The 58426-nt window shown below is 36.0% G+C and overlaps 2 protein-coding genes across 2 annotated transcripts; both read left to right on the forward strand.

The window, feature by feature from the left end:
- The first annotated feature begins 12256 nt into the window (after positions 1-12256).
- LOC111507489 (uncharacterized) lies at positions 12257-14223 on the forward strand. The gene is made up of 3 exons (XM_023162794.2): positions 12257-12601; positions 13295-13867; positions 13994-14223. The coding sequence occupies exons 1-3, from the start codon at positions 12472-12474 to the stop codon at positions 14104-14106; spliced, it is 816 nt and encodes a 271-aa protein (XP_023018562.2). The 5' UTR covers positions 12257-12471; the 3' UTR covers positions 14107-14223.
- Positions 14224-16717: 2494 nt separating this feature from the next.
- On the forward strand, positions 16718-49545 carry Osi23 (DUF1676 domain-containing protein Osi23). Its single transcript, XM_074169643.1, has 5 exons — positions 16718-16894; positions 20569-20892; positions 42738-42880; positions 47595-47828; positions 49102-49545. Exons 2-5 carry the CDS (start codon positions 20570-20572, stop codon positions 49224-49226), a joined length of 825 nt encoding a protein of 274 aa, XP_074025744.1. The 5' UTR covers positions 16718-16894; position 20569; the 3' UTR covers positions 49227-49545.
- The last annotated feature ends 8881 nt before the right edge of the window (positions 49546-58426 follow it).

Here is a 58426-nt window from a genome sequence, read left to right on the forward strand (position 1 = left end):
GTAGCGTTGCTTTAATATATTTATAGCAAATTCCCTATCGACTTCAATAGGATTCGATTGTCATATCGCACGTCCCGGAGAAAAGTGCAATAAATATAAAAAAAAGAATTTTACAGGAGAACAAAAAGAAATTAACAATTTTGAAATACCCATAGAAAAACTATACTGAATGAATTCACTACTTTTAAAATTTATCTAATGAAGACAAAATAATTCTGAGAGTCCACAAGTCGTTATGTTTTTTGAATTGTTACCTTTTTTCTTCGGAAATCATTTATAGGTTGGAGGTAAAAACACTAAGTAATAACTACAGTTTTCAATATTTTGTATTATTCAACGACTTCGAGGAACATAGAAAATCTGTTAGTTTATGCGAAAATTTTTCAATATATTGATTCGTAAACTGCTTGATAATATTTTGGAATGTATCTTTTTTCGAACAAAAACTGAACATCTTCTTTTTTGTTTTCATTGAGTATCAGTTTACTATTATAAGCTACATATTCTTTTCCCAAGTTACGAAACATTTTTGTTTTTTTCCACTCTGTTTCTTTGCGAACCCTTTTTCTTCCCTTTTTTTCTCCAGCATCTCTTGACACACCATGAATTTGGGATCCTGACTCGGGTAATGGTTCACAAGATTTTCCTTCTGAATCCAGAATCTGTCTGTTCATAGCTTCTGAAGGTATGCTACATACAGAGTTTACAATATCACGAGTAGATGACGAGCTAGATGAAGAGGACGAACTGCTGGATGAAGATACGTTGCTATTTGATGAAGAGGGTGCAATACTTGAAGAATCAGAGTCGTAATTTTGGTCTTTTACACGATCGTCATCATTTTCGATAAAATCCTTCAGTTCTCCGGATAGATTTTACTGATTATCGCTAGAGAGATCTCCAATTGCTTCTCTAACACCTTCAGGTTCAGGATCATTAGATTTTTGAATATTTGCATAAATTGAACACCTTTCGCACTCTCATCCAAATAATATTCACCCTCCATTACATTTTTCCCCATGTCCAAATGAGAATTGATAGAGATGTGCGAAATTCGAACTGTCTTTTCTTCGTCCTTATTATTGGGCAAGGCGGTCTCTCTACCATTTGTCTTGCCCTCGAATTCGTTCTATCTGAGAAATAGAACATACAATTAACAAGGAAAAAATAACATTTTGCAACAATAATCACGATTGATCATAGGTTTATTATGAAACTATAAAATGTTAAAAATAAAATATTTTAACACGGACGATTTTATTTGAAATAAAACATAATAAGATCAGATAGTTTCGAAGATAACGGCAATAGGTGCAAATATTACATTATTGTAATGGAGTTGAATGATGTTTTTTTCAATACTTACCCAAGAAAATAGCAGTAACTGCAAATACAACACTTTTCGGCGGTGCGAAATTGGTAATATAAGCAAAATATCGTGAAGAATAGGGTAACAACTCAAAATATTACACTTTTTTTAGAAAAAAGTACTCAGCCTTACTGCAATAACTCTAAATATTACACTTTTCTACTTGAAATTCCCGAAGTGCCGCGGACCGTCCGTAACAACTTCCAAGTATTCATCAGAAACTGTCCGCGCACCTGTTCCGAAGAACAATGACTATCACGCCATCTAAAGGAATAACCGTATGAGTCCAGCTGTTGCGGTTTTCTTGGGAAATAGTGCATATCTTTTATTATTCATTTGGGAGGAAAAGTGCGAATCGCCTATAGGCGTACTGCATTCAGATTATTTACTCTCAACGAATTGAATAAATGAATTTATACGACGAAAATACAATATTTATTTTTGAAAAATATTCATAACAAACAAAATAACAAATCTACTATGACAAATGTTAAAATATGTCCAGTAGTAACCAAGACATTCTTCAACAAATAGGTATTTAGTTGAAGGGGATTGAAAAAACATTGTGTTTTTGAAGGCGGTATAAATATATATTCCTTTGAATTATACTGTCAACAGACACATCGCACCCATCAACAAGACAGACTTGGCTTTTTAGTGGGGTATTCGTGATATTCTTCAGTTTACTTCGAGAGCGCGTTGAATAAACAACTATACAACATGGAAGCTAGTTGTTCGGGAATCGTGAAGCGTCCGAAATTGTCACCATTAAATATAAATAAAAAACAACTGTTATGAATGTTTATAATTAAGAATACAATGTATCACAAGTATCAAGTATATCACCGGTGTCAATAGATCGATAATTTTCAGAATTCTCAAGGAGAACAACAACTTTTTCGAGCCGAAAGTATCCACTGGTAGAAAGAGTTTGGTTATCGATGAAGAAGTGAAGTATTCTATTAGGGGAACTGTACACTTTTTTACATAAAAAACGAAATACCTACGATAAATAAAGTTTGGTCAGTTATTCGAGAAGATAGTTTTTTTTCCTGATATGAGAACTCGATTATGGAAGATATTACATAAGCTGAATTTCACTTTTGGAAAGCAAGATAGAAAGAGCATGTATGAGGGCCATACCGCCTCGAAGGTTTGGCAAGATCAGAACATCGAAAGTGGAAGACAAGCCTTTATGGAAGGTTGGTTCACTGGTTTGAAAATTCCAGTTGGAAAAAGTCGTCGTCTTATTATCACTCACATAGGCATCAGTAAAGGATTCGTGAAAGATGGATTGATGGTGTTTGAATCGAAAAAAATGGGGATAATCATTAAGAAATGGATGCCACAGTATTCGAAGAATGGTTTTAAAACATGCTTGTAAAACTTCCGCAGGGATCCGTAATAGTAATGGATAACACGAATTACCACAGTATACGAGTCCAGCAGCTGCAGACGTCCTGTTGAAAGAAAGCAGATATTACTGAGTGTTTACAAATGAAAGCTATTCCTTCGACCATGTTAAAATCGTTGCTCCTCAACATGGCTAAACGTCATAAGTCAAAATTCGTCAGGTATGTCACCAATGAGATGACGAAGACTAAAGGAATGTCGGTTCTTCGGTTGCCGTCTCATCACTGTGAATCGAATCCAATAGAGTTGGTTTGGGCTCAAGTTAAAGGATTCATCGCAAGGAATAATAAGACCTTCAAGCTGTGTGAAGTAAAGAAATACCAATACAGTGCTCTAGAAACAGTCGACCAAAAACCTTGGGAAAAATATATCCACAAAACAATCAGAATCGAAGCAGAGATGTGGGATCTGGATGATCGCATAGACTCATTATCAGAAAAAATGATTCCAGTTGTCATTAATCCTAATGAAACTGATTCATCCAGTGAAGAATCACTCAACGAATCCCTGTAGACTTTTTTCAGATTAAAATTATCGCAATGTCTTATTCGAAGTAACTATTTCCATTAAATCTATAAAATTGTTTCTGGATCAACTATAAAATTCAATAAGGAATATGAATCTCAATTTCCAAACTAACATGTATATATAAAGTGTATCTCTCAGTGTAGCCACACTTTTCTACTTCTTGAAAATGTCAAAGTCGAAGCCGAAACGTCGAACAACAAAAAATTTGAACGCGATTCAACTCGAAATCAGATGTTCAACTTTCTAACCTCGGAAATCTATTCTATTTGTATACTTATCTGGTGATGTTTCGAATATTTTATTCATCTTCATTATCATACCGACGATCAATTTGATATTATCAGTGCCAATGATAATAATAACATCAAATTTATTCACATCAAAAGACTAATATCATAACAATAAATTATAATGTTTTGATTTAAATATGTTGGATAAAGAAAATGGATACAATCTTTAAAACGTCACCACATGATACATATTTCATTTAATATGTAAAAATTTTTAAATTCAAGGTAATAACAAATTTGATTTTTATCGACCTTTTTTTGGGTAATGGTTACCTTCCACAATCTGAAAAAATATAAAAATTATAATGGAGAACTTTATACAAGTGTAGAAGGGCAAACTTTTTAGTTTACCCCGATAAGTTACTGCGTAAAAATCAAAGTATTTTTCACAAAGAAAAATCTTCTATTTATCAGTAACTTGTCGTATTTTACAATTTTGCCTATCAAAAAAATATTAAGAAATTATACTTATCTTTTACGTTTCGGAGGCCAAAATCTGCCTCCGTCTTCAGAAATGGATAAAAATTCGAATAAATATGCAGTTATTCCTTTTTTAAGAGCTTATTTCTTTACTTCTTCGACAGATGTCAAAGAAGTTTTGAAATATGAAATTATGTCAATGTTGTTGATTGACAACTGAAATATTCGATGTAATACAAGGTACTCTCCGATATCAGTTTATTGCCATTTCGCCACTATCCAAAGTTTTCTTCAAGATGGGTAGCCAAGTACGATCTATTTCTAAGGAGCTATTCGAGATACAATTCTCTCCAGACATGAGAATATACGGTGAACATCGGGTGGAATGGAATAGGACAAGAAAGATTACCAATGAGCCTCATTCTAAGAGACGTAAGCTAAAAGAATCAGTGTATATTCTCATGTCTGGAGAGAATTGTATCTCGAATAGCTCCTTAGAAATAGATCGTACTTGGCTACCCATCTTGAAGAAAACTTTGGATAGTGGCGAAATGGCAATAAACTGATATCGGAGAGTACCTTGTATTACATCGAATATTTCAGTTGTCAATCAACAACATTGACATAATTTCATATTTCAAAACTTCTTTGACATCTGTCGAAGAAGTAAAGAAATAAGCTCTTAAAAAAGGAATAACTGCATATTTATTCGAATTTTTATCCATTTCTGAAGACGGAGGCAGATTTTGGCCTCCGAAACGTAAAAGATAAGTATAATTTCTTAATATTTTTTTGATAGGCAAAATTGTAAAATACGACAAGTTACTGATAAATAGAAGATTTTTCTTTGTGAAAAATACTTTGATTTTTACGCAGTAACTTATCGGGGTAAACTAAAAAGTTTGCCCTTCTACACTTGTATAAAGTTCTCCATTATAATTTTTATATTTTTTCAGATTGTGGAAGGTAACCATTACCCAAAAAAAGGTCGATAAAAAACTGATTTTTTCCTCCACAAAAAATGACTTTCGTTAAATTTGATTTATTTTCCAAAAAGATTATTTATCAAATGCACTAACTTTTTACCCTTTCTACATTTGTATTTATTTGTAAATTTAATATTCTGATTATTTTATAGATCTGTAGAAGGTAACAATTCTAAATAATAAAAAACTGTTTCAAATATAAATTGTCCTTCCCAAAATGAAATATTCAAACAAAATTAGTTTTCAACATATTTTAATTATCTTCTCATCGTACAGAATATATCAATGGAAAATTCATATTAATACCCCCAGTCCAACGCCTATTGATATTATCTTAAACGTAATATCAGAAAAAACATCGAGCGGTTCTTTTGGCGGTATTTTCGTATTCTTTGTCAGTGTTTTCGCGTTCTTTGTCGCATATCCCTATTTTAATGGCTCGTTAGCGGCGTCCTCAAGGGATGTAGAGGGTAGATATATCTCAATGATTTTGTGGGTGAATTGCAGTGCTATTTGCTTGAGACGACTATGTTGATTTCTTTGATGTAGCGACATGTTTTCATTCTTGAAATTCTTTTACTCTCAGACAATGCTGAACGAACTATAGTTTGAAGTTTTAGTTGAAGTATTTGGTTGTATTAACAGTGAAATGAAGTTGAGTGAATTATCGTCAAACCCACGGACCAGTGTAACAACATAAAAAAATAAATAATATCGAATCAAATGTACGAGCTTTCGAAATTTGAATATTCACCTTATTTTTTGAACAGCCCACGTATACATAACAATGACACTAATAAATTTGTCAAAAGCTAACCTTGTGAAGCGTGAATTTACGATACGCACAAAAGCAGATATTACACCTTTCCGGTACAAATAAATAAATCACTTCAGAAATAATGATGTGCTTATGTATGGACGAATAAAATGATAGTTCTTCGTGAATATATATCATTGCCTTCATTAGGTCGTTCCGCATCGAAATATAACAGAGGCAAAATTATTAATGCGGTGTAAACCTATCTGCAATGAGAGCGTTCATATCAAATATTCTAAGAAAATATTTTTTGTGTCACCATGGACAGCTTAATAGTTATTGAGGGGCAAAAAATAATTGATACTGACATTCACTTAAATATTTAAATAATTTCAAAGATTTTTAAATGAAAAATAACTCACAGTGCGACAAAGCCGCCAACCTCCAGGAGAGTGCTGGAAACTCACTTCCCAGGTTCTGTCTTTCCTAGAACGACGATCTGGACGGATGTACACAATACGACTGGCAATCTGCTAGTGCAGTAATTAATGAGGACAAAATAAGATGGGCTATATCAGGCTTTTCCCCTTCAAGTCGACAGGACCTGATGGTATAAGACCAGCCCTACTTCAGTGGGGACTGGACACTCTTATGCCGCACCTGGTTGAAATATTCAGAGCCTCTCTAGCTCTGAGGTATATTCCCAGTAAGTGGAGAGAAGTAAGAGTAGTATTTATACCCAAACCAGGTAGAATGGACTATGGACTACATCCTACCAAAAGCATTCCGACCAATTAGTCTCACATCGTTTTTCTTAAAAACTATGGAGAGGCTATGGGAGCGGTACATAAGAGATTAAGTACTAGTTCACAATCCACTTCATCCAAATCAGCATGCATATACTCCAGGAAGGTCTACTGATTCGGCCCTTCACCATGTGGTTTGCAGAATCGAGAGATCATTGGACAACAAAGAATCCACCCTGGGTATATTCATAGATATCGAGGGAGCGTTTGATAAAACAAACCTTTCCAACAATTACCCAGCTACTACACTCCAGGAATGTACCCCTGGTAGTAGGAGAATGTATACTCAAGATGCTCTCTAGTACAGCAATAAGTATTAATGTAGAAGACATCACAGTGAAAGGACTGGTCATGAGGGGATGTCCACAGGGAGGGGTCTTATCACCCCTTCTCTGGAACATAGTTCTGGATACCCTGATTAATCACCTTAACAAAAATGGATTCTACACAATTGCATACGCAGATGACATAGTTATCTTGCAGATCGGCAAATTTGTGAACACACTGTGCGATAGAGCACAGGATGGGCTCAAATTATTAGAAACATGGTGTAAGGAACACTCACTGCCGACGTTGCGTTAATGGCCATGGTATGATTGCGAACGGCTGGTGTAAACCTCGAAGTAGGAATGGGTCAATTGAGGCTGCGCCTATGGCGGGAAGCACTTACTGTGCAACAGGCAACAAGTGATACAAATGGGAAGAAATACCAGCGTGGTCCAAACGGAACTGGCTGGTATCTCAATCGCCACAAAAGAAATAACCAAGAAAAAAATTTCTGGCAAAAACATAACAATCTGCACTGACAACAGACAAGCCCTATTAGCCTTGGACAGACAACGTATAACCTCAGGGCTAGTAGGTACTAGAGTGTCACCAAGATCTACCCAAAGCCTCGGAAGATAATAACATTATCCTGAGGTGGGTTAAAGGGCACGACAGGAGTAAAGGGAATCGCATTGCCGACTCTTTAGGCAAGGAAGCCGCTGGACTGAGAATCTTAGGACCCAGTGGCACCTATGGCCTGATGACTTCGACAATTGCGGAATTAGTCAAATTTTACAGCCATGCTCAATCCTTGAAGAGATGGGATGGAATCAAAGCATGCAATCTTGCCAGGATCACCTTGGGCGACCCTGGAATGACCCGAAGAAATATCTGGCGATGACCAGGAAAAATCTACGCTTAACAGTAGGATTTCTGACTGGCCACTGTCAACAAAGGAAACACCTCCATAATATGGGGCTATTAGACACACCTCTATGCAGGATGTGTGAACAGGAAGATGAGACTGTCAGGCATGTCCTATGCGAGTGCCCGGAGTTATCGTCAATGAGAGAGTTGTGTTCGGCGAGTCTTAGCCTACACCTGCCGATATAAAGGAGATGTCTCCTACTGACCTGTCTACCTTCCTGGAAAGGAAAGGATGGACGATGACCTGGGAAGACAAAAGGATGTACAATGGGTCACATGTGGCCTAAGTGTTGTGGGCTTACACTCACCCTCCCTACTCTACAGATACACAGACATAACTCACAGTGCGTTCATGAAGTAACGCATAAATTGACACAAGTCAATTTTTGATTTGAATTGTTTCAGTTTATTCAAATCATGCTAAGACGAATTCATAGTCTTCAATCAGGGCAAGAGGGTCAATATCCAATATTAATCGTAATTATTCTATAGTCGTACAGAACTATAAATACTCAAATGTATATACATTAATAAAGGGTACCTAATAGTTAATTCCAAAGCTTTTGTACCATCTTTTGAGATAAAGACATGATTTAAAACCCAAACCGTAAAAGGGAGGAAGGACTTAACAGGCATATTGAGGAAATCTCACCCGAGTATTAACAAATTTCACAGGGCTTTTCAAAAATAGCATAAACATATATTTCTCTTATTTGAGAACAAGAGACCACACTACTGACATAATGGGGCACTCCAGATATTTGTCATAATGCCAACGAATTATTCATTGTGTTGAATGCGTAATGATTGCGCCGTGCTATACATCGCATGTTAAAAGGTAAAACCCTGTTATTCCTTAGTATGACAAGACTCGACTATAGAGAGTCGGGCAGAACCAATCTAATATCATATTGGTTAGGTTAGGTTAGGTTAGGTTAATTAGGTAGTAGGATAGTCAAGGTGCAAGATTCTCACCCGCGACAACTTTCCCATATGAGGGTTTTTGCACGTCAGCTACACCTGACGATGCCTTAGATTCAACCGTGCAGGGCTTTTTCGCCTCTGGTTTTGGTGAATCAACACTTGAGCGCAAACGTTTGCTAACCTGCTCATGGGGGGTTTGTTTCCCCACCTGGGACAGATTCTGTGTACGCCGCTCGAGTATTTGGTGCAAGGCGGTTTCATAAGGTACCCCGCTCTTAAGGGGACGATTCAGTCATTTCCTGGCTATACCACCAAAACTTTTTTTTAGGTTCCGTTATTGGTTCAGGAGTTGAAAAATTGAGAAGCTCTCGCTCCTGATCTCAATTTACAGGGAGGTCAGTTGGAGTCGTTAGCTCGACATCCATCTCCACTGTAGATTCTGTAGAGTTAGAAAGGATTTTTAAGTTTACTCTGTCCATAAAAGTCCCACGAGTAGCTAGGGAAAGAAGGTCAGTCACGGCAGAGCCCCACATTACCATGACAAGGCGATGCTACGACTAGAGAGCGCCCGGTATCTCGAAGGTTCTGTAGAGACAGCTGATAGGCTCAGTGTCATTCATCCTCTCGGCACGGATATACACACATTAGGATTAAGCCATCGTTGGGATGCCATTCAGTTAGGAAATAACAGAACCACAAGTGATTCTGTCATTCCCATATCCAGCGGGGCTACGTGGAAGCAGGCATCCGATGGCCGGTTTCCTCAACCCTTACATCCCAAGCCAATGCATTCGCCAAAAACAGCATGACCAGTGGTTCAGGCAATGAAAGATGAACAAGGACAGCCAACCTGCCAATATTATATTGAAGGGATGGAGGAATTTTTATCTTTGGGTGACAAAAACAAAGTACCTACATTTTAGTGCACACAGTTTTCTGCAAAATGCTAAATGGTGCATAATGTATTGTTGTTAGGACTTGTTATTTCCGTGGTTGCTTCAATTGATTCTTCTTCGAGTTTTATATTGTATAGCAATATGTTGCTGTAATCGTTGAGGTAGCTTCTCAGACACTCAGAAAACTATTTTGAATTAGCAATACTCAACACTTCATAGAGCTCAAATCAGTCTTTGAAATATTTCTCACATGAATGAAGCTATATATCTTGACAGTGTTAGATTTTATCTAGAAGAGAAGCATTCTCCTAACTAAGATCTGTAATAACTGCCATTGCGATAATTAACGAAAAATATAATTTTATTCATAAAGATCGAGGTCGGTCACCCGGTTTTTTCGATATCGATATTTGTTCAACAGAGTGAGCGTTGAATTTAATTCACGGTTGGTGGTCTTTGACGGCATCACGAGGATCATGTTTCCTTCGAAGTAGTCTAAGCAGACGTATCCTGTTGATAAGTAATAATACTGGGAACGCGAAAAAATGCAAGCTAAGAGTTTGCATTTCAGCTCCGTGGACAGGAAGTTCGGCCATATCTGAATAGGTGGGTCCAAAAATTTATTTAAAATAAAAACTGACCAATGACTTCAAGGAAAAGAAGATTTGTCTCGAGTAGGAAGGGTAATGGAAAAATTCGGGAATATTAAACAAAGAGGAGACCAATCAAGGGACGGTACAAGGGAAGAGTATTGGGAACAATTTTTCGGTGGCGAGCAGTCAGTTTGGGGAGTCGCGGAACGGTCTCGAAAGTTAGTTTCGGAAGAGGGTCGCGAAAAGGTTTTTTTTTTTACGATAGAGGAATTGCGATAGAGAGTCGCGAAAAGGAGTTGCGAAAGTCAGTTGCAGAAGAGGGTCGCAAAAAGGGGATTTTGCGATAGTGGAATTTCGGTAAATTTCGAGCAGTGAGTTGATTGTGGTGTTGCGTTTGGTGGCACTCACAACGGGTGTGTATTTCACACGGATACTGTACCAGAGAGTGAGACCAGGACCCAATATAGTATCGTGAGTCGATTTGGATTTTTTTACTAACCCCCATATCGATATATATAGAGAGAGAGAGGATGCCATTTTAATTTTGTAATAATTGCCATTTTAGTTTTGAAATAATTGTCTTATTGTTGTTGCGTCTTGGGGACGATATAAGAAGGGCAACAAATTACACTACACCCCTTTCATATGTGTAATTAGCGATTAGTACGCACGGGTTTGAAGCCAGGCAATTTCAAATAATAATTTCTGAATTTCCGCAAAAATCGAATAGAGTAATGGTTTTCGTGTAAATTGGAATTCTACCTTATGAGAGAAATATAACATTTCACGAGTTGTTAAAAAGATAATTTTTGATTGACAATTAGCTAGCTGAGACGTGCTTTACTGATAAAAAAAATGTTGATCTTACGTTTTTTTGCTTATTGTTTTGTTGAACGTTTCATGTTATATTTTTTCTACACAGTTATTGCTTTTGTAATATACGCCTAATCTGAAGCTTCTTGTTGGTTTTAATAGCTCACTACTTGAGTAAGTCCCGCACCATTTCAGGATAGTTGAAAGGCCTTTAGCCTTAAGTATTAGTCTCCTGCCTCGTTCTGGAGTAGAACCTAGTAGGAAAACCATCTCAAAAAGGTACACGGTATAGTTAGGTTTCCAAAAGACCGGCCTTCGTGCGATCGGCACGAACCCTACCGCTTTTTCGGACCTGCCTTAATGTTCAAAATTTGATGCGTAGAAATCTGCATCAGGTGACAGCGCTGCTAAAATTCATTTCAGAAAATAAATAAATGAGAAAGGAGCATTTATGGAAATTGCCAAATTTTTGTACGTTGGTACACTGTCTGAGCCGAAACATATTATTACAGATCCAAACATCACAAGTGACTTTCATATCGACATGCCTAGGAAAAGTATTTGCCAAATTTAATTTCGTTGAATATTGATACAACAAACATGATATTGTTCTGTAACTATAAAATATGAATCCAAATACGTTTGATATTTCTCGAGCTACCTAAAAAATTCCCATTTATTGCAAAATCAATAGCAATATTGTTTTTGTACTTATTTCGATGTATGTTTATGGAATCTATTATATTTTGATCTTTCTCGATTCAGTGTTTTCCCATCAATATTGGGATTTACATAAGAATTCCAGTTTCATTTTCTTGCTTCATTTTTCTGAAATAGTTACCTACTGTGAATTGGACAAATACTTTGTGAAATTAGTGTATTATCTTGATATCCGTTAGTTCATTTTTCTGTGTATATCCAATGAGTCTTTTTAAAAAAATGCTCTTTCGGAGCCGGAATCATGCCCCCAGAGGCTTAGAATTTGGAACATATTCTTTCCTAATTTCAGCGATCATCGTTAAAAGTTACACGGCAATAGAGCCTATCCTGATTCGTGGAGGACCACCAAAATAACACCAAAACTAGGGATATCAAAGAATGGATCTCTGTGCTGTTCACAGACGAACTGAGATTTACTTTTTACCCAGATTCTAAAACGATTCGTGCATGGAAACGTAGAACGTCTTGCGGCAGTTATGAAGCGGATAGAATGATGATTTGAGCCGGAATTATATTATTGTGTCGTGGTGTGTCGTGACGCGCCACAAGTATATCATAGCCATGCATTTAGTATGTTTAGAATTATATTACCAAATTGCAGTGTGTCGGGACGCGATCTGTCGTGACGGCGATCAGTCGATTCCCGATCGGCATCAGAACGATGGTGGGGTTATGACGCGTCACAACACTCCACACTAGTATGTTTATAATCTGATGCGTTAACTAGCTAGAGTAGGGAATATTCGTTTGCATTTGCACAAGATGTCGGAAGAACTCATTGAACTTGTCAGAAAATACGAAGTGTTGTATAATCCAAAATGTAAAGAATACAAGGATCACTTAATAAGAACTACAGCATGGGAAGAAATTGCTCAAAAATTGAATGAACCAGGTGAGTTTTTAATCTTTTTTATTTGTTTAGGTAGTTAAATGGCATAAATAAAAGACACAATGGTAGGTATTCATAAACAAAACTTGGTTATTCTTTTCTACACTGTCTGATGGGTTCCATTTGTCCTTCTGGGCTAAAAAAATATTCTTTATATTTCTCTCTAACGTAAACAGCGTCATGAGATGGATTTCTGGCATTAAACTCAATATCAGATAAACAATCTGAGGTGTTATCGTTTATAGGTAGATTTAACAAATTATCTTCGCGTTCTTGTGGGTTTAGGGTACGTAAGTAGTTATGAAGGGTGCAAGCAGTTTGTACGATTTTATCCGCCATGTCGAGTTGTACTTGCATTGGTCCTTGGAAAACTCGAAATCGTGCTCTCAATATTCCAAATGCATTTTCCACAGTTCGTCGAGCACGTGATAAGCGATAATTAAATACTTTATTTGCATCATTATTCACCAGTTTTGCTTTACTGTAGGGTTTTAACAGATAAGTTTTTAGGGGAAACGCTGCATCAGCGACAATTGTGTACGGCAAAGGTAATATTTTTCCACATCGCTTAGCATAGTTCTTGTACTTTCTCACTGTAGTAAATCCCATACGATACCTGAATGGCAGAGAACGAAAAGAGTTTCCAGTAGTCAAAAATCTGTGAACAAATGTTTAATGTTGTTATTTTTGTTACAGTTGAAAAGTGCAAAGACAACTGGACAAAATTGAGAAATGCATATGCCAGCGCAATAAAACGCCGTAAAAATAAAAAAAGTGAACAAGCCGCATCACAAGTGATAGCATGGAAATACGAAGAGCAAATGAATTTTTTACGCCCTCACATGAAATCGAGGAACACCAAAACTAATTTGGCAGAGCCAACACCAGAATCACCTATAGACATGACTCCATATAGCCCCCCTGACGTTCTCGTTAATGACTCGCAAAAAAGCTCAGCATCGCAACCTCTACAAACTCAAAGTTCGGATGCTAGTTGTAGTGATGGATCTCAAAGGAGCTCAGCGTCAAAACGAACATTATCAGCGAATAACAAACCTAGCTTACAAGACATTTATGACTTGATGAAGTCGTCAAATGAGTTAAAAAAGCAAAGGCAACACGCTAAGCCAGATATGGATGATACTGACTTATTTTTTTTGAGTATGAGTAAGGCAGTTAAGGCGCTTCCAAAACTCGATCAATGCAAAATAAAGTTGAATTTACATACAGCTGTTTCTGAAGCAGAAATTCGAAAACTCACTCAAACAGGTTACGTATTAAAGACACCACTTAATATAGTATCTCAAACAACTATTCCATCGAGTTCTTACCAACCTATCCAATCACCTACATCCATCCAGCCATGCAAAAGTGTAAAATTATATGATTTTTCAGGCAGCACACAGAAGTTTATTCAATCTCCCACAACCATACAGCCATTCAACAGTCCAGCAATCGGCAGTCCAGAGTCTCGTGATTCGAGAACGAACATGGAAGAACATTGGTAACATAATATATCAGGACTATTTTTGAAAATGGTTGAGTGAAGAATATTGATGAATGATGTTCTTGATTTTTTAAATAATAGATAAAAATAAACTTACCTTATACATACAGCAAGCCTTTCTTTTGTTCCAATAGGTCGACGAAATTGGGTTTGCATTTTTTACACGCTTTATATTAGCTTCACATGTATGTTTGTATGTATGTATGTATGTTTGTTTCTAACTCTCAAGCTCGGGATCTGTATTGACAGAATTATCGGCATTATTGCTCGATCTATTCTTGGGCAGATAGCGCTGTACGTAACTATCAATTATTGTTTGACCTGTGATTCAGTACAGAAAAAAGTTTTGAACGAAACGGAAGATACATCTTAAAATCTAATTCGATTATATGAAAGCAAACCAGAATATGGATTTTAACGAAAACTTTATCGTAAATTGTACACCTAAAAAATTGAGTTACTCAAATATTTAAAAAAATCGAAAAATTAGAATTAAATGAAAATGAAAAATAAAATTATTGAAATTATTACTGCAAATTTTCTCTTTACTTCGAAACAAATTTTACAACTGTCCGCCCTCTGTTGGAGACTTACTGCATCTCGGTATTACTATAGAATTTGAGACCTCAAACTTTATTATGTTGTTTGAGAGGAATTTTACATTCGTGCGCCGTCTGTTGAAGATTTACAATACTAGTGACTAGAACTTAAAAGAAAATTATTTTTGACAATAAATCGGACTAAAAAGTGAAAAATAAATATAGTAGAAAAAAAATAAAAAACACGTTTTTAAAGAAGCAATAACAAATTTTTGACTGATGCAGCTTGTTTCTTTTTGTATTTGTTTGTTTTCAATGAAAATAATTCGAACCGTGATGAATGGTGATGACATATAATATAATATTATACAATATGATATTATATATACCTAATACGATACGATAAAACGAAAAGGTTATATTTTTAGAAGTGATTCATTTTTGAGAAAGAAACTTTTTGGATTTCAACTACCCCATCTTGATACAAAAAAACGTTGGCAATCTTCCAAAGAAAGAAAGAAATCAATTAATTTCAAAAAATCAACTCTATACAGAGATCCGTAGATTATGCAAAGAGACAACTTTCAGACACAAACTGGAAGAAAAAGCCCTCTCCAAGTAGCTATTTTCATATAAACATTGAATTACACGAAAGAAAAATACTTTCCAAACAAATACTTTTCTATTCCGTTTGTATTCCAAATATTCGTATGGAATTGAATCGGATTTCATTAACAGGATTCCTACACAATATAATTAATGAAAGAAGTGAAATTTCACTTACATGAAACACTGTCATCCTCACTGGTAGACACCCGGATGTTTCGTTTGCCTCATAGGCTTTTCAGTACCAAATACGGATAATATTATAGGAAAAAAACATTCAATTAGTTCTTGAAATCAGGAGTATTTCTTGTCCCGGAATCGATCGAATCCACCCATGTCTTCGATGACAGTACGTAAATAACATTCATTCGCTTATTTGAATAAATCCCAGCCAAAGGAATCTTGTTTAAATTAAATGAAAGGGTTATATTTTTACGAATATTTCGAATACAAACGGAATAGAAAAAAATGTTTTTCGTGTAATTCAGCGTTCATATAAAAGTATCATTCTTTCGTTTAATTCAATGTATTACATGAAAATAGCTGTTTCGAGAGGGCTTTTTCTTTCAGTGTATCTGAAAGTTACTCCTTCATATGATCTATACATCTTTGTATAGAGTTAATTTTTTGATGTTGATAGCTTCCTTATTTTCTTTGGAAGATTTCCACATTTTTTTTTGTATCAAAATGGAGAAGTAGAAAGCTAAAATTTTCAGATATGATGAAATAACAAAATATGATTTGATGAAATATGATAGAATGGAATTCAATAGCATAAAAGACGACGGGTTTGCTCAAAATAGAAACAGATAAAAAATCATATAGAAGAAGCAAAGAAATGAAAAGGGAAACAAAAACGGTAGACAACCCAATACAATGATTCTGAAACTCAGCAAATTTCAGAATATATGCAGGTGCTAAGGGAACTATAAACATGATAATTTATTTTCAGAATATTAATATCTGAGATCTTATTTCGTATTTTTGACTTCGAAAATTTTCAATTTTCATGGAACTGAAATCTATTGCTTCATTCTTAAAATATTAATTTTATCTCGATGATTTCTGGGTAATAAATACCATTCGACATTATCCTCCCGTTCCTCTTCATAGCGAAATATAAATCGTAGGTATCGGTGGGTTGAAGATTTGTTTCAATTGATTACTTATTTTGAAAAATTCATCAAAATGATAATACAGTAGCACATCAAAAGTATAACACTTTTGTTCAGTCTTGCTTAATAAAAGTTCCAGTTATTTGGCAAATAGCCCCGTTGTCCAGGGAAAAGCTTTTTGATCATTCATTTCGAAATAATCTTTATTATTTTGGAAAAATCAACGTGCTTTTCCAATTCGATAATATCGTAATTCATGTCTTATGAATATTGTCGTCCGCGAACGCCACTTATATCTTGCTATCGTTCCAAAAGAATAAGTTTCTCTACTTTTCATGCCTCACATGACTTTGTCACACCCTCCGATTGTAATGTCATGGAAATATCCAATATAACACAAAGTACTCATTTGTTGCATGTAGTTACTTTGACAATTTCAGCATAACATGTGAAGTGCTCAGTGATTCATGTGCTTGCTACTCGAGGAATAAATAAGCATTGTTTGAATAGACTTCAAAAACGTTTTGAGGTAAGCCATTCACTCTAGAATGAGGAATTTTGTCAAAAAAATGTTCAAAATGTTTCTCAAACAGGAATTACACCCTGTATTGATCATGTCCGCAAAAAGACGAAACTGGTTATATGGTGGCTCAATTTTTCAACGCCTCAATCAGTTTTTACAGTTCGAATTTATCTATTCTGATATGAGAATTGAGCAAATCAGAGACATCTGAAATGACTAGGTGATTTCAAGATTTTTGAACCGACAAATCTCAGTGAAAAATATCTGTTGAGACACTCAATAAGTAGGGGTGAGAGGTAAGATGGTATTTATGGTATTTCTACTTTGGAGAGATTTTTGGTAAAAAAGCTGCTCGTTTTTCACTTCTACAACTTTATAGAGAAATAAAACAGTGGGAAATTTCCAATTTCCAAATCAAGTTCCAAATATGTGTAGACCATACAAAGAAGTAACGTTCAGAATCAAACTGGTAGAAAAAGCCTTTTCAAAATAATTACTTACATATAATAATTAAATCACACGAAACAAAAAAATTATCCTCTCCTAAAAATATACCCATATTAATAGGGGAGCCCAAGCCTGGATTTCGGGATTTACTAAAGCGCGGCAGATTAATATACAGGGAAATGCCTTGTACCCGGTTAAGTACCTCCATCAAATATGAGCCCCATATATAAGGTCGCCTGTGAGGGATGGAGGATCATATTAGTAAAAAAAATTGATCATCAGAAATTCTCGAGCGCCTCAGATTAAGGTAGCGTTAGTTAATTACCTGCTAAAAAGTGTATATTCCAGTAATCTGACAATTTGACAGTGACTTAAAAAAAGGAGAGGGCAGCAAAGTTGTAAAGAAATAATGTCATTTCGACATTCTCGAGCGTAGCAATTTTTTTTTATTTTGATTAATAAATATATATATATATATATATATATATATATATATCACACATTAAAATTAGGTATAGTATAATAATTTTCAATTGAAGGTAACTCATTTACAATTTGAACTGAAAGCTAACGGTAACAATTTTAAAGGATAGAACTAAATTCTTACCGGGGTCATTTTTATTTTCTATGCATCGCCATTGTAAATATGAAAAGTAAGATGATACCATTAAATTTTCCCCCCCGTAACAAGATAGTTTCTGCATATCGACAGGATGTACGAGCGAATAGGTGAACCAGTTCGTTAAATACTTTGAAACATCGGTAAACTGATCAACACTTCGCAGGTCTATTATATTTGCATCCTTAAAATGCCATAACTAGTCATTCGGTTTCTTCATTATCAAGCGTCCTTATCTGCATAGGCGTAGTGTGTTCTGTTGTTTGTAAAGGTGACTGTGTTTTGTATTTATTAAATATATTTTATTATATTTATTAAATTGACTGTTATATTTATTAACTTTAAAATATAAGATAAGAAATATAAGAAATATAAGAGAGAGTTGTTTTTCTAAATACATTATCATAGATTTTCATCACATTCACACTTTATTGCGGGATAATTAGTTGACCTAGTCATTAAACTCAGGTAAAAATGTTCGTTAAACTCAGGTATAACTGTCATTAATCAGTTCCTAGAATATTATTAGTTTCTACATAGATAGTAATATTTCAAAAATTATATATAAATCACAATGTATTTAGAATTAAGTTTGTTAGTAAACACGTTCGAAAAAGCTCCTGTGCAGCGAAACACGTGTTCCGAATTTGTTAATCTGTTCTAGTGAAAATCTCACAATAAAGTGTTTTTCAAAATACATCAAGTTTAAAATAGTTTTTGAGGTAAGTAAACAACTGACAAATAACTGAATAATATGGTTGAATTTTATTATTTTTATAGTGATAAGATGGATGCCGTAGCAGGTCCAAAACGGAAGTTTATGTCGTTAGAAGAAAAACAGATCGTCTGTAGAGTGTACGAAAATTTAAAAGATACACTCCGTACAGTGGAAGCTGTAGCCCAGTGTTCATTTTTAACAGGAATATCCGTGTCGACAATTGAATGCATTGTACGTGAAGAAAAGGTGACTGGGATTGTGCAAGCTCCAAAAGTATTGTCGTATTGAAAAATTTTGTACGCTATACCATTCATTCATTCTTTTTTGTGAATAAAGCGCCAACTCTTGAATCCATTAGGACAAAGGTAATGTATAATGATCTCATTCCAAAAATGAGCAAAGAAAAGTCAAATCAAAGAAGATTTGAAATTTATATATGCCAAACGATCACGTAAATCTGTCTTAATAGAAAGAGAAGATATAGTCTCATTACGACGGAGATATCTTCGCTCTATTAGAGAAATGCGTTCTGCTCACAAAAAGATTTATTATCTGGACGAAACGTGGTTAATGCTGGTCATACAGTATCTAAGATCTGGGAAGATACTACTGTAACTAGTTATCGTCAAGCATTTGTGGACGGTTTATCAAAAGGGTTACGCGGACCAACGGGTAAAGGGTAACAACTAATTGTCGCCCATATAGGTAACGAGAGTGGCTTTTTAGACGATAGTGAACTAATTTTTTTATCCAAAAAAAACGGGAGATTATCACGAAGACATGGACGCCCAACGCTTTGAAGGATGGTTTGAATCCCTTCTTTCACGAGTCCAGCCAAACTCGGTAATAGTAATGGATAACGCTTCTTATCACATCTGATTAGTAGAACAGCTGCCAACTATGACCATCAGAAAAGCAGACATGCAAAGTTGGTTAGGACAAAAAGGAATTCCATTTTCCGAGGACATGGTTAAGGCCGAGCTTATGAGTGTCATTAAACAGCATCGTGACAGATATCGCCAGCATTTGGTGGATACAAGAGCTCGTGCTGAAGGCATCATCATTCTGAGAGTTTCTCCTCACCATTGCGAGTTAAACCTGATAGAATTAATCTGGGCTCAAATTAAGGGTTACGTAGCTCGTGAAAACGTGACATAAAATTTCTGATGTCCAACGTTTATTAGAACTCGCAATGGAACGGATACGGAAAGAAGACTGGTCTAATGCTGTAGCCCATGTGATCAAGGAATAAGTTTGTTTTCAAACTAGATAGATAGAAACAGGCGACTGTGGGTCAAATTGTATGAAAAACTCAATGGTGAAAACCGCATATCGATATCTATAATCATTTCTGAGTTACAGAATGTTTCTAGAAAATGCGCATTTTCAAAAAGTTGCTGTAATTTTTTTCCTGTCAAAAATGTACTGATCACTTCTTATGTAGAATGGTGTAAAAACTTATTTTTTAAATGAGAGATCAATAGTTATTGATGCTAGGGTCATCTTTGAAATTTTTAGGTTTTTTCATGTAGACTTTGAAACATACACTTTGATCAGGTGGACTTTGGACGAAGCGGCGTTAAATCAGACATCAAATCTTTACTGGTAGCTGTCAAATTTTGATTCAACCAGTGAAGACGCTCTTCAATTAGTGATTTTTGTTCATTATCAGTTCATCAACAGTTTCATCAACAGTGATTGTGAAAGAAAATAATGCATATTAAAAGCGCTAGTTTCTTACAAAACTGTTATTAACACACACATCATTTTTGTAATAACTAAGTACATTTCAACTCATATGTCAAGTTTTTGGTTGTGCTGCTATTGCTGTTTACAGTATCAGATATGATATTTCGTTACAATATCACGATCAAATAATCTCCAAACGATTTTCAGCATGATGCAGTCCAGTAACACCCGCTACATTCCAGTTATCATCTTAACCGTCCTTACAAGTACAGCAATATCCAACCGGACGTCGCCGGATCGCAACATCTGGCATAGAGCGGGGAAGATGACCGGATTATTACTGAACGAGTGCTTTCGATCCGGGGTCGGGGAGGTGAAATCGCCGGGACAATTCCTGATAATACTGCAGGAATGTGTGAAAGAGCGGAGCCTGTCCCTATTCGATAGTACGATGGCCAAGGATGTTATCGAGATACTCGACGGGGTGGAATTCGTTCGTTATCGACAAGGGAATGGAACGAGGAACAACAGGTAATTGGATGATATTGGGTCCTTGTGACGGTGAATTATGACAAGGGGATTTTATTTCGAACCAATTTATGATGAACTGGCAGTTTTCTCTTATTTATTTTTGGAACTCATGACAAAATTTGATATCCTTGTCTACTCAACTCTATGCCCAACAACAAACCCCTAAGCGAGTTCATTGAGTTTTATGAAAATAATTTTTTGATATTAGAAAACCCACTTCAGTTTTTCGAATTTGTTTGGAAGTGAAACAATATGTGATTTGAGGAAAGTTTTTGGAAAAAATCTAAAGAAATGAACTTTAAACGTTCAAGCCACTCTCGAATATACCTACACAGTAGGTTGAATGGACTGACGCCTATCAGAAAACAACTACTCCCCTGGCTAATATCTCGAAGGGCGTTGGATTATATCCGACAGGCGTCAGTGCAGGGATATTCACAGGAAATTTCCTGCACATGCAATTGGCAATACAACTGAAAGAGTCGACCTTCAATTTTGGAACGGGCACACTTGCAGACCGGTTTCGGGCTCATTAGCCACTCATCAGTGCAAGATAGTGGCCATCATCGACCTAAAGTCAATGATATTCCCTAATTGAAATTCGGAATTCTTACAGAGTATTTCATTCCTCTTCCTAAGTTGGAGCGAACAACAAAATATCACTCTATCTAGCGGACGAGGAACTAACCCACTGCATATCCGAAATTTGCCCGATTCCTCTGTTCCTATATTTCTTTATTCCTCTAATAAAAAGTTTTTCTTCTTCGTTCAGAAGAATCGGGCAAATTTCGGATATGTAGTTGGTTAGTACCTCGTCCACTAGATGGAGTGACATTTTGTGATGTTCGCTCCAACTTAGGAAGAGGAATGAAATACTCTGAAAGAATTCCGATTTTCAATTCTGGAATATCATTGACTTTAGATCGATGATGGCCACTATCTTGCACTGATGAGTTGCCAATGAGCCCGAAACCGGTCTGCAAGTGTGCCCGTTCCAAAATTGAAGGTCGATTATTTCAGTTGTATTGCCAATTGCACGTGCAGCAAATTTTCTGTGAAGATCCCTGCACTGACGCCTGTCGGATATAATCCAACGCCCTTCGAGATATTAGCCAGGGGAGTAGTAGTTCATTCAACCTACTGTGTAGGTATATTCGAGACTGACTTGAATGTTTAAAGTTCATTTCTTTAGATTTGTTTACTGACAGTCTTGAAACATAGCCCACTGACTAGTAAGAAAGTTTTAGTTTTTGGAAAACGTAGACGAAGAAAGGTTTTATGAACAAACTGTTTATTTCGACAGGTAGATTCGGAGACTCTGACGTATTTGAGTTACCTCCTGATGATACTAACATGGTTAGCAAAACCAGTGTCGGGGTACGTATTTTCGTTCAGGCGTGGGAAAAGTATTTTCAATACAAACTGTATTATAGTTTTTCAAGAGAATAATCTTCAAAAGTAGCTACTCGTTACGAGGCTCTTGAGGAGTACATTGCAGATGCTAACTACGAAGACGACATGAAAATTGACAAGCTAATTGTACTTGCCGTCAGGAACAGGCCAAAGGCACTAGGGGCGAACCAAGTTAGGTTAGATCAAAAGTGAGTGGGTCTATTTGACCCTTCATCGGAACCCGCAATAGTTTATTGTGGCTCACACCTATTCACACTCAACCAAATAAACCCAGCTTTCTAACGAAGCCAATTAGTTTGCATGGTGAGTGGTCTTTCAGGTCAGATGGTGAGAGTACGGCTCTGCCAAATCCTGAAAACCTGATTCGTTCCCCAGCAGGGCAGGCACAAAGTATGTGCTCTGCTGTTTCATTATTTTCCAAACAGTGGCGAAACACACTGTCTTCCGACAGTTCAAGTCTCTGCATATAATGATTCAAATGACAGTGGCCTGTGAGGAGGCCTGTTGTTCATCTCTACTATAGTCCAATGACTGTTTGGTATCAAGCTTCGAAGAATAAATGAACGTCTTGGAGTGAGCCAATCCTGGAAGACTCTGCCAGAAGTCCATAAATCTTCTTGCCAAAGCCTAAAGCGATGCCAATGACAGGTTCTGGTCCGATAAAGCTGCTTGCAGCACCCTCTTTTGCAAGGGAGTCACCAGCCTCATTACCTTTTAGGCCAGTATGGCCAGGAATACAGACTAGAGTCAATCTGTCTTTTTTGTCAATTTGCTACCGATTTAGACGTTGCTAGATAGGAGCCAAGAGCTTCCAACGTCGCTTGACTGCCCGCGAATATTTTCATTGACTTGGGCATGAGGTTGGATTCTTCCATTCTCTCCGCACACAATTCAATAGCGTGAATTTCCTCTTGAAGTGCAGTCTTATGAGTTCCTTGGCAGGTTGATATCTCTGTCCTGGGTCTGCGACTGAAAACAGCTGCAACCGAACCTGAATGTTTTGGATCCATGGGTGAACCAACAACTATCTGCTCTTATTAATTACTTCTCTCGTAAGATCCAGTCCTCTCTATTTGGGAATAGTACTTTATAAGGCAGTTTGTAGTTGACAGTTGAAGGCATAAAGTCAGAGGTTATTTCCAGAATGCTGTGACTTCCAGTATCAAGCAACAGTCTGTTGCACTTTGCATTACATTGATTTGTGCAATTGGCAATGTTCACAAGTCTATATGCAGTCCATCTAACCTCTCTTTCCAGAAAAATGTGGAGAGGAGGTAGATCTAGAAGGATATCCATGGGCGCTGACGGTGTGGTACTGATGGCACCACAGATAGCCAGACAAGCCTGTTTCTGTAAGCCAGAAAGCTTCGCCTGAGCCGTTTATTGTAAAGCCGTCTGTACTTGCCGTCCGCAGTCAGGAACAAATTGAAGGCACTAGGTAGTCACGTCACATTGCTTGACCTTATATTGAATCGACGATACTGGAACTAGCTCATGTAGATGAGGAGCCGTTCTATACACTTTTATTTCAAAGTGTCCAGTAAACTTAACCTTTAAAGCCGCAAATGAGTGCCGTAAATCGAACATTAGGGTACCTGATACCGTAATGTGTTGCCTTGCAACACTTTTTGTTTTTGAAAGCAATGATGTTTTGAAACTCATTAAAACAGTTAATTGTATGATTTTCACTAAAAAAAGTTTTGCAAAAACTGCGACACGTGTTTCGCTATACAATGGCTTCCTCAAGCGTAAAATAATAAGTTACTTCGAAATTACTATTTCAAACTATTTTATACTATCACATATTAATTACTTGTATGAATACTTTTCAATGAATGAATCTACCTGAAAAGGTCAGGTATAAATCCATCAACTATATGAATGAATTGAATTTTCGAAAGTTCCGTAATTATACCTAACTTTTCTTACCTGTAAATAAACAGATTCAATAATGGCGAATTATTCATTTCAGTTTAATCGTTCATAAGATACTGAGAGTTTTTGAATTTGTTTATTTCCATCTTCTCCTCCATTCTCTCCTTTCTTATGTGAATGGAGGGGCTTCAATTCATGGTTGAAATCATGTCACTCTGTGACTAAATGAGAGGCATATGTGGAGTTTATTTTTCCATTGTGAAAACTATTTATGTGTTCCTTTATGCGGGCCTTGAACGTTCTTCCAGTTTGACCCATATAAAACATGACCCACATGATAATTCATACACTCCCGATTTTTCTGAAAATTAACTTTTATCTTTGTTCGTTCAAAGCCGGCATAAATAAACACAGAAATAGTTTTCACATTGGAAAAATAAACTCCACATATGCCACTCATTTAATGCATTTTTACCTGATCTTCTCAGGTAGATTCATTCATTAGAAAGTAGCACACAAGTAGATGCAATGTTTAGAGTATAAAATAGTTGTAATTTAGAATCAACTTATTATTTCACGCCTCAGGAAGCTATTGTATAGCGAAACACATGTCGCGGATTTTGTAAAATCCTCTTTAGTGGAAATCATACAATAAACTGTATTAATGAGTTTTAATATGGATTTTTATCAAGTACCGATCTGTTCTATTCAATTAATGATGTTTTAGTTTTGACTTTTGACTAGTTCTCACTCAAAAATGATAACTAGAAATGAAAACATCGAAGAAAAATGTTCCTTCTTCATACGCTTCATGCTAGGGTGATGTAAGGTGAACTTTATGAATATTATAACGCCACATTTCAATAGAGCCATTTGAGGATCGTCCGTAAAAATAAAAGGTCGCCCTCTTATTCAAACTAATGCAGAGGGACATGACGAGATGTATTTGAATCTCTTTGGAATTTGCTGCCTTCAAATTATAACTTAATACTTTCAAGACGAAATGATTTTTTTGTGCTAATCGCAAAATTACAATGTATAGTGTGTACGAATTCAATTCGGATGGCATAAAAACTAGATAGTTACCGAACGTCGGCAGTTTATTTGCGTGGCATGGGCGGCGTGGTATAAGTTTTTTTCAAAATCAATTTTATTTTTCATAAACCCACTGGGATTTTTTATGAGTAGTAAAGTGTAATGTCAAGAAAAACAGTTTGTACTCACCTGAGAAATAAATAAAAACTTTAGATACATTATCTAGATCCTATAGATTGAATCCAAATTAATTCTTCTTTTCTATGACATGCTGGACACATTTCTTCCATTCACCACTGTCGTTTACTTCATTAATAACCGTTCGTATATTTCCTAGTAAGGAATCACAAACTAATGTCATCAATATGTTTTCTTCGTCACATCTCCAATAAATTTTATTCCTGAACTTATTTATGTTTGCCATTCAGCAACAGTTTGATTGTTAGTGTGTTTGAAAATCCTGTTCATGAACCACCAATCAAGAAAACGAGATATACATTCTTTATCGAGAAATATGTCGCAGTGGGGGTGAATTATGCAACCCAAATCCCTAAAACAGAACATAACGTTTCGTCTACAACTGCAGTAGACTTTATCAAAGACGATGAGGCAACGGACATAATGTCATCTTAAGACAAACACATATGTCTGATGCTTCATCGTCTTCGATGATGTCTTCGTATTTGTAGGACGAGACGTCAACTGCTCCTGGAACTCTTGAAGGACTATTGAATAAGCAATAACTCCGATTTCGAGTCTGAAGAGACTATATCTGTCGACAAAACGATTTCAACAGCCCTTTCTATAACATAAGATCAAGGGCAAGAAAAGGAGCTTCTCAGTTATCCAACTCTTGATCCTGGTAACAAATCTTTGAAGGTGGGTAGTGCATCCCGAAAGCGACTTATCGCCTCTGGAAGAGCAATATACCCTAGGAATATGCTTCGAACCAAATTCTTGGGCAGCAGAAGCGAAATCTGCATCATCAGAGAAAATAAGCTCCTCCTGAGCAGGTCAGCAAATGTATATGCTCAAACGATAATTCACCAGAACCTGAGGCGAAACAGCCCAGCATGAATCTAATATGTCAGACTCATATGGAAAGGTTGTTGCTGTCAGTAGAGTGAGAAATTCGAACCTTAAATATCCAACAATATCAATATCAACCAATCAACTGGAATCTCTTCAGTGTGCTACAATGGCTACCGTAGAGGATATTCCAGAAGACGGTTCACAGAGCTGCACATTTCGGTCTGGACGGCCACAGGTTGCCTGAGAGGATCGTGTGAGAATTTCTTGGCTAATGGGTGCAGCTACTACCCTGTAGGCTTGAGTGAGCATCCCCCTGAAATGCGTCACAGGAGACCTACTTCTTAGTCACACATTTGTGTTACTTACCTTTCCGAAGGGCGTCGCAGACTTACCGCTAGTCAGTTCTACACAAGGTGGTAAAATGTACTAGAGTCTGCCAACCTCGAAGTTGACAAACTATTCGTCATTTAGGCCCCGGTAACAAAGCACATATCCGTGCTTGTCCCGATCAGATTTCCAGCGTTTGTCAGAGTTCCACTCTTGCCATCTGACTTGAAATTCCACTCACAAAATGAAGTAATCGGTATGCTCCGCTTCAAAGCTGGATCTATTTGATCCAGTTTCATTAGGTGTGAGCCATAACAAACCCTCGAGGATTGCAGTTGCAGCTCACATTTGACCTACCTATTGCTCCTATTCTCATTGTTCATTTCCGAAATCGATAGAATCATATTTATTTACCGATCCTGGCATAGGTTTACATTTTATTAATTTGTTTTTCTCCCTTTCTGAAGAACGCGATATTTTGCCGGTATTCGAGACAACTGCGCAACCGAGATTAGCTGCTTTGTTCAGTTTTCATGGAGGATATTGACAATATAAGGGTTTCTGGTAGATTAGGCTAATGAAATGTACGAAATTTCGATCAAAAGCCGTTTTAAAGGTAACGATCCAGCGCTGGTGTTTCCACGATGCGGAAAATTTGAAATTATGGTTTCCATTTTTTCATTTGGGGATGATTGTTTTCCATCAAGAAATAATTTTTCCATCATTCACACAATATCTTTCATAAATATTTTGTTAGGAAATTATAGCGTTGCAAACTTTGAAAGATTCAGAGTTTGTGAGGCATCAGGCAAAGTTTATTAACCCATCGCCTCCATTTTGCTTTCGATAACTTATTGAGAGAGTTTGACTTTCTGTGGTTGAATTATTGAATTGGAGTCTGGATTAAACACCTGAGCCTAGGTATTACTTTTTCAATTACTTTTGTACAATATGTAAAATTGTGATTGAAACTTTGCACCAGTCATGTTAAAATTTTTATAGCACATTTTCAATTTATCTCTTAAAATGTCCGTATAAGTAAAAATTTATCAGAAAAATTAAACTCCATGATGAGTTTGTTATGTATACATGAATTGATTAAAATTAACCGAACTTGTTTTTTAAAATAAAGGGGATATCTGTCAAAAATAAGCAAAACCTTAACTTTATCCTAGTTGCATAAAATTTGGCATATGGATATAAAATGGCCGTAGACACAACTTTTTCAAGAAACTTTTTGTTAAATTCGATCTAGAAATGCACTTTTTCAATTTTTTTCAAAAAAAAAGTTGAATTTGACAAACACTGAAGGTCAGCGGGTCGCAGTTGGCCACTTCATTTCAAGTTGAATTCAAAGCACAAACAAGTGCCGAAGTTGAACTTCATTGAAACTTTTCGAAAAAAAAGTTTCCCATATGATGCGCACTTTAATGGTGACACTGTATATATTGTTACGTATTCCCCGTGGGTGGAACTCGGATTCTGTACATCAGATCGTTCATCTTTTTGGTTACCAAGTAAGGTCCTTGCCATGGTATCTGCAACTTGGGACATAAATCTTTCAGACGTTGGGGTTGGTAGAGCCACACTATATCGCCCCCTTGAATCTCACTGGCAGCAAAGTTTTGTCAAATCTCATCTTAATCATGTCGCTGAAAACCTGTAATTTAGTTCTGGCAACTTCGTGTACAGTTTCCACTTTCTCCTTCAGATCATTCACATACTCTAAAAGATGTACCTCTTGAGATTCATCGAAAGGACTGTCACACAATACATCTATCGGAAACTTCAGTTCCCTACCAGTTAACAACATGGATGTTGTGTAACCCGTATGCCAATAGAAAAAGAGGAACCAGTTTATCCCAGTCTCTTTGGTTTTTGGAAACAAATATCGAAATGTAGTTATTGAGGGTGCGATTATGCCTATCGACCATTCCTTCGGAGTACCCCAAGATTTACACTCGGATCAGGGCCACAATTTTTAATTTATGGAAGAAAATGATGACTCTGTTGGGAATAAAGAAGACAAGAACAACTGCTTTTCAACTACAGTCCGCTGGAATGGTCGAGAGGCATAATCGTACCTTCAATAACTACCTTTCGAAAACCAAAGAGACTGGGATGAATTGGTTCCTCTTGTTTTGAATACCTAGTAGTAATTCACGATCTTCAATTCGGCGTAATTGTTCTCCCTCTCTCCTTCGTTCATCTTTCTCTTTTATGCGTTCATCTTCTTCTCTTCGGCATTTTTCATTATCCGCCAGGCTCGCTTGCAAAGCCTCAAACATTTTCTCATGCTTTTCCATTCCGTCGGAATTGACACCCCTTGTTTTCACCATAAAACAGAAACATTTCTGTCAATTATTCCACTTCCGACACCAAATGTTACTGTTTCCCATGGGTTGACCAATAATTGGCTACACTGAACAATAATGAAACCTAACTTTATTTCACTTTAAATACAACAACGCTTGAACTATTATTCGAATGTATATCGCCTTACTAGGTCGCTTCGCGTACCGCACTGTAACTTTCACTTGACTGTGTCGATATGCTCGTGGCTAGCGTTTATATATCGTAATCGAATGCGGTAGAGAATTCGCCGGAATTCCATCGAGGTCGGTAGCATCATTCTCGCTACATATATAGCGGCAGCGAATATCGTACATTCGCGCGTTCTTAGCTGCGTCATAATTGGTTTACTGCTACCAGTAGCGGCCAGCGTTATTTTCTTTGGAGCATAATTACAGCTTTGAATGAGATCTGGACTGAAATTTGAAAAATGAGTTTTTTTCAAAGAACGTTATTTAGATTTAATATTGCTAAAAACTCACAAGATTCTATAATAACTTAGATTTCGTACTATACTTTGTAGAATTACATGCAATTTCTCTAAGATATGCACAAGAAAATACAGAATCGCCTTCACATATCTCTTCACTTCGTTATCAGCATACTTATCGAAATATTTCGCTACAGTAACAATCATAGGTTCAGCATATGATGGAGAAGTGATTTCTTGAAAATCCTCCGGAGCAGTTCTTACTTCTTCTTCCACTAACGTATTCAACGTATTCATTAGTGCCACTAACATTGGTTCTACGTATTCCATAGATCTTTTTCTTCTTATATTTTCAACTGTTACTTCATTATTCAGACGATCATTGGAATGTTTCTGACAATTTTCGGATATGTAACACATTCGGAAAGAAGCAATTACATTCATGAAGGTGGCCATTACAAAGCTTACTATAAATAAGGCAGTATTGAAAGTCGCAAGTTCTCCATGTGTACTCTTTCTTGACAGTTCCTTACCATATTTAATTTTGTCAGATTTTTTCTCCACTGGAGAGGCAGATGTTGAGCAAAGGAGGTGAAGGAAAATCAATAAGGTAGCTATGGAACACATTACCTACCTGAAAAAAAAGAGAGTTTTTTAAACCTTTGCAAGAGAAACGTTGAATAGGCGAATATGGTAAATCTGTGAGTTCAGTTGAACTGTCTTGAGAGTTAACATGTAGGTTGAGAATAACATAATATTGTTGACAATGCTCCTTGTGGGGTATTAGAGGTCAGACTTCAATCGTCTGAAATTATTAAAATAGACCACTCGTGATACTAACAATCAAAACTTTGTGAATAACTCTTTTAGATTTTACAAGTTTTTTTTCACTATTCTACGGATTTGAATGTAATATTAGGTTGATTCAGAAGTTTTGTCCGTTTTAATGAGTCTACTATAAACTGTAATATCTCACTGAATTCTAATCCAATTAAATCGAAATAAGCGCCATGTGAACCAGTGTACTTTTGCCAACGAGACACAAGTCGATTATTTCCGTCAGCATGAAAATTGTGTGGTCGGGATTTGATGAAGTAGAACAAAGACAATTTTTGCCTGCTCCTGATTGGCGACGGTACTACTGGTGAGAAAGTTGTCGAAGTGTTTGAAAAGATGGTAGTCGACTGGTAGCCTGGTGAATTACACCTAAAGCAACCATGGTCTTTTTTGGTGGAGTTTCGCCTATAGGAAGTACCTGTGTGACCAACTACTGTCCTGAATGTCTGCTGTTGTCATAGAGGATCCACTTTTATCACACATGACGATCTGATCAAAAAAGGATCGTTTTGGTTGCGCGAAAGCAAACATACTTCGAAACGTGACAGTTTCTGTCGTTTGTACAAATCATGGGAGACCCACTTTTCGAGCTTTTCGAACTTTCCAGTACATTTATAACCATCAAAAACCGCATTGTGATAGGTCTGTCTCCACCAGGGTTCTTAAATCTTCGTTATGGATTACTTTAGGTTGACCACTTCGGGGCTCATCCACGAGGCTAAAATTTCCGGAACGAAATTTCGCAATTTCGGGCTGTTTCGGCAGCGCTTTGGTTCAATTTGTATAAGTAGAGAAAAATTGGCCAAACGACATCATATAGTGATGGGATGAAAAGAGGCAAAACATTGACATTCAGAAAAAAATCAATGTATAGAGTACAAACTTCTCTATCGATCAGTAAGTTTAAAAAAAACTGTTTTTCCGTTAATCAGCTGTCGCCCCCATACGAACGACAACTCTCAGAAGTTGAGAAACTTGTGCGGGCTAAGGACTAACGAGGTCTTACCTTTTAACGGATAAAACTTCTGAAACAACCTAATAGTTATTATCCTCATAAAATTTTCAAAACAATATATCTAATTTTTATCAGAGAATGATTTGTTCTCCCTACAAACTTGATACTGGTTTACTCGTCTTTTCAAATTTATGTATATTTCATATGATTTTTTACCAACTTATTTTCATTTTTCTTATAAATTTCAGTGATCAAAGGTTTCATTCAGATTGATAACTTATTCTGGACAATGGAATTTTTAGTACAGTATAAATCACTATTTGTTGTCCGCGGATTCGACCGCGTGGAATTTGGTTTGTCGCATTGAGTTCCGTGACAGACCATTTTAAATAAATAGTTACAATATTTTTTTATCAACTCAAAATTTCAGGTTTCCAACTTCAAAACTGACGAAATTCAATACAATCTTTGAACCTATATTTTTCCTTCTTGGATGTGTAAATTCCTGGTTTCCTTTCTTGATGCTTACGCTATACAAAAAACCTACCTACCTATTTCAAGGTTATATGTTCAGTAGCTTCGGCTGCATGTCAATATAAGAGCGGGCAACAGCTAGTAATATATATTTTTAATTAAAAATACAGTAACTAAAAAAATATGCCAACTGCACTTAGTAATGAATAGCTTTGAGAATCAAATTATGTTAACTATGAAGAAATTCGCAAAATAACACACCCGTCAACGACGTCTGCCTGCGTTCGGCTCGCGTTCTTGGCGATGGCGCTTCATTGCTCAGACCGCTCCTCTACCTTCGCGCATCGTCCCCCGTCGTCTTACAGTATACGCGACGCGTAATAGCTTACTGCGTTGCATCAAGGAAATCTTATCTTGATGACTTTCAAACGATTCCCCCAAATTACTTAGTGTGAAAGACAAAGCTTATCTATATTAAATAATCAAAACGACAATTGTATAATGTTTTTTAAAGAATTTTACAAATATTCTAAAAGTGCAAAAAAGTATTCAATTTGAATGTATTTATGGCCCAGTATTTTGCATATAGTGGCTAGCACATAAGAGGCAGGTATATGCTATCGCGGACCTTTATTTATTACTATTTAAGATAAACAATCTTACGGTACATTATCTGCATGTAACTCCAACGGTATAGACAGAGCACGCCAAGATAGCTCTCAGAGAGCAAAAATTTTTCCGACTTACTTAATACTCATGACCAAAATTACACAAAACCTTTGTAAATCGTAGCCTACATGTTATTCTGATGTATAAGCTGTATTTATGTGAAATCCGTTCAGTAGTTTAGGCGTGAAAGAGCCACAAAGATACATACATTTATTTATTCTCACAAACTTTCAAATTTTCAATATTAGTATAGATGTAGATTATCGCTATTCTTCAAAAATAATCGTTATATGAAAGATTATTTTGTTTTTACTTTTGAACCCAGTTCAGTTGTATTGAAAATATTTTTTGGTATAATGAAATGAGATCTTGATATATATTTCGCATCACAAAATGACAAAATTTGTTATCTTTAAGCTGTCCAGTGAAAATCTCACAACAAAGTGGTTTTTGAAGAATATATACAGAAGATGGAACGAAATAGGTATAGTTTTATGTGCATAAACATGAATTGAGGAAAAATCATTACATCAAGTCATAATCTTGAGAAGACAAATCAATCTAAATGTTTTGATCGAGAGTGAAATCATGTTTGCGAGATTATTTCTAAACGCTGATAGTGAAAGCAAAAACATCTTTGTTAAGTATAATCATTTTCGTAATATCTTCTCAACTTAATCAAAGAACCACAATGAAAATATTTGAGAATGAAACAGTAGTAGTAGAATGAATAAACAATTAAAGAAATTGGACTTACCTACATGAAGGCTGTTGCACGTACCTAGATTTCTTGAAAACTAGTGACTGCATCGGGGATATGACCCTCAGAACAGGTAGCAGGTAGGTAGATTTCATTGACACCTTCTCAAATTGAAGCGGGTTATCGGGTTCCCAATGAGCTTTTAATTTTCGAAAACTACCGAAAAACGTAGTTGAGAGTATGTATTAGTGAAATTTTATGAATGACGACCTATATATATTGTTGAAAATTACTGAAGGTTTTTCTAACACCAAACCGTTATTTTAACACCTCGACACGTGTTTCGATCACTTAGTGATCATCTTCAAGAGGAAGATCAATCCGTTTGATCTTCCAGTAATATTCGTTACTACACTAGAGGTTCCAAACAGTGCATCAAAAGTATATACAGTGTTCTTCATATAGAGAATATTTCTATAAAAATCTTTCCATGAAATTAACTATATACAATTTCTTTTGCATTCTCAGAAATGTACTTGTGATGCACTGTTTGGAACCTTTGGTGTAGTAATGAATATTACTGGAGTTTCACCCTAACACCAAGACGTTATTTTTAACACCTCGACATGTGTTTCGATCACCAAGTGATCATCTACAAGAGGAAGATTAATCACTTGGTGATTGAAACAGTGTCGAGGTATTGAAAATAAATAACAGTTTGGTGTTGGGATGAAACTCCGGTAATATTTATTTTCAGAAATCTCGAAACCCTTCAGTAAATTCTTGTTGTAAAGTAGTTGCTTCCTGTTCAGGCGCAGTGGACCAATTTCACAATGTTAAGTTTAAAGTAACACCATATGAAACAAAACATATTTTATCAAATTTTCAAGGAATAAGTTATTTATTTTTGATTTAATTATGTAATTTTTTTGTCATTACTACTTACGAAATCAATATTTCTGATAAATTTAAGAAAATTTGAGATTCTTTCGGTTTTATTATCACTGAAAATAAACTTGAATCCTCTTTTCATTCCTTTGTTTCATAAATAGATACTGTAGTACATATTGTGAATCAATAATATTCATTTCTGTTGGCAAATAATAAAATATTTTACTCCTGATACAGACTCTGTAATGGTTTTCTAATTTTTTTGTAACTCATTCTTTTACAGCCTTTTGTTTGCATTTGTTGACATTGTCTGTAAAGAAAATACGCCAAAATTCAGTTATGTGGAGTATTCATGTGTGTTGTACCGGTATTTGGCATCGGAATATGTTTTTTTTCATTACATAATTGCCATTTGTTTTTAATTTACATTTATTTATGTATTAATTATTCGAGGCTCGCGATATTACTACAATTGTACATTCAGTGCTTCTGCTAGAAAGTCTTTGTATCCTGAATGATCATTTGAAAAATGTGTTTTGAATTTCTAACGCCATCGATGGGATCGACAGAGAACTCAATTCTCGAATCAAAGATAAAGGAGGCTCCCTAAGGCGGTCAATTGCAAAGCCAAGTTTCGAAATTCGTCCTGTCTCTCACAGCCACTTTCACTGAAAGACTTCGTTGTTTCCATAACCCCTTGAAATTTTTTAAAATACACCTCATTTCCAGTAAGATTTCTCCACGTCGTCCAACTTCCAGTTTGATAGGGAGGCAATCAGTAATCAATTATTGTTTGAGTGGAACGAGCTAGTACTGACTTCAAACTATAAACAAATCAATCAATCTTTTACGATTCAAGTTTTGGTCAATATCAGAAAGCAGATAGAAAGAACCCATTTATTGAATGCATTTCTGGCACAGCCTGCTCTAACCGATGAGGGTGAATGATTTGTGGAACTCAGTGACTGCAATTTCCAGCCTATGTTCAAATGACGATTTTAGTCTAGCAGAATATCCATGAATAGCACGTTAACTGCATTTGCTGATAGATCATACCATTTTCTCATATGACCTCCAAATAACGTTACATTTCAACGATATTCATGATATCACAACCTAAGCGACATATAAAACAGAGCAGACTATATCAATTATTTGAAATTTCGGACAAGCTGTGATGACAATATCCATAATATCAACTGGTTAAAATTTTCCAATATTAGTGATGAGCCAGATGATGAAGCCGAGGCTTTTGTAATAAGCAAAAGCCTTAGTCATATTATAAACGAACCAATATCACCAGGGCACCAGAAAAAATTTAGTAGTCCTCCGGATCAACCTTCAATTATTCATCCTACACAGTTATCGTAAATTCTCCATTTGAAATTTATTGTACTGAGTGTCAAATTGGATCCTAATGTCTTGCACAATAATGAAATTGGTAAGGAAAAAAGAGCTTGTCAGAAATTTGGACACCAAGGGCAAAACACAAGCACTACAGAAAAATCCTTGAGGCGCTCCAAGATCGGTGTCTGTGCGAATGTAGCGATACACATTGAATTTGAAACGTTGTCAGGAAGTTTAGTCCACATAAACGCAGTTCTGCAAAGTGAAGAGTTCTTGAACAGTGAAGTTCGAGGTACACTAAGTTGAACATCAAAATGATGAGCAGCCACAGTCCGTCACGTATTTCTGATATGGACCTACTGCTCTTGGTGTAACCAAATGTGCCACGTCACTTGAACACTTCCCGTGAAAGTATCTCTAGAAAAGAGACAATCAGGCAGATGGCTCTTTTCGGGATAGAATCCAGCAGCTTCGGGGTATGCTTAGGGGCGAAGCTTCATACATGAGAACAATACTCCAGAGAAGGTCTGCTCTGAGCTTTACAAAGCATCAAAAGTTGCTGAGGTGTGTACAGTGTTCCAAGCTTTTGAGAAGCAGCCTTTGCAATTCCAGCAACATAATTGTACCAAGACATATTGGTGTCCATTTTAATCCCCAACAAAATTATCGCAGCACAAAGCGGAATTGTCTGACCTGACATTATTATATCCGGTTCGGAGACCTTTACCTTTTTAGAGAAAACCGATGCCTGAATTTTTATGGCATTGAATTGAACCTGGTTACTTTCATACCAATTCGAAATCACTTCTAGATCGTCATTGAGATATGCAACATTCTGTTGTCGGTGAAGATGTGCATCCGCAGCCGAGTCCTAGAATCCAAATGGAATGACGAGACAAGTGTGCTGTCGTCAGCAAAGCAATATATTTGATTCTTGTGTGCTTCGTTGATATACAATAAAAAGAGGTATCTTTTCTGAATGGAATGTATGCATACTGAGTATGTTTAGAAAATGGCTCTGTCTATGTGAATGAAGTCGGAAATAGACTTCGAAAAATAACATCAACGCTGATGTTCCCCAGGGATTCATATTGTGTATTTTCTATAATGTTAACCAATTTGGTACTGAAGAGCCTTAGGGCAAGTGTCTTAAGGCGAAACACGTGTATACCAGTTAGGGTGACAGTGTTCCATGTGAGTACAATTTATTACCATTCATTCAAAGTAGAACTCATGTGAATGATATCTGATTGTTATTCCTCCACGAATGTTCGATAAACAAACTGAATAGAGAAAAGTATCTTCTGTATAATTAAGTGTTCATATAGAAGTATTTGTTTCCAAAGAATTTTTTCTTTCGTGTAATTCAATGTTTATATGAAAGTAGCTGTTTCAGGAGGACTTTCTTTCAGTTTGTGTCTGAAAGTTACTTCTTTGCATGATCTACACATCCATGTATAGAGTTACTTATTTTCAAATTGATTAATCCTTCCTTTCTTTGGAAGATTCTCTCATCCATTTTTTTGTATCAGATGGAGTAGTAGAAAGCCATGAACTATACTATTCCTGAACTATTTTATTTTGATATAATTCTAAGGATTTCTCTATATTACCTATACCTATATATTCATCAAAGAAAATTTAAAATTCAACTACCAATCCAATTGGAGCATTGAAAAAATGAATATACGAGGTCTTTTGAAAAATTAGGTAATTTTCATTTATTTTCAAAATATATTTATTCATTCATCAATTTTTACTTTGTCCTTCCAAAGTAGTTCCCGTCAGATATGATAATTTTTCCAACCCTGATATACAGTTCTTGGTATGTCCTTTAGCTCTCTCAGCGATTGGGTTTTTATCTACTTAATCGTCCTAAAACCATCCTTTCATGGATCTCATTGATCTCGGCAACAGGAAAAAGTCGAAGGGGGTCATATCTGGTGAATGCGATGGATGAAGCATGATTTCGGTGTTGTTTTCGACCTACAAATCACAAACAAGCAATGCATTATCGTGTGCAGAAGCCATGAACTGTTTTTCTGTAATACCGGACATTTTCTTCGTATTGTTTCTCGTATACGGGGCATAACTTCAAGATAATACTCCTTATTGACCGTACGACCATGTGGTAAAAACTCCTGATGCACTACGCCACAGTAATCGAAGAGGACAGTGAGCAAAACCTTGATATTTGATTGAACTTGGCGTGCTTTTATTGGTCTTGGCTCTTCTGAGTTCTTGCATGGGACGATTGGACTTTGGTTTCGATATCATAACCAAATACAACCAGTTATGACCCTTGCAAGCAAATCTGGATCGCCGTTGACGTTATTCAACATTTCCTGAGCGATGCTAATGCGACGGTTTTTTTGGTCAATATTCAGGAATGAACCTTGCTGCCACACGCTTCATGCTCAAAATTTTCGAAAAAATTGAATGGCATGAGCCAACCGATGTGCCAATATTCCTCAGCGACTTCTCTAAAGGTGACTCGACGATTCTTCATGAATCGTTTCTTCACTCTCTGAATATTTTCGTCAGTTGTTGATGTGCTGGGGGGTTCAAGGCCAGCGTCGTCATTCACATCTTCTTGGCCTTCTGTGAAAATCGTGTACCACTTGTAAACATTTTCCTGACTCAGAGTACAATCAATGTATGCCACTGTCAACATTTCAAGTGATTTTGAGTACTTATTTCCATTTTCAACACAAAATTTCATGAAAATTCTCTGATCCATTTTTTTCGATTGCAGAAAATAGCTGAACATGCAAAACATTTGAAACACTTAAACAATTAACTTATGTTCGAGATGAGTGTACCATCATGAGAAAATAAAAAAATTCTCTAATCGAACCTCATTCTTTGAACAGACCTTGTATTTTCAATTCTTTTCTTAAGTGATTCAGAGATATTCAGATTCATGCGAATATATAAAAATATATTTTGTGATTATTCACTATCCTCAATAATTTCCAATTGAACACAAAGAGATAGCATTGGACAGACATATCTCGTGAAAACTGACGATCGTTAATTCTGTGACACCATCAATTAAGAAGCAATAAATTGGAAAATGGTGCAATAATGAACCTCATAAAATAGAGAAACTTGATAAACCAATTATTGTTGAAGTCAGAACGGAGATTAGTTGTCCAGCCACCCCTGGTTTAATTTAATACATATTAGTATGCCGCTGAGAAGAAAACCCACGTAGTTTCACTTCTGTTATTCCTTCAGTTATAAATATGTGACGCATTTCATTCATTTTCTTGTCATTTTTCTTTCATCTTTTACTTCGTCCGTGAAAAAACGAAAGAATAATGAATCCGCCAACAAAAGAAAATTTGAGATGTGACTTGACTTGGATGTGATTCAGAGCAGGCACTAATATCGCTTCATTGCGAATGAGCTTAATTCAAATCCAGAGCCGGGTTTAGAAGTCGAAATAGAAATGAACGATAGTTGGTCGGTTGATGTTTTTCAGCTTTCTATTTTTATACAAATAGTATAGAAATAGAACTTCAAAATTATTTTTCCCTAAAAACTAAACTCTTTCATGAATAAACTGCTTTCATTCAACTAGATGAATATAAACTTTGTCAACAAAAAAAAGAGAAGGGAAAGGCAGAAAAAAAATGTTGATCAAATATTTTTTATTTCATTTTTAAGAGACTGCAAATATTGTAGTCTTTTCAACGGTCAAAGTACAGTACAATAATACCCTGCTTCAAAGCTTGATACCAAACAGTTGTTGGACTACAGTGTAGGGATGAACTACGATGTCTAACAGGCCTTCTTACAGGTCACTGTCCTTCAAATCATCATATACAGAGACCCGGACTGTCGGAAGACAGTGGTTATCGCCTCTGTTTGGGAAATGATGAAACAGCAGAGTACATACTTTGTACCGAATCGGGGGCCGAATCAAGTTTTTAGAGTTCAGCAGAGCGGTACTCTTACCATATGGGTAATCTGGGTTCATTTGGTGAGTGTGAATAGGTGTGAGCCACAATAAACCCTTGCAGGTTGCGGTAGAGTGTCGAATAGACCCACTCACGTTGGACCTAACCTAACCTAACAGTACGAAAATACCTCCGTCGTGATCTCGAGGGTGACAACGTTGTTCCGATGCGCCATAGTTGTACCCTCAGCAAGGAGTTTTACCTTGTCTGTCTTCAATTAACACCCGAGTGGAATAAACTAGATTTAGACAGACAAATTCAGAACTGGTGGCCCCCAATGAAGTGACAAAGTGGCTAGAGTGCTAACGCCTCAGTCTATCTTCTATTTCTCCGACCTTAGTGAATTTTTGGCCTGCAATATTCCCTGTTTCTGAGGATCATACCCTATTATGGTTTTTTCACCACAAACTTCGTTTATTTAATAAACCATCTCAAAATCATACTAGGTATAAGTTTAGTGACATTCACTTTGGCATAGCTCAGACTGCTGTCTAGAACTTTCGTTATTTTTGTAATTGACTAATAAGTCAGATAGAGGAATAGGTCCGTCTACTTATTGAACCTTATTTTTTCTATAAATGAGTTAAGAGGTAGAAAAAAGTTCTATAGGCACTTTAGGCATGCTCCTTGGCTGTCTTACCAGGCACTATAAGATATTAATCACATGATGTTTTTAGCAACTTTTCGACTCCTACCTTTTTCCTGATGACGCTTGGTGTAGTTTTTCAACATTATTGTACTGGTACATGAATATATTTAATGTACATTGTCCTCGGACAACGGACACTGATGAGTAGATGAGTGTCTTGCAAGTCAGCTGTTGGCATTGTGCTTCACATGTTCAGAACTGGACATTGATAGACACTGTTGGAAGACTTCTTCGCTTGGTTCTTATGGTGTTGATTCACTAACAGATCATACGCTCACTTGGTGAATTCTTCTTTTGTGATACATTTTTGTTAAGCATGAGTCCACAATTCATTGTATCATTTAGGAGCCACGTTAGAATTTTACCCTTCTTATACTCTGCAAATGGGCCTTTATACAGATATCTTAACTTAGACATCGTCCCAATCTTCAGGCACTCTCTTAGTTCATTCACGAAATATCGAACTCCTAAGGGAAAAACAACTGTTTTCTATTTCAAATTATGACACTTCATTTGAAAATCAAGAATTTGATATGTTCGTTGAATGGATGCGGCACAAATATGCGAAAATAGTTTCAAACAAAATTTTCGTTACCTCACAAAATTTAATCCTTCAAACACAGTGCTAAATTCAGTAGACCTAGCTGACAAATTATCAAATCTGAATATCAAAAATAATATCAAACTAGTATCGTTCGACGTAAAAAACATGTTTACTAACATCCCATCAGACGAATGTCTTCCCCTCGTGAAATAAAGAGTCATACAAATCCATATATAACTACCGAATTTTTCTCTCCTTGGTACATGTCTGAAACAAAATTTCTTCAAATATAATAATAATTTTTACTTGCAAAACTCAGGTCTCCCTATGGACTCACCATTAAGATCCATTCTGGTAGATATTTTCATGAACACACTAGAACACACTCGCATCCTTAATACCCCCCTTTCACAGAAACACATTGTGTTCTGGTTCAGATATGTTGATGACGTACTGGTTGGTTTTGATGATTCAAACAGACAAATTGATCAATTTTTAAACTTTTTCAATAGTCTATATAACAAAAATAAGTTCACAGTAGAAATCGAACAATACAAGGAGCTTAACTTCTTAGATTTGAATATTTCAAGAGTTAATAGTGGTATTTAATTCAATATCTACCGGAAAAAACACGTTCACAGATTGTGCAATTCCCTTTGACTCTTTCAGTCCGGTCTCACATAAGTTATCCGCGTTTAGGTCAATGATACACAGAGCTTTCGCAATCCCTTTACCGGAAAAGAATTTCCAAGATGAAATAAAAATAATTGAACAAATTGCAGTGAACAATCAGATACCAATTTTCCTAATAGAAAAGATAATATCAAACCATAAGATAAATGAAGATAACCTCAAAATCCTACATATATGTAATAAAGGAAGAAAAATGAATCTTTTGGAGGCCATGGAAATTAACAAATCAATTAAAAACCAGAAACATATACCCCTAAGCGAGCAACTTGATTTATGTAGGTCTCCTCACTTGAATTTATGAGTTTAACAACCCCTAGAATTTTCAGGATTGTATTTTAAGTTGCCATCCTGTCTCTCAAATACCTGTCCTTGAAGCATACCTGAAAATTCTATAAAATCGATGTTTCAATATTCAGATTTTAGTTTTATACTTGATAATGGGATGAAACCCGAAACCCGTCGTATAAATAATATTTTCCAGTGGTATTTAGACAAAAGTGTTTTTATTCCTTTCATTTAAATCCAAATAATGTTCGAGAACCTTCCATGAGTGAATAAAACAAAAGATAGACATGAATGCATTGAGTAAAATAATTTCAAAGTATTACTGAAGTGATAAAATGGTGCTCACGAATTTAAATGTATACCAGAAAATATGTAAGATATGATTATTTGGTGTGAATCAAACATGTTGAAAAGCATAATGATTCAAATGAAACTTGAGTGGCAGTTTCAATGAGAGTTTCATTATTTTTGAATACAGCGTGTTAAATATTTTGAGAAACATGACGATATTATGCAGTTGAATTTGCGTAATCCTGAATATTCTGTATTTTTACAATGTGAATAGTAAATATTCTCTTGAATAAGCCCGGTTATAGTTATTTATTTATATTTGTATGTTGTATTCCAGGGCGAAAATTTCTTCTTCTATTTCACAACATTTGAAGGCAATAAACGATATGAAATAACCCCCTAATGTATCGGCTCCAATGAACTTTCAAAATTTCATTTTCGACTTGAGAATAGTCTGAATATCCTAAAATGAGATTAGTTCATTTTTGTTTGCTCATATATCATTTATTTTGAGTTCAATAGCATTCTTTCATAGTTTTTGAAGATCTTCCTGGGAATTTCTTCCACAATCTGAAAAAAAAATGAAAATTAAAGCAATGAACAAGAAAGTTGGAAAATAAATCGAATCAAAGAAGATACACTTCTGGCCATAACTAATTTTTGAGTTCTGAGGATGGAGGCAGATTTTGACCGAAACGTATAAATGAGTGACTGTGCGATTCTTAACTTTTATTGATAGGCAACATTTTGAAATATGACAAGTTGGAATGAATGTCTCATTTTTTTTTGTGAAAAATAGATGAATTCACACAGTAACTTACCGGGGTGAACTGGAAGTTAGTTCATCAAATAAAGAAATATTCTTCTGAGATTCATAATTCTGATGTTTTGATGAAATAACATTTTTGAAATAACCTGGCAGGAATTACTTTGTTATAAAGACTGAATTACTTCATATATTTTTCAAACCTACCATCTGAAATTATTCCTTACTTTGTTTTCATCACATGTATTTATGCACACATTCCCCTTTGTATGTTTTGCTTTGTAATCTTCGTGAAATTCAAATCATTATTTCTAGGTATATGAACCTACCTTGGACAAATGACAGAGTGGATAACGGTGAAGATTGGAAAAAACGTATATACAATGGATTGCAAAAACTTTTTGAAACACACGTACTCAAAATTCGTTTAGCGAATTTCAATTCATCACCCTCTGAAGGTGTGTATAGATATTTTATATAATTTTAATTTTTCAATTTACTTTTTCCTCGAAGATGAATTTTAGAAAATAATGATTTTCAATAAAATAATTTCAACTTGTTGAATAAGAGCTGATGCATTACTAAACTGACCATTCTTTTTTTCAACTCAAAACGGGACGTCCATATATAACATACCTATGTATGGATGTATGTATGGTCCATACAGTACGGACCATACTCCATACTGTATTGACTCATTAGAGCAATTTTTAATAATAATAATAATGATTCGTCTTTATTATTTTCTTTAATTAACAGTTCGATACAAAATTTTTTTATTACAGAAAATTAAAAGGCGAAGTTCAGTTTTTTTTCATCTGAGGGCGATGAAAATAACCTGTCCTTCCACTTAACCTCGACAGTGGTTAATGAGACAGTAATTATCAAATTATATGCAACATATTATATTTCTAGTCGTATTTATATTTTTCGAAGGAACAAATTTGCTTTGATAAAGATGGTGATGATTTTAAATTAGAGTGAACTTCTTGGCACGATTTGTTTATATTGATCGTCGTTATCAACATCGCCTTCAGAACTGAAACCTGCAAGTGATTTTTTTCAGACGTCCACAATTTATTTATTGAAGAAAATATTCTTTCTACTGGAGCATTTGTACCAGGTAGACATGAAATATATTCAATTGAAATACAAAAATTTACATGTTGCAGATTGTTGGTGCGAAAGTGTTTGAATACTTCCACCCAACGAGTTTCTGTGTGAACTTTCAAATTATTCCAGTCTGTAATTTTTCGTGGAGTGACGTAGTTTACAATTAATGAAAATTCGTCAAATACGTCTGTATCTTTAGTAATGTTGATATATTCCAATCAATATATCCAAAGCTTTTTGTACATCTTCCCACGTAGGTACTTTTCTTAAATCTGCCCAATAAAATATCTCCATTTCTCTAGTGAGAAAGTTAGTCCATTCTTCCACGACTTGTTTTATAAAATTCTGTAGCTGTTCTTTTCACAAAATCTTCATAAATATCATCTTTCAGTTTTATGAATAAATCACGAACAGTGAATGGAAGAAACTGATTGACTCATTTCTGAATCAAATTCTGAATAAGTTGATTGATTTTTTTGCAGCGTCAATTGCCGATACAGTTACAGTTTGACCTTCATCCTTCAAAACAGCTTGGTGAAAACTTGCTGACTGATCGTATAAAAAACAAAGCCATAATTCAGATGTAGGATCTTCGAAAAAGTCTTTTGTTGATTTGGGACAGTTTTTAATGCTCAAAAAATTATTCTTCAACAGCTGGTGCATTTTCAAAACTCTCTCCAAAGCAGGCATCAGCGCAAGTCAGCGAGATTTGCTGTAGCCGAGAATTTTGTTGATGTTCTATTTCAGCTTCAGTGCAAAATTCCTTTAGAGCGTCAACTCCAACCGTATAAATATAAAAAAAAATAATATATGCTTTCGTAATCTAAATGTAGGCTGTCTGCAGCAGATTTTATAGAATTGTGAATTATATGGGCTCCACATCCAATACATAACAACGCTTTTTTTAGGGATGATTTTAGAAAACGGGACTATTTTACGTCCCAGATCATTATTTGGGGACAACGGGACAGATGGTCGAATAAAGGAACAGTACCGTTCAAAACGGGACGTCTGGTCACTTTATGAATTACAAATTGTATGCCATGAAATACTTATTTATTAGATTTTCAACCAGCTCCTTCAAAATGATGCTGTCATTCGGGTAGGTGTAGCAAAACAATCAAAACATATTTAGGTTCATAAGCTACATTGAAATTTCACAGCTGTATCTGAAAAAACTATCTACATATATAACTGTCTACATATATCTACACACAAAATGTCAATTTGAAAACTTCCCACCCTTAATATCTTCCTTCCAGTAAAAAATATGTGGAATTGTATTGTCAAGGGGACACTTTTGAAGACTATTTGTAGCCCTCATAGTTCAAGCTCCTAAAAGGAGTAGATGTTACCCTTGGAATTTTAAATGGGAAGGGGTCAAGTGTAACATCATTTTGATTAGCGTTCAATTCTGCTTCCAATGGTATCTTTCAAACTTGAAAAATGTTTTTTTTTTGTAATAGGTAGTATTTTTAATACTCTCTCTTCATGCACTTCGTGTTATTTCTTTCATTATCTTGAGTCTGAAGCAGGGTTTTCATACACAGAATACGGTAGGATAGATTCATGAATCTTGAGAACAGACGCTCTTGCATTTCAATTCGCACTAACAAAAATTATCTTGTGGATTAGTATATCCCAGTAATTTCACAGTTCTATTCAGAAAATCACATAACTTTCTTGAAACATGACGAAAGAGCTAAATAATCATTATCATTTCCAAACACTCAAACCGCAACTCTAAGATTGCTCATGTGAAATCCCTTAATCTCATTATAAACCATAATTGCCTGGAGCACCTGAAACACGAATACAGTTTCTGAAATTGTATAATAAATGAATGCGAGCTCAGGTCTTGCTAGAAACGAAATTTATATGGAAGGTTGAAAAGGGACTTAAACGTGTTCCAAGATTGAAATAACGATCAAGGTGATGAAATTGAATTATATGAATGAAACTAAAATGAAAATTTAGCGTGAGAGACTTTATTAAACATTCATGAGAGAAAACAGTTTATCAGAGAGCCAAACAGAAATTCTTATGTTTGTCTGATTTTCACTTATTCAATTATTACATTGAAAAACTTGTAATGCATTGTTTGTAACCTTTGGTGTAGTAATGAATATTACTGGAGTTTCATCACAATACCAAACCGTTATTTTAACACCTCAACACGTGTTTCGATCAGCAAGTGATCATCTTCAAGTGAAGATCAAACTTTCCTCTTGAAGATGATCACTTGGTGATCGAAATGCGTGTCGAGGTGTTAAAATAACAGTTTTGTGTTGGGGGAAAACTCCAGTAATATACTTTGGAAAACTGTTAATAGAATTCAGAGATTTATTAAATACCAGCCTGGATGATGTATGTCAAATTTGGAATAATGAAAACTTTTTTTTTCTACTCCCTCATTGCTCCCTTCCATCCTCCATGAAGATTTGATCGCGAAATCCTAGTACCGACACGGAATAAAATATTTTATTAATCAGTTGAAATGTTGGTTTATTAAAGATAATATTTGGATCGTTCAAAAGAAAAAAAACAACAGGACCAAAGTTTCTCAGTACTCTTCTTTTTTTCAATCCATTCCCAGAAGGATACTTTGAGTACTTTCTAGATATAGTTAGTCCTCTTATCATTCGCGTAGCGAAGAAGGGGGTCTGGACCCCCTTGAATTTCAAGACATTAAGCATGGAGCAGGTAAAAGAAAGAAAAGTCATCATTACTCTTGTTCTGTCCTGTACTGTAGTTTTCACACTGCTTTTTTAAAAATGAGTAAGAGAACCATTGATCAGTATCTGGACAGCCTCTGTCCACCGTTTCAGAGACCAATCCGCAGGTAGCTGTTCTCCTACCTATGAAATTCATGCACGTCATCCCTACATTTCCCGGCATCCCCATACGCCTCATACATCATTAGATCGCTGGTACTCATGCGGTATTGAGAACGTTTGACAGGTCCAATGCCATAATCAAACTATGTCTCACTCCTTTCTTATCTTTCACTCTATTCACAATTATTTCTACGGCCATACTAGAATTCACTCTAGCCGTAAATCCATACTGATCCCGGAAGAATTTCAACTCTCTTTCGCACCAGATTTGCACTCAACCGTTTAGACGCCTGTCTAACGTCTGTCCCATTTCAGTCAGCAAGCTGATAGGCCTGGGATTTCCGTCCTTCTTAGGTATCCACACAACCTTCGTTCTCTTTCATACATCCGGAAAGTACCTTTTATCTGTAGAGGCGTTAAATATTTCCAACAAGTAATCTCCCTTTCAGTCGGTTACCTTACGAATAACTCCGTTAGGCACCCCATCTATACCAGTCGCTTTCCCATTAGGCAGCTGTAAAACGACTGTGCGTAGCTCCCCAACCGAAAATGCCGGCTGATTCTCTCCCCATTCACCTATCACTTCTTCTCTAATCCAACGCTTGGCCGGCGTGTCGTTTGAGGGGTTGTCCTTGGGGAAGTACCTATTCAGCAGATACCTACAGGTTTCTTCCTTCCTATTCCCTTCGGTGTAGTTTTCGTCTCCTTTCGCAACGTTAGAAGGCACTTCTCGTCGTTGAGGAGCCGGTAGATGCAGTCCCATGGATTTTCATTCTGGATCCGCTCTACCCTCTCCTTCAACCAGGCTATTCTAGCATTCCCCATCATTCTTTCATGCCTATTTCTTGCCATTATGTAATGATTGTCAGTGGTGACATGATTTTTTTACTTTTTCTAAAGTCCTTCTCTTCTTATATTCCCAATTGTTCGGCCCTAGGCAGGATAATAAACACTGAAATTGTACTCGATACTTCTTAATGGAACCTCTGGCGTAAAATGCATCTAACGAAAACACTTTTCCAACACCAAAACAACAACTATGATCTCTCGACGTGCGTTTAGCTAACCAAGTTAGCGTCCTGGTATTGGGAAAGATTTCTCCATAGATTCACTGAAATTGTATATAAAAAACCTGTTTCTTTTTTATATCCATTATTTGATCATCTATAAAATATTATCAAACACAGTAGAACAAAGGTTTTCATTGTTTTATACTTTTTAGCCAGAGGCCGCCGTAAAAACAACATGTTCACCCAAATGCTCATGTTTGGATTAGTGACTGCGGCTATAATTGTCATACCAATGGGATTTCAGTTCCTTGCAATACTTGGAGGCAAAGCTTTACTCCTAGCAAAAATGGCTTTATTACTGACTTCCATTCAGGGATTGAAGAAAATAGCAACGAGCAACTACAACTATGGCCTCTACTCAACGTACGGACCTGGAAAAGGACCATGTAAGAAGTTGGATGAGGGTTGTGAAGATCCCTTTGATAGGGATATTTTTGTTTCTGTTGATATTGAAGGTGCAGACGGTGAGATTAGAAATGATCTTAGTATTAAAGCAGTACTACTTTGTGGTACCATTTATAATGTAATTGCATTCCGGTCATTCAGGTTATCGTGAATGTGGGAAAATTGTGTCACTACTAAAATTTGGTATCGTAAAATTCTTTGAATCACCTTTTTTACTCTAGAATCTGCGGCATCTTAGAAATTGACAGCGTTGATTTTCGACAGAGATAGTTCGAAGAAATAGAAATCATTCGGTTTTGACTCTATCGATTCCTTAAGAACACGACTGAAGAAAATTGGTATAGTTTATACTATGAGATGAAAGCATTACTTATCAAATGGCGTATATAAAATTTTGCATGAAAATTTATATGCGAATAAAGATGATACTAATACTTCATTGTTACCGGTAATGACTCTTGTTTTTATGCACTGTAAGCACCAGAAACTAAGCACAATATACTGCTTGAGTACCGAAATAAACCGAATTCTTCCAAAGTTATTTGTTCACGAAGTTCACGAAGAAAGTTGATTCGGTGTATAATGCAAAAAAATATGACGATCGCCACGAAAACTATTTGAGGACGTCCTGTTTATTTGTAGTTACACAAAGCATGACAAGGATACAGTTCAAGTTCAGATGTTAACGATGACAAGTAATACAAAGGCGATCTGATGAAGTAATTGGGTAAAGTGTTGTTGAAGTAGTATTGTTTTTTTTTTGTTGATGATGTAATAACTGTGTCACCTATCTAAAGGGCTTATAGATGTAACATTACTTTCACACCTATTCAGAATAACCTGACTTCCATATTCAATTGTAGCAATGTGTAATGTGTTATGGCTTTGCATTGTTTGTGATGTTTACAGAAACGATTGCTCCCAATCTTTTTGAATCAATACAAAATGAAGAAGGTCAATGGGGATACTGAGTTGGTAGTCTATATTTTTTCATATTTCACAAATACATATTCTGATACCGGATCTGCCTTGAAACAAATACAGTTTGAATAATTTTATGCATTATTAAGTTTTCACTTGATTGCACTCACAACTATAATTTGCTTAAAGTCGCCTAGTCTACTTTTCATTAATTCTTACCGCCCTCTCCAAACAATTGAAAGGTTTTCATTTGCCATTTTACATACCCGAGTGACAATTCAATTTACTCAACTATTGGTAATGATTATTCGATTATGAACCTTACATTTTCAGGGCATTACGATAGACAGTGGCACCCAGATGAAGAAGACATAACTGTGCAGAATTACGGAATTCCTGAGGGATATTCGCAGCTTTTGCATCCTAGGAGAGAAGTATTCAACGACTTACAGACGTAAAAGTATCTTTTTCAAGGATGTTATATGACATGTTAATTTATTTTTTCAATAAAACTGTATTTGTATAACAAAGCACTGGCAATGTTAGATGGCTTATATTTACAAATCTTAATTATGTGCAAAGCTGAGGGTTATACAATGAACAGCGGCCTTTTATACCGACGGAAATGAGAATTGTTAATCTTCTGGTTCTATAATCATAAGAATATCTACACCGTCACCGTCAAATCTACCTATACTTGAGGGACTTGATACAGCTTATACATTAGAATAACATATAAGCTACAATTTACAAAGGTTTTGTGTATTTTTGGGCATAATATAAGAATACGTATACTACTATATGCAAAATACTGAGCCGTAAATACAATTGAATCCGATACTTTTTTTACAATGCACATTTTAGAATATCTGTCCAATTGTTATGAAAATTGATACAATTGTCGTTTTAAGTATTTAATATAGATACACTTTGTCTGTTACTGTTATAGATTTATCATTGTTATCTGATTACACCCTGTATATCGTTTTTAGTTGACATTTGTTAGTAGTGATCAAGGTTGATGTAAAAATATAAGTTTTGTTGAAAAAAAAATGTTAAGTTTTTGAAAGACGTCTGACTTTTCTAAAAGAATATAAAATTTCGTTTTTTGACCCGGAATAAATAATAATTTGCAGGTAATTCAAAAACAGTTACACTAAGTAATTTGGACGAATCGTTTGAAAGTTTTCATGATAATATTAATGGCAACGCAGTAAGCCATTATGTGTCATGTCTACTGTAAGACTGTAAGACAACCGGAGACGATGCGCGAGGTTAGAGGGGCGGTCTAAGCAATGAAGCGCCGTCGCCGAGAATGCGACCCGAACGCAGGCAGACGCGTGAGGGCAGATGTCGTTGACGGTTGTAATAGTTTTGTGAATTTCTTTATAGCTGACATGGACATACAGTGCATTTTTTTAATGTCCCCCACCCCTTTGAACGCGTCAACTCAAAAAACTGGAATTTGGGATAATGAAATTATTGCATGAATAATTTATTTTGAAGTGAAATTGTCAGATGAAATTTTCAAGATGGCAACTGGGCGCCATCTAGGAAAAAACATTAAATAGAAAGGGGGGTTCTTGTGACACATCATTTTAGAGCTCCTGACGGATACTTCACAACCCTAGAATATTAAGTCAATATCTTCACCTACTGCAAAATAATTTCCTCAAGACAAATAATACATTAATATCGATATTTATAGAAATATTCCTTTTTATCTGCCATATGGCAATTCCAACAACCCGATAAGGTTTGTTAAGTTATTTTTTGTTTATAAAAACGACAAAAAATATCAGTACGACAATGTTCAGTTAGAATATTCTCATTTAGTTTTCGGTTTTACTAGTAGAAAGGTACCACGTCAACAATCTCTAAAATGGTCAATTCTCGTCCATTGGAAGAAAATATTGAAGCGATTTTTATTTACGGTGCGATGAGTAACTTTCACGAGACCGAAAGGATTTTCAATGAACGTTTTCCGAATTGTCCTATCTGTAGAAAATATTTGAGGGAACTTGTATTCAAATTCACAACTACCGGTAGTATACATAACAAAAATTCCCCAGGTCTTCCGTCCATTCCGGAAGAACAGCAAGTGCAAATAATTGGTGAGATGGTAGTAAATTCTGAACAGTCTATTTGTTCCGTGGCGAATGTTTGTGAGGTGTCTCCTTCTACTGTGTGGAGACTTTTGAAGAGGAATAGGTATCATCCATACAAAATTAAAATGGTACACCAAATAACTGAAGATGACCCTGATTGAAGAACAGAATTCTGCGAAATCATGACGGAAACCATTACAAGCCATCCTACCTAATTCCACAATATTTGTTTAAGTGACAAATGTAATTTTTTTTAAACGGTAATATTCACAGACGACATTGCCGTTATTGGAGTGTCACTAACCCTTATGTTTTCCGGGAAACACATACCCAATATCCAGAAAAAAATAACGTCAAGGCAGGAATATTGGGAAACCATATTGTAGGACCTCTATTTATTAATCAAAATTCAACAAGGACTCTGTTTTTGAATATGCTGGAAACTACAGTGAAATCGTCGAAGCGAATCCTAATGAATTCGATATGGATATTGTATCCCAACAAGATGTAGCACCACCACATTACTCCAGACAGATAAGAAACTATTTGGATACTACTTTTCCCAGTCGTTGGATTGGCCGTCGAGGTCCTATAGAATGGCCAGCCCGCTCTCCAGATTTGGCAATTTCGGACTTTTTTAATGGGGCTATTTGAAGCAAAAGGTGTACGGCAGAGAGTAATAAATATTTGTATAGATATTGACGTTACTGTGTTCGAAAATGTTCGGCGTGAAATATCAGATATCAAGAAGTTCAAGGCAACCATTTCGAGCATCTTCTGAACTGACCTCAAGCTTATTACCTCATATTATATAGTTAAATGACAATGTATTCAGGCAATTATTAAAAGTTCCGTCATTTTGTAGTAGTTGAAGATATTGACATTATATTCTAGGGTTGTGAAGCATTTGTCAGGAGCTTCAAAAAGATGTATCACAGGACCCCCCATTCTATTTAATTTTTTTCCCAGATGGCGCCCAGTTGCCATCTTGAAAGTTTCAAAGTAAAGTATTCATGCACTAATTTCATTATCCCAAATTTCAATTTTTCGAGTTGATCCGTTCAAAAAATAAAAGGGGGATATTAAAGAAAAGCACTGTGTAGGTAACATAGTTAGTGCAGTTGGTATACATATTTCGTTACTGTATTTTTGAAGTGAAAATATAAATTAGTATCAGTTGTCACTGGCGACTCCATAAATTAAGGGCGGAGGGGAGGGGTACACCATTACTAGGCGCTAAGATTCTGTAAAAAGGCATAGGTATTTAAAGTAATACTGCATTTCCCATCAAAAAAGAAATGATATCACAAGACTATATATATAAGACAAGACTATATATAAGAAATATTTCAATAATAAGCAATGCGCACTCTCAAAAAGCCAGCATACAAAACAAAACAACCTAATCATTCTCGTACGCTGCGCTATCCAAAAGTCGTTTTTTTAAGTTTGTATCAGAAAACGTTGAATTTTTTGTAATTGAGAACTGGAAAGTCTTGAAAGTCATCTAATAACCCAGGTTGGCAAGGTCCTTTTTGAATCAGTTGACACACTATTTCAGGGTCTTGTCTTGAGTACTATCACTATCCAAATGCGAATTATAATCCAATTCCGTAAATGCCAAATCAGCAGAATCTAATGAAAAATCGGATTTTGTTTATATCGGTTGATGTAGATGGAACATCAAAAAATGTTGACTCCGTATTGACCGTACTCTCCGTAGGTAGTGTCAGGTTTATTTGGCACCGATTCCTCTACACAACTTTGAATTTGAATTAATTGTTCTTTTGTTTCTCTGTGAATTTATAAGTTTCCATGATGAAAACGATTTCAGATTTTCAACTGAAAATTAAGAGCTTACGAATTGATATTTTCACAAAAATTCAATTTTGTTTCTCCTTCTTTCGCTTAACTTTCGATAATCCGCTTTGGATAATTTTATATTTTTTTCTTAATTAATTAAATTGACAAACTGTTTATTCGTCAAAGACTGTTACTACAGTCCAGACTGTTACTACTGCCACGAGTACCACGCCGAGATACAATCAATTTCCAATCTCTTAGAAAATGACCACATTCGCATTAAACATCGAGCGATATGGAATTCACAACAGATCGAGGTAGAGGTTTTGAAAGCGAATGTTGCCATGTTTATTGGTTTTCCGTGTTATGTACCTAACAATATATTTGTGAAAGATTTGAAATCGAAAGAGCGCTAAGAACAACATTTTGCAAAGGGCGGGGGGCATATTGCCCCTCCTTGTCCCCTTGTGGTGCCGCCACTGGCTGTTGCCCACTTTTATATTAACGTACAGCCAAAGCTGCTGAACCTAGAATCTTGAAATATGCAGGTAGGTTCTTTGTATAGCGTAAATAAGCATCAGGAAAGGGAATCGGGAATTTTCACCTCCCATGAAAAAAATAGAGGTTCAAAGATTGTATTGAATTTTGTCAGTTTTGAAGTTGGAAACCTGAAGTTTTGGGTTAGTAGAAAAATATTGTAATTTTTTGTTTGAAATGGTCTGTCATGAAACTCAATGTGATAAACCAAATTTTACGCGGAAGAAGCCACGGGCAACAACTATGAATTACCATTTCTACTTTAAAAATACAATAACTGAAAAAAATGCCAACTTCACTTAGTAGTGGATAGCTTCAAGAATCGAATTATGTCACCTATAAAGAAATTTGCAAAACTAACACAATCGTCAACGACGTCTGCCCTGATCTGTCTGCTCGCGTCCGGATCGCTTCTTCGTCGATGGCGCTTCATACCTTGAACCGCCCCTATACCCCCGCGCATCGTCACCGTTGTCTTACAATAGAAGCGACTCGTTATGGCTTACCGTTACTGCGTTGCGTCAAGTTAATCTTTTGAACGATTCGTTCAAATTACAATTACTAAAAACGAAAATTGTATCAATTTTTATAAGAATTTGACAGATACTCTAAAATGTGCTTCGTAATGAAAGTATCCAATTTAATCGTATCTATGGCCCAGCATTGTGCATATAGTGGTTACCACATGAGAGGACTTTTATTTAGAACTATTTAAGATAAACAATCTTACGGTACATTATAGGCAGTGCACGCCAAGATAGCTCTCAGGAAGCAAGTATATTTCTGACTTACTTATTAATACTTATTGTTTTATTATGACCAAAATTACAGGAAACCTTTGTAAACTGCAGCCTATATGTTATTCTGGAGTATGAGATGTATTTATGTAAAGTTTCATCTGAATCAGTTCAGTCGTTCAGGCGTGAAAGAGGGATATTTGTATAAAAAATTTCGTCATTCTCAGGAAATAAATCTCCTGAAGCGTGTTTCCAAATGAAACGTAATTCACCATTTCCGCTACCTTTATATATATTGAGAACGCTTTAATATATATTTTTCATCAATATTTTGTGTAGTATTATATCAAAAAGCGTCGAATGCATGAACATATTCTATATGAAAACCATTTCATTAACGTCCATTAGAAAATAAATTTTATACTAAGGTAGGTATTGTAGGTATTGATTATTGAGAAAATTACCGAAATTGAAATATTAATTATCTCTATGAATATTGTATTGGTATTTACGATTATCGATTTGATATTTTAAAATTGCCATAAATCATATTTCCAAATCCGTGTATGTTGTATCATTTATGGATGTAACGTTTACAATAGTATAACTGTAATTTTTTTTAAATCTAATAGAGTACCGTATACATTCATTCATTTATCACCAGTTGAGCATATCAAATTGATTCTCAAATACACACATGTATGATTATGTTTAATCATTTGTTCACAGTTCACACAGATCTCTGATGCTGCATAGTAACGGAATATTTCATTTATTATTTATTAAATGAAGGAAATGGTTTTATTGTTGTTTTAATTATGTAAATAATGATAGATTTTCTACAGCACTATATCCATATATATTAGTGCCATAGGCGTACTGCATTCACATCATTTATTCTCAACGAATTGAATAAATGAATATACAAAATGTATTTTTGAAAAATCTCATTCATACCAAACAAAATAACACATCAATTTACACCTAAAATACCTGTGAGAAATGAAAGATGTCCCTTGTACTTCACCACACCCAAAATACATTGCAAAAAAATTGAAACTTTTTCAGGACTTGACTTGATATAATGATTATACGTTTTTGAGATGTCGTAGTGATCTTCCTCTTGAAGACGATCACTTGAGGATTGAAACACGTGTCGAGGTGTTAAAATAGCGATTTGGTGTTGGGAAGAAACTCCAGTTACAGTCTAACCGAACAAATAACAAAACTCGATTATGAAATACATATTAAAAAAGTCGAAAATGATATACAAGTAGATGTGAGAAAAGTTTGGCTATTCGCTCCTAACTCAAAACATGGCACAGGAATCCCGTCTCTAATAACTTATAATGATGAGCAAGCATCAAAAGGCGGCGGCATTTGCAATATGTTTGTAAAGTATTTTCATAGCGTTTATTAGCCTTATCAAGAGATACCAACTAAGTTGATGCCGAATTCAAACAATATACTGATGAATAAATTTTACATCGATGAGCAACTAGTTCTGAGCAAGATCACTTCTTTAGATGATGATAAAGGAAGTGATTTCGATAACATTCTAGATTACTTTGTAAAAAAAATGTGCAACTAGCTTGTACATCCCTTCACGTTCCCTGCAAGTGGCCATCGATGGATAGCTCTTGAATACTTTCACCATCAACGCTGGTGTTCACCAGGGATCCATATTGTCTCCAACCCTCTTTTCATTGTATATCAACAAACTTATTGGAAAAACCAAGAATCCAATATATTGCTTTGCTGACGACAGCACACTTGTTTGTCATTCAATTTGGATTCCAGAACATCGGCTACCAAGGCACATCCTTACCGGCAGGAGGATGTTGCATCTGTCTGTAGAGTAGGGAGGGTGAGTGTAAGCCCACGCACTTAGGCCACATGTGACCCATTATACATCCTCCCGAGGAGTTGTCCTCCTAGGTCGTCGTCCATCCTGTCCTTTCCAGGAAGGTGGACAGGTCGCTGGGAGACATCTCCTTTATATCGGCAGGTGTAGGCCAAGACTCGCCGAACACACACTCTCTTATTGACGATAACTCTGGGCACTCGCACAGGACATGCCTGACAGTCTCACCTTCCTGTTCACACATCCTGCATTGAGGTGTGTCCACTAGCCCCATATTATGTAGGTGTTTCCTTAGCTGACAGTGGCCAGTCAGAAATCCTACTGTAAGGCGAAGATTTTTCCTGGTCATCGCCAGATATTTCTTCGGCGCCAGCTTCCCAGGGTCGCCCAAGGTGATCCTGGCAAGATTACATCCTTTGATTTCATCCCATCTCTTTAAAGATTGAGCATGGGTGTAACATTTGACTAGTTCCGCAATTGTCGAAGTTATCAGGCCGTGGGTGCCACTTGGTCCTAAAATTCTTAGTCCAGCCGCTTCCTTGGCTAAAGAGTCGGCAATGCGATTACCTTTACTCCTGTCGTGCCCTTTAACCCACCTTAGGATAATGTTATTATCTACCGAGGCTTTGGCTGAATCTTGGTGGCACTCTAGTGCTAGCCCTGAAGTAAACGGTGTCTGTTCAAGGCTAATAGTGCTTGTCTGCTATCAGTGCAGATTGTTATGTTCTTGCCAGAAATTCTTTTCTTGGTTATTTCTTTTGTGGCGATTGAGATACCACCCAGTTCTGTTTGGACCACGCTGGTATTTCTTTCCATTCGCCACTTAATCCTTAGGCTTAGTGATCTGGAGTACACTCCACATCCTTAGCTTTCTTTGGTTTTTGAGCCATCTGTATAAATTCGTATTGCATTTGTGGCATCTGACTCTGTGTTCTGCTTAATTTGTATTTTGTAGGGTTTGTTAAACACAAACCTGGGTTCAATTGCATCACTTGTTGCCTGCAGCAGAGGTTGCGCAGTAAGCGCTTCCCGCTTACTACGATGAGCAACTAGTTCTGAGCAAGATCACTTCTTTAGATGATGATAAATGGAGTGATTTCGATAACATTCTGGATTACTTTGTAAAAAAATGTTCAACTAGCTTGTACATCCCTCTCACGTTCCCTGCAAGTGGCCATCGATGGATAGCTCTTGAATACTTTCACCATCAACGCTGGTGTTCACCAGGGATCCATATTGTCTCCAACTCTCTTTTTATTGTATATCAACAAACTTATTGGAAAAACCAAGAATCCAATATATTGCTTTGCTGACGACAGCACACTTGTTTGTCATTCAATTTGGATTCCAGAACATCGGCTACCAAGGCACATCCTTACCGGCAGGATGAGGTTGCATATCTTAATGAGGATCTAGAAGTGATTTCGAATTGGAGTGAAAGTAACCAGGTTCAATTCAATGCACAAAAACCCAGGCTTTGGTTTTTTCCAAGAACATAAATGTCTCCGAACCGGATATAATAATGGCAGAACAGTTAATTCCGCTTTCTGCTTCGATAAGTTTGTTAGGGGTTAAAATGGACACCAATATGCCTTGGCACAATCATGTCACTGGAATTGCAAAATCTTCTTCTCAAAAGCTTGGAGAACTATTCCAAAGCAGAAAACTGTACACACCTCAGCAACTTTTGATGCTTTATAAATCTCAGATCAGACCTTATTTGGAGTATTGTTCTCATATATGAAGATCTGCCCCCAAACATACTCTGAAGTTGCTGGATTTCATCTAGAAAAGAGCCTGATCGGAGGCGCGAACATCACGTGCAACCTTGTTGGCCTAGAACATCGCAGATAAGTTGAAGATTTGTCTCTCTTCTATAGATACTTTCACGGGAAGTACTCAAGTGACTCAACACATTTGATTCCACCAAGAGCGGTACATACCGTAAAACGAGGTTACTTTGAACGGTTTTTTGATTTGAATCTATATATCTCAAGTAAGGCAGCGAATAAAAAAATCCAAAAAAATATATGTCACGGGCGTCAGTTACACGTTTCTACTGACAAATAATAAGATTTTAACATTATCAGTAACATTTTTTTTTAAATAATTCATGGGTGTTCAAAGTAACACAGTCGGGGTTTCTTTGAACGCCTAAAATAAAACCATGTGATTTCAATGTAACCTCTCAGATAAAGTTTCTTTGAACACCTCAAAACTAGAAACACTTTGTTTTTGAGCAAAAAAATGTTATGCAACAGAAATACACAATTTACATAAAATAAAATATTTCGTTATTCACAAACAGTATAAGGCACTCATTGTAACAAAACATCCATGAAAAAATAGCAGTATTCCATAGTAAACGGAACCAAACTAATATTTGGCAATAATTGTACTTTTTAAAAAAACGGTGGTACCCAGAAAACAATGAATCTAAACTATCTATTGCAAACTTTTTAGATATGGGCGAAGATGATTTACAACAAACAAAAAGGCCCCTCTCCTGTCTATCTGGGGGACTGGCAGAGCTGTTAACAAGTCTGAGATGGGTATAACTCCCTCGTCGGGTACTTGAGGCCAGAAAAACTTATAATTCACTTCAGGCG

This window comes from Leptinotarsa decemlineata, unplaced genomic scaffold (genome assembly GCF_025532065.1).
Source record: "Leptinotarsa decemlineata unplaced genomic scaffold, Ldec_3_MD MMD2_P_RNA_scaffold_5, whole genome shotgun sequence".
NCBI classification, from domain to species: domain Eukaryota; kingdom Metazoa; phylum Arthropoda; class Insecta; order Coleoptera; family Chrysomelidae; genus Leptinotarsa; species Leptinotarsa decemlineata.

Bases quoted from the DNA above. Each gene is read 5' to 3' on its own strand.
- LOC111507489 (XM_023162794.2), top strand. From the start codon at position 12,472: ATGTCGGAAGAACTCATTGAACTTGTCAGAAAATACGAAGTGTTGTAT. The intron at 12,602-13,294 runs GTGAGTTTTTAA...TTTTTGTTACAG, and splicing joins TCAAAAATTGAATGAACCAG to TTGAAAAGTGCAAAGACAAC. The intron at 13,868-13,993 runs GTTACGTATTAA...ATGATTTTTCAG, and splicing joins TCGAAAACTCACTCAAACAG to GCAGCACACAGAAGTTTATT.
- Osi23 (XM_074169643.1), top strand. From the start codon at position 20,570: ATGATGCAGTCCAGTAACACCCGCTACATTCCAGTTATCATCTTAACC. The intron at 20,893-42,737 runs GTAATTGGATGA...CATTATTTCTAG, and splicing joins AATGGAACGAGGAACAACAG to GTATATGAACCTACCTTGGA. The intron at 42,881-47,594 runs GTGTGTATAGAT...TATACTTTTTAG, and splicing joins CAATTCATCACCCTCTGAAG to CCAGAGGCCGCCGTAAAAAC.